The following is a 72,089-nucleotide window of genomic DNA, read 5'->3' on the forward strand; positions in this document are numbered from 1 at the left end:
AACAGATGAGCATCTTCACTGATCTCCAACACAGACCACACAGCTTCTCAGATAAAGAGGAAAGGAGAATAATGGGTTTCCCAACTATATAACTAACTTTATTGACATAGTATGTAAACCAAAATGCAGGGGGTACCCACACTCTGGTGACAATCATTACAAAGATCCAAACCAAACATAGTTCATCATGACAAACATAAATGCACAGGATATAGCAAACTACCCTGTCTAACTAAAACTAACTAAGACCGAGACTAACGCTAAGACTGAAGCTTCTATGTATATATTTATTTCGTATTAATTACAAGATCCAACTCTAACGATCTATGGTTCTAGGTTTATCTTGGTCTTGCAGGCGGGATTGCCATAAGACTGGTGTCCACGCTGAGGTGAGCGGTACGGGTGCTGAGTCCCAACGGGAGCGGGGGAACCACCGTCCAGAAAACGACGTTCCGCGCGCTCAGCCCGCAGCAGGGCGATCTCAGCACGAGCCCTACTCAGCTCGTCTAGTGCATGGTCCAGCTCCGTGTTTAGCACGGCGGCTAGGTTGACTGTGCTGCTCAACCTAGGATTGCCCTCACCGACAAGTGAGACAATCACGCCTCCTGTGCTGCCAGATGAACGGCGGGGGTAATACTTCAGGTCAAGACCGTCAGCTGCCCCACCGAAAACCGAGCAGTAGTGCGAAAGCGCACGCCGTGCAGCATCTTGCATGGCTGCCTCAGCTGAGTCCCGCTCAGAGATAGAATAGTGCTCTGAACAGGCCTCTGCACCCTGGAGACTGTCCTCCGGGCAGCGCACCAAGCAAGTTGCCTCCCAGCGGTCCGGGTAGACCCCGCGACTATGCTGGTAGACCACACAGCGATACTCGACGGACCAAGTATGCCGGTCAAATGCCCGACGTAGCAGGGTGTCGAGCGCATCATGGAAGTGACACCCGCGAGCAGCGTCGCGAGTGATGGGTCGAGCAACCCATCCTTCCGGCTCAGGGTTAGCAGAGAAGTCGGTGTCGTGGCTCGAGCTGTCGTCGCCTCCTCCGTCGTCTGGGTCTCCTCCAGCAGCTACTCCAGAAGCTGGGGCGCCCAGTGGTGGTGCAGGGGGCGGCTCCAGAGGAAGCACAGGGGAGCAGCTCCTCACAGACTCTATCTCCTGGTGGAGCGAGAGGGAAGAGCTCCGCTGCTCCTGTCGTCGACGCTCCTGCTCTTCACGCAGGCGGTGGTGTAGTCTCTCTAAGTGGCTGGACTGTCCGGCCACGGGACGGCGAAGCGGACGCTCAGCAAGGCGGGAAGGTAAGAAGGGGATGACTGACTTTCGTGCAGTGTGTCTAAGTCGAGCCATCTACAAAAGACATCGCAAGCAAAAGGGTGAGAACAGAATTAATATGACCAGCAAGTAATGAATCATAAGTAAATGAAGGATCAGAATAAAACATAATTTTCAGCAAGGTATAATATGTAGTAGAACATAGGTTTGGTCAGTAGGACCAACTTTTGAAGAGATATCAAAGTCAAGGCAGAGACAGAGGTCTATAGTCCTTAGAACGGCCATTCTACTCTAGGTTAGCGGTCCTACAGTCAGCACGGCTTTGATACCACTTATGTCACACCCGGTTTTTAGAAGGCAAACCGAATGCGAACCATGTACGTGCCAGGATCAGTTATTCACGTACACAGCAGTTACATAATATGGACATCATCACACAGTGCTCAAAATAGTATTAATAAGGGAAATAGTTGATTACATCATACGTCTGAGACGTCCATATAGTTCTTACAATAAATCAAAGTGCGGAAAAGAAACGTAGATAACGCGGCCTTCACAGGCAGCCGACTGGGGGTTGCCGCTAACCCACACCTAGAACTCGTCGTAATCTTGGAACTCCTGGAAGTCTCCTTCCACAGCTTCATCTTCGCCTGAGCAGTGGTTGCAATGCTGACAACCTGGGGGGGGGGTTGGTGTGTAGAGCAAGGGTGAGTACACATCAACATACTCAGCAAGTATCCTGTTTGGCTGTAGTGGACTAGCTTTATGTGGGGATAAGTCAAGCAGTTGCTTTTAGTTGGTCAGGTTATTACTTACTAGTAGAAAGCCAAGTTTTAACATTAACCCAAGTTATTAACCCGATGTACCCTTTCCAAACGGAAAGAATACCACTTACCAACATCATAGTCATAACCAGAATCAACAGTCTCATAACCACCTGTACCACAATGTCTCTGATCAAGTACCACTAATCACTGGAGCTCCCTTGGCCGCTCATAACCGCGAGCACGGCTGATATATCAGTTTCATAACACTCTGCAGAGGTTGTGCACTTTACCCACAAGCCGTGATTCCCTCTCTGGCCCGGGCTTGCAAGACCCTTATTCACTCCCGAGGTGAATGGCCAGGGATTCACTACGAAGCCTTTACAAAGATTCCCCGGGGCTGTAGCCACCCGTTAGGTTTCCTAAATGCACCGCACTCCTCCCCAAGGGGCGAACCCAAACTTGGCAGAGCGAGCCGCATACACCGAGCCCCATTGACGGCACGACGGCTAAGTGAACTACACCCCGGATCCTCTAATTATTCAGCTAAGGGCACCCCATTCCACCCTCATGGTTGCACTGTTTTCCCGGGCGGTCATCCATAGAACAGGTCCTTACGGAGAGGCACTCGAGAAACCGCTCGAGCCCCCTTGAAAACCACAAGTATAATCATAAAGAATAACGGGAAAACAGCGTATCATAGATAATCACATCATGTTCATTGATTAGAGTTGAGCAATAGCATCAGACTAAGTAGTAATAATCCGACCCAAATAGGTAAACAAGGACATGGATAACAAAAGCTAGTCAATCCTTAGGTATAAATGTGTAATGCGGGAGGTGAATTAAAGAATGAATAGGACATAGATAGGTCAAAGGACACTTGCCTCCACCAAACGACTGCTGCTCAGGGGCTTCTCCTGCGAATTCCTCGGGCTCTTTGACCGGATCGTTCTCTATGCGAGCGCAAACATACATACATACATCCACATATTTAATACAAAAGAACAGTACACCATACAAGATAACAAATAAAGCGAATATGCATCAAGTATGACATTCGATAACGCATTTGTTATGGTTAGAAAGAAACGGGAAAGGTCTCGCAGGGGGGTTAAATCTTATGCACTAATGACACAATTGGTTTTTAACAAAATAATTCTGTTATACATATTTATATATACTGATGGAAACCTAATCACTTTTAGTTGATCAACATTGCACAGGGTAAACAATTAACTACGTGAATCAATAACATAACGGAATTTTAAATTAAACTTCCTATTTTCCCATAGCATGAACAGTGATTAGCCTACTTAAAATACAGTAACTATGATCACAGAAAGTAAATAAAATAAAATAAAAAAAAATAAAAAAAACAGAAGGGGGGGGGGGGCGGTTGAACCGGCCCTAGGGCGGTTGAACCGGCCCTAGGCGGGGCGCGGGCGGGGCTGCGGGCGGCCGGGCTGGCGAGGGCGGGGCGGCCGAACCGGCGGAGCGCAGGGGCGGCCGAACCGGCGGGGCGCAGGGGCGGCCGAACCGGCCGTGGGGCGGCCGAACCGGGCGAGGCAGGGGGGCGGGGCGGCCGAGCCGGCCATGGCGGCTGGGCTGGGCGGCGGGCGGCCGGACCGGGCGGGCAGGGAGGCGGCCGAACCGGCCATGGGGAAAGGGGAGAGGGGATGGGGGAGGGAGGAGAGGGGGAGGGGGGAGCTCACCGGGGAGGGGCGCGACGGCGAGGGGCGGTCGGCGGCAGGTGCGGCCGAGGGCGGCGGTTGGGCAGGGGGCGGCGGCGGCTTAGGGCAGGGGTAGGGGCGGCGGCTTAGGGAGAGGGAGAGAAAATGAGAGAAAATGAGAGGGAGGGAGAAAGAATTGGGGGAAAAAGGGGAGGTGGGGGGGGGGGCGGTTGGGCCTATTGGGCCCAAGGGGGGGGCGCGCAGGGGCCTGGGCCGGCCGGGGTCGGCCCACGGCGCGGGAAAGAGAGAAAAAGAGGAGAGAAAAAGAGAGGGAGAAAAAAGAAAGAAAAGATCTTCTCCACATTTTCGAAATCCGATCTTTCTACATGAATGCAATTGCGCTTTCAAAGCAATCAAAAGAAATGCAAGGGCGGCATGGTGCATCAAACAACATAAAGTATTTAGGGTTTTTATACGTACGGGAATTCCAAACCGAATCCCGCTAGAACTTTGGAAAAGGTCAAGGTTTAGCGAAAGGGAAAAAGAAAAGGAAAAGGTAACGCCCGAATTTTGGCGAGTAAAGAAAAGAAAAAATTCAACTGCAAAATTCGGGGCGTTACAGGTGATGGCTCAGCTGGTTTAGGTGTGAGCAGAAGGATTGTCCCCTCACATAAGGACCGGTTTGTCAACCTTCACTACCTGTACTCATGATAAGTACAACCACTCGAGACTGTGTGGGCAGCCACTCAATCTGAACTCGTACGGTCCAACCCCAGGGTTATGAAGGCTGGGGAGCACCGGGAGGATAAGGAGGGGGAATGTTTTGTCCGGTTTGGACATGGCGGTGGCCTGACTCCTTCCGGTATAACCGTTAAGGTTAGGACGTGCGAGCAAAGAAAGAGATTTGGATTCGGATCTCATTGATCATGAGATCGCAGAGCCGGACTAGTGGGTAATGTGTACACCTCTGCGTAGAGTTTGAAAACCTATTCGAATAGTCTGTGTCCACAAGAATGGACGAGTCTGGTATGGTATGGCAATTAATGTTTTGTTTTCAAAAAAAGAGTGCGTTTGAGAAAAGTGGTTTTTAAAAGGTTCGGCGGTTGAGCCGTGAGCTATGGTGGACGGGAAGTCCAGTGGCTGTTGTTGAAAATGAAAACCAGTGGGAAACTGCTGAGATACCTGGATGGTTTAGTCCAGGGGATTTTGTTATAATACTGAAAAACTTCCTGCTCCTTTTGGAGAGGATGCGCTTTGCGAAAGTACAAAATGCTTTTTAAAACAACCCTGCATAAAATATTGCTGTTTCTGCAAAATATTCTGAGCTCCACATATTCCATGCATTATATCTGATTTCACCATTCCGCGGGTGAAGGTGGGCTGCTGAGTACGTTTGTACTCACCCTTGCTTATTTGTTGTTTTTCAGAAAAAGGAGATCGGGTAAGAGTTACGACTGTTCCCAACCTTGCCTATGGCTGTTGGACCGCTGATTTGCTTCGCTGCGTATATCGAGCTGCTTCAGCCCCACTCTGATGATATGTCCCGAGTTGTGGACCAACTCTTAAAGTTGTTCGCCACCTTTATAGGTTTGTCTCGTTTAAGCAGATCTGTAATCATCTGATGTATAAATTTGTTTACTAGCCTCCTGAGACTAGTAATTGTATCACATTTGAGTCCCAGAGGATTGGGGACGCTTCAGGTGGTATCGGAGCTGTTAGGTTGGCCGCAGGACGTAACCCTTAGCCTGATCCATAAGTTTTTGAGTCAAAACTATTTTCTTAAAAAATTCTTGCTCTCATCCCTTCATTTCAAAAATGCTTTCCCCCTTTCCTTCTCTCAGAAGTCAGATGGAGGTCCGCTGCCAAACTAGCTTTTGCCAGAATGAAGATGGTTTCCCCAAGTTGCTGAGAGCATGCACAGTTCGCCTCGGAATCAGGAGCCAGCCAGAGTATGATGGTCGTGAATTCGTCGAGCATGGCACAGAGAAGTGTGTCGTGACTGTATACATTGGATCCAGTCCGCACCATGTGGAATGGAATATCATTGCTGCTGGGCACAGATTCAAGGACACCTGCCAAGTCGTCGCCCGCAAGGCATTGAGGGCCCTGTGTCAGATCTATGAAGAAGAGGTGGCCGACACCCCGCTTAGATTCTTTCCACCCTTTCAGAGAGACCGTCCCGTTTGGATGGCCAGAATGTGTGCATTGGAAGGGCAGCAGCTGCTTGAGGACGACCCCTCAGTCGTGTACCTCACTGCATACCTGCTCACCCTAGATGCCTAGTATGATCTCTTGGCTCGGCACCACCGTCAGATGATTGCCCGAGAAGAAGATGTAGAGAAGCTCAATCGTAAGCTCCATGTGGATCTCACCTCAGCTCAAGCCCGTGTAGCTGCCTTGGAAAGTCGTGAAGCCATTGCTGTTGAAGCCCTGAAGCAAGCCAAGGATGAGCATGTCTAGAAGTTTATGGAGGCCTACTTGGTAACCCATAACCAACGTAGAGCCCTACGAATCCAAGAGCCCGCTTCATCCAACCCAGTTCAACCCATGAAAGCTGAAGATCCCCAGATTCTTGAAGGTCACCCGGTCTCTACCAGAGGAGAAAAGAAGACTTGGGAACTACCAGAAGGAGCCATAGTCTTGGAAGGAATTCCAGTCTCCCCTCAGGCTATGGATAAGCAAGAGCACCCCGAGTCCTCCCAAGATCCTCCGCCAGAGTTGTTTGAGCCCCTCACCATGAAGAAGATTCTAGCACCATCCCTTGAAGTCAAGGAAGAAGCTGCAAGCACCCCGCCAGCACCGCCGCCCTCTGAGGAACAACAAGAGCCAGTCCAGCTTGAAGAAGAGTTTGACCCCGTGCTACCATCTCAGTCGCCGCCAGAAGAAGTCATCAACATCAGCTCCCTCTTGACCCATCCAGGAGATGTCTCAGATTGCAGTTGTGCACCAGCCTTGCCAGAAGAGAAGCTGCCTGGTCTGAAGTTAGTTATACCTAGTCCTCTGCGTGCATTGGGTAGTGAAGTTTTTCTTCACTTTGGCCAGAGCCCTGCATGTATGAGAGGTAATCGTGTAGACTCGTGTTTTGCAAAACTCTAATTGTGTGGCCCCCTAGGGCATTTCAAAATGAATTTTGCTTGACGTTTTCTCCCCTTTTGAGTGTATATGTGATGCTTTAACGTTAGTGCTCATAAGTCGCATTTAGCATAGTTCTCAATTCAGGAACCAAGCAATAGTAGTTATGCTTAGCCCCCGAATCTGAGTAGTCCGTGCTTTGGAAAAACTCTATCCTTCCGTTATTCAAAACATTTGATTTGCTTGTGCTTATCATTGCTGAACTTATGTGTTTTCTTTCTTTTTAAGAAAGGTTTTCTCTAAAAACATCAATCACAAATTAGATCTAATCCTCACCTTATGCTTCCATTCTCATCTTAACCCACCTCAAGAGAAAAGTGCCTTACCCAAGAAGATACCGAGAAGCTTACCCTTGAAGCCTGGAACAAGCTACAGAAGAAACCAGTCCAGCCGCTCAGTCAAAAGGACCGACCGTGAGAATCAAAGCACTGCCCCTGAGTCAAAGTAAACAGGAAAAGAGGACAGAAGGAGTTATTACCATACAGAGATGCAAAGATTCTTGGAACCAAAGACCACAAACATCAGGGTCGTTGACCCCACCACTCACCCATGCCCCCCCCGCACTCATGCCTCGCCTCCATGCGCACTACCACCGCCACCCACCGCCCCCCTTTGCAGCGCACTACCGCCGCCCACGCCACCTTTGCAGCGCACCCACCGCCACCCTCATCGCCGGCAACACCAGGCCCCCTCCCCTTATCGCACCCGCTACCGCGTAGCACCTACTCCATCACCACTACTCCGCAACCGGACACCCCCGCTCGCCTATAAATCCCCCCACCAGTTCCCTCAATCCCCACCTCGCTCAGAGCAAAACAGCCTAGATAAATCCTCTCTACCAAATCGCAAGCAACTCCATTTTCCACTCCCTCGCCCCTAAGATCACAATGCTTGGTGATTCTTGGGTTGAAGACTGTTGTACATAGTTCATAGTCTTTGGTTTCCTCCAGTGTATGATAGTAATACTCTTTGATAGAATCCTCCAGTGGGAAGAGCAAAGAGAAAGAAGAGACAGTGAAAAGTTAAAAGTGAGAAGAGAAAAGAAGATAGTGAAGAGAAGATAAGAAGAAGGTTCTCCCGGAATCAACCCTATGTCAGTCATCTCTCCGCAGCCTGCTCAAGCAGCAACAGCAGAAGAAGGCCCCGTAACACCCTTGTTATGAGGTACTTCAAGGAGTTCAAATCCCCAAGATTCAAGAGATCTACCCTCATTCATTTTAAGTGGGGTAGTGTTCCAGTAAGGTTCCTGCTGTGGAGAAAAAGAAGAAGGCATGTAGCAAGCTTGTGAAGGACCAGATCATCTAAGCATATAAGTTCCTGGATGAGAAGTGGTCACCCAAGTTTTATTGATGAAGCACCAGAAGACCAATCAAGGAAGGAATCCATGTGGGAGTTCGCAAGAGAAAGGTTTGCGTGTTGGCATCGATGCTTCTTCAATAAGCTAGTTGCCAAGCGAAAGCTAGAAGCCTGAAGATGACCTTGAGTAGCCAGAATCAGCGTTTGCAATCAACAGCCGGATGCTCCGCAAGGGCCAGATTTTGTTGAAGTTCCATCTCCTCGAGGAGTTGCAAAGTGAAGATATGTAGCTGAAGTAAAGCTATACCCATAACCCTTCTAAGCCGAATCTCGAGGACGAGATTCCTTTTAAGTGGAGTAGATTTGTAGCATCCCAAAAATTCAAATCCTGAAATTTTCTCAAACTCGCCCTAAATTCAAAATGAATTTCAAGTTTCATTTCAAAATGTTTGTTTGCGAGTTGATATCAACAAATAAAATATAGTGGTCTATATTATCTCCAAAATCCTCCTCAAAATACCTACAAATATTTCCCGAGTGATCCCCCTCAAATTCTTTCCAGAAATACTGCCCAGATATTTCCTAGTGATCCCCTTCAAGTTTTTCCAGAAATACTGCTCAACTATTCCACCGATATATCTTCGGATATTTTCCTCTTGAGAAATACCTTCAGAATCAATTTTCAAGACCCTACAAATATTTTCTTCATAACTTCCCTCATGCCCATACGTATACGTATGCCTCCAGTGTCATACGGTGAGCTCTACAAGCTAATCTCACTTATACAAGACAAATACATGCTAATCTCCCACTAATCCTCTCATCCTCCCCCTAATCCTCTCATCCCTCCCCCTAATCCCCCCACCATGGCTATAAATAGAGGGGCAAGGGCCTCCTCTCATCCCACCCCAAGCCATTTCATGGCAACTCTCCCCCCCCACACACACCCACTCCATGTTCCACACAAGCACACACTAGCACAAGGATCGTTCGATCGTTCTTCGATCGTTCGTCCCCTGTTCTTAGTTTGTTCGTTTGTTCGTCTAATCGTTCGATCGTTCGTCCGATCGTTCATGGTTCGTTCGTCCGTTCGTCCGATCGTTCGATCGTTCGTCCGTTCGTTCGTCCATATAATCTTTTTCCTACCGTTATGCTGCCGAAATTCCGATCGTTCGTTCGTTCGATCATTCGATCGTTCATCGTTCGTTCATAGTTCCTATTCATCGTTCATCGTTCGTTCATAGTCCCTATTCATCGTTCTTCCAGATAATCTTTGGCCTGCCGTTATGCTGCCGAAATTCCGATCGTTCGTTCGTTCGATCATTCAATCGTTCATCGTTCGTTCATAGTCCCTATTCATCGTTCATCGTTCGTTCATAGCCCCTATTCATCGTTCTTCCAGATAATCTTTGTCCTGCCGTTATGCTGCCGAAATTCCGATCGTTCGTTCGTCCGATCATTCGATCGTTTGTCCGTTCGTTCATCCAAATAATCTTTTTCCTGCTGTTATGCTACCGAAATTCCGATCGTTCGTTCGTCCGATCATTCGATCGTTCGTCCGTTCGTTCATAGTTCCTATTCATCGTTCATCGTTCGTTCATACGACTATTCACTATCACTATTCATCATTACTATTCATCGTTACTATTCACATACACTATTCATCATCGTTACTATTTTCATTACTATTCATCATTGTTACTATTCAACGATGATATGTATAATTACTTTTCCGTCGCCACTATTCATCGTTACTAATCATCGTTACTATTCATCGATCATCTAGTCATCCCAAATTTCAACTACTCATCCATCATGTTGTCCAGTCCACCTAAGACCAGCCAGACCCATGTTCCAATCATGCGAACTCCGGTGACTGTGATTTTCCTTCCAGTGGGAACTTCCCATCTGGTCACCCATCCCAGGTTTCTCCAAGTTGAGCACGCTTAACTTTGAGATTCCTTCGAACCAGGCTCCCAAACTCAGATTCCAATAATTCTAAATTCTAAATTCTTATCAAACTATTCCCTATCCAGCCATGTCATCCCTTAAGCATGGTCCATATTCCAGAAAACTCCCAAAATACTCTTGTCCCATATTCTGCCTATAACTCTCCTGTTCATACTAAGTCAGACGATTCATTCGTCACTATTCTCACCAACAGTGAACTTCACTGTGCTACACCACATACACTCAGCTATAAATACACCCAGCTACCCTCTCCCTCTCCACACACACTCAACACCCTCAGCCAAGGCAAACACCCCACCCACTCAGTTACTCCGCTCTGCCGGCTACACGTATAGTGTCGCTTCGCCTCCAATCCACCCTCCTGGTAAGCACCTCCGCTCCACCACCAGTAATATCACAACACCACATGACACAGATTCTACTCAAGTCTCTACCCATCCATATATCGCTATTCTGACCAATATACTAAATATTTGTTGGTATACTTGCTGGTTTGTATGTTTGCTTGTTTGTTCATGTTGCATAGTTATCGGAGTGTTCGTGCCATCTCGTGGAGGCCAGGTCTGCAAGTCTACGCCAGGCGGTGGAGCCAGAAGCCAGTTCCGCGAGCTCCCCTTCCCCCTTCGCCGAATAAGCACGGCAAGCTCACTAGATCCCTTTGATGCATAAACTACCTATGATTTTTCAACCACAACCCGCAACCTATTATTTTATTAGGGGTGTAAACGGTACGGATATTATCCGGCCATCCGACCATCCGAAGAGGCTAATTATTCGGCTGGATAGTTTTTTTCGGATATCCGCAGAATTTTTCGGATTTCGGATTTCGGATTCGAATTCGGATAGTACAGTTCGGATATCGGATACGGATATGATATGACTAATATCCGTCGGATTTCGGATATCCGGATATCTTCTCGGATAACTGTCCGGATTTCATATTTCGGATATCCGGACATCTACCCAGATATCTTAACATATTTCAGATTTCAGATATTCGGATAGTTACATGTGGAATAGCCCTAAATATCCAAGTTTCAACATAATCAATACTTCACTTTATCATTTTCATATGGAGATTTGAGGTTATGTTCTTATATAATGTTAATTGTTCCTGGTAACATATTTGCAATTTTCGGTCGATAGTGGAATATTTTATGAATTTAAATACATTTTGATAATTTTCTGTAGAAAAATTTATAATAATACACAAATAGACTCAAAAAATCATGGAATTTGACGGAGGAGCAATATATGCCCATATAGCATCCTCAAAAATGTTTGGGCCATAAAATCTAAAGATTGCCAATATTTCTTTCAAATCACTTTCACTTGTTACGTGAGTTACATGTGATATCACCTTAACAATCCAAATTTTAACATAATCAATACTTCACTTTATCATTTTCACATAGGGACTTCATATTATCTTTAATAGAATGTTTATTGGTCCTGGTAACTTATTTACAATTTTTGGTAGACACTAGATTATTTTATGATTTTAATTACATTTTGATGATTTTTTGTAGAAAGAAATTAATAATACACAAATATCCTTAGAAATTCATAAAATTTGACGGAGGGTTAACATTTGTCTACATAAAATTCTAAAAAATATTTGGACCATAAAATCTATAAGATGCCAGTGATTCTTTTCATTTTCTTACACTTGTTGTGTGAGTTGCACGTGAAATCAGCTTAAGTATTCAAGTTTATGTGGGGACTTGAGGTTATCTCCATAAAATCTAAAGATTGCCAACATAACCTTTACTTCACTTTCTCATTTTCATGTGGGGACTTGAGGTTATCTTCTTATGGAATGTTTATTAGTCTTGATAACTTACTAGGTGAGTGCCCGTGCGTTGCAACGGAAACACATAATACCACGATACTATTACGAGAAAAGGTTTCTTAATACATTTATGATCATATCTATACATAAATTTTGTTATTTTAATTTAGTTGTTTCACCACTACATTGCTTAAACACAAATCCATTTGTCTTCCAGAGCAAAACCAAAAGGACACGATTTAAATATTTCTACAAAAAATGATGTAGCATGCCATTGCTAAAAATTACAGCATATTAAGTGCCTAGTCAAAAGCAGACTGCTTTAAAAAAAGAATGAGCAATAGCATTTACAAAGGTCAAGAGTACAACAAGAACAACAAATAAATATCAGTAACAAATAAATAGTAAATAATGAACAATTAATCAATCTAATTAATAGATAGGTAATGATCACTTTATATCGGGGGCTAGCCAACACAACCCAGGAAACATAGAAACACATTTGCCCAAGGTACGGGGATCGGGGCGCGGCTGCCATGGATTGGTCGCGGCAGCCATGGATGGAAGCTTTGTGGGCGAGATTCGCGACCGAGATTCGCGACCATGGATGCAAGCCCAGCGTGGAGAAAGGCAGAACCGTGCACCAATTTCCTCTATGGACGCCTACGTTAGTTACATAAGTAGTAGTAGAGATTAAAAGAGTATCTACCAGCAATAACCATCAGTTCCTGCCACAAAGGGAAGATATTTTCTTAGCTGCTATAATTTTTCTAAATGAAAATTGTAAAGAGACGGAGAACAACTACACAGCCACAGGTAAATTTTGTAAATATAGGACTACCAACTTGTTAGCAGCATCATGGACCATATTATAAATAGAATATAACAAAAGGTAGAGCGTACCATATAATAATTTACAATACTGTTATTTTTATAATATGTGGACATAATAATATTTTATTCAACATGTTCACCTTCTGCATCTAAATAACAAAATAATACTGAAATCACATGAAACAAATATAAGCTAAAAACTGGAAATTAGCTATTTGCCTATTTTAGAAATATGTGGTGTGGAATTTTGTAGGCCATTCTTTATGCCAAACAATATTAGCATAACTGAAACAATGCTAACGCAATATTGACCATGACATAGGACAAGCATGGTGCACTTTATATTGCAAGTGCACTTCATATGAATACAACACGAAATAAAAATGGGGAAACAAGGGAAGCTAAAATGATTTCTGCTTACGGAGTATACGAATATAAGATCACAAGCTGCTACCTGCAAAAGTACTCTGGATCTGTCTCTTCCTTTATGTTGGTGGGGTAACAAGCATCAACAATCATCCTTACCCAGCCATTCCTCTTTTTAACAGGAACAATGTTCCAAGCATGAGGTGTATAGTCAAGATGGCCCCTCACAAGCTCACAAGGAATTGGAGGATTCGCCCGGTCACACAAATACTGCAAAGCATACAGTTGCTATGTTCAAACTTTAAATGCAAATACATAATGTCAAAGTACAAATACAGAACGGAAGCTGGTACATATAACAGGAATAAGGAGAACTACCTTCATTAGGTCAGCTCGGTGCCTACAAACACCTAATTGCAGTGAACCTATAGGTACAATACATGAATTCCTTCTTTCTTTGATGAGATGTATTGACCTATTACACAAACCAGCAAAAGCAAAGTGCCCAGAAAGAATATTGGTCTGCTTAGCTTCATTGTTGTCGCCCAAGTTCCCAGCAGAACAAGTACAAACAAAAGGCTGCTCCTTCCTCAAGCTAACAATAGCTCTACGTGTTCTCCCAAGAGAAGCGCTTCGGTCACAACCACCAAAGCAGTCAGAAACAAACAAAGTGAGAACAAAGGGAGCGCAAAGGGAGGAAGAAGGGGACGCGCTTCGGGAGCAAAGGGAGGAAGAAGGGGATCTGAAAGCAGGGATCTCAGACCTGAGAGCATGCGGTGGGTTGGTACCATCTCCGCTGACCGAGGCGGTTGAATCTCTGTGCCATGCCCCTGCTAGGATTGCTTGTCGCCATCTCCCTCAACGTCGTTGCCACCACCTCGCCCAAGCGCGGTGGGGAGTTCGGGCATGGGCGCGGGGTGCGGGCTCGGACTGGCACTACCCACCCTCTTCACGGCTGATGTAGCTTCAATCATAGGTAAAAAAAATTCCAGCCCATGTCAGAACACGAGTCCATCTGATAACACAGTTAAAATACAACATTTAGCAAGTGTTTAAGGAGAACTGTAGTTGGGACAAAGACGGTATAATTTTCACTCGTGTTTGATTGTCGTAGAGTGCTGTAGGACAAGCACAAAATCTGTAGAATTTTACAGCATACCCAGAGCTATGATCTTGAGAAGATAGCCACTGCCCCGGAAGCATCAATCACACAGTCACCTTTGTGAGTGGTGTTGCTGGCTGGTAATCTACTATGAAATTGGCTAACACACTATAGAGCATGACATGTCCGAATATAAAGCACTAACACAATAACACACCATGAAATTGTCTAGCAAGATCTGTGACATTATATGAACTTAGGAACTAACATAGTCATCTTTGTGCCATATAAAATTTTGGACCATAACTACAAGATCACACAGTCACCGATTAAGTAACCCAAACGTAGGATATAGACAGAGCAAGGGTACCTTATTTTCCTCTAGGACTAACCTTATTTTCTTTATCTTTGTCCCTCCAGCGACTCCATAGTTGGGTTGAATTTGGTTCTCTTTCATTCACGACGTCTAGTTTCACCATCAAGCACCAAAGCCCCAAAAACATCTTTTATTCTTCATATTGTAGCCTAGGCCTTACACCAGTCCTTGATGTTTATGAAACATCTAAGCAGATACCCTATGAAACAGGATCCTTAAATAAACGATCAATCTTATAAATCATTGTATGATATTAATATACACCTAACAAATACCCTATTAATGTTTCTCTAGAGTGCTAACCGTATTTTACCTCACCTTCATAAGCCACTGAGAAAGGGATATTTCAGTATCAAGGCCTTGCTTCTCTACACCAGCCAAAATCTACTTCAATATGACAGTATCAAAAATAACATTAACAACGAGAAAATATTAAGTTATAAACAACTTATTATTATTGTTGATGCACCCTTCATCTATTCCAAGTTGATAACCGATATTTAAATGATTCATCAGACAAGAGAAAGATGTGGTAAACCTTCACGTATGACTGATATGTATATATTTGGATAGAGATTTGCAACATATTCTAAAGTCCAGGTGGAATCTTGCTTTTACCATGAGAATGCCATAAATCGTGAAAGTAATTCAAAAAAAACAAGAACCTAGTAACTTATTTACACGGATCAAATGAATAAGCATTAACAAAATCTGTCATAGATGTAGGAGTATAACCAGGATATAAAGCTATATAAAACACGACATGCTTTAAGAAACAGAGCTGAGACGTTGGTTTTCAGCTATGTTATGCAACATAAGAATGTTATTGATGGGTTCATCAACATCACCACACCGATCTGCATGTAATGAGCCATCCAGATTTTAGCCACAACAACAAATCTACACAACATAGACATAGTGGAGCATAATCTTACATCTGACCATAAAATGGTGCAAAGTAGCAGTGCCCTCAAAGACATTTCCAAATATATCTATATAGATGATGTAGCCACTAAGGTAGGGACTGTGAATACTTTATGGTAGTACAATTTGGGAGCTATTAGGGACAGGTCCACAGAACAAACGGGATAACTTATTGAGCTTGGGTAAAATGTGTGCCAATACTTGTTTCATTGGTAAGAACTTGCATTTATGATAACAACTGAACATCATTTCATCTAGATAAGGAAAATAGCATAGTGGAAGTTCAATAAAAAGTATGCTAGTGAAAACGAAGTACACACCTGTCCACAAGAAGAAAAACTTCAACAAGTTTCTGTGCAGTTACTTGCAAATTAAAGGGATTAACAGACCAAGAAAATATAAAACTAAATATATCCAAAAATGGAAGAGCTCAAGAATTTACATGCTGACCAACGTCGATGACATGGACTATTGGACTGTTCGTGAAAGAGCTCGTCAAGGCTGGGCACCCATCATTCTCATCCTCCCCATTGGACTGTTCATGAAAGAGCTCGTCAAGGCTGGGCACCCATCATTCTCATCCTCCCTGGGATGAAATTGTTCCTTCTATTTAATCAGAGAACAAATACAACCCATTATTTTCAAGAAAGTACTCCAATTGTACTACCTAACTCATAGCGCTGGCAAACAATACGTTGGGAGAACATAATGGTGGAAGACACCCAAATGAAAACCCAATGATAAAATTCATTTGCAGGGTACAGATCAAGAAGTAATCAACTGATGAGAATTTTTGGCCGTGCTTGACCTCGCCAGTGCAAGCAAACCTTGCCTTGCTGGAGCCAAAATAGCTTTTCTAAGCAAGCAAGCAAAAGCTTGATAGCTCAAAGCCCCAAAAATACTCACCTAGCAACTAAACAAGTATCCTCATCTGTTTCATCGCTTAGTAAGACGAGGCAAGCTCAAGCGCTAGAACCAAACAAGCCCTGCATATCTCTGTTATCATCTCATATTCTGGATCTAATGTACCGTACCATAAATTAGATATTACACGGTAGTAGTAGTAGGTACAAATTACTTGTAAAAGAAATAGCTGAACCAGATCATGAAGGATGAAGGGTGCCTTTCATTCTTTTTTGTTAGTATTAGCACTGTAGCAGGTAGTATGTTACACACTATTTGTGAAATAAGTAGATAGATATATATTAGCAAACCAAATAGGCAACAGTAGCAGCTCACTTATATATTTATGTACTTATTTACACTTAAATACAAAAGGGGAAACAACATTGTGATTACCTTTTTTGGTAGACTGCAACTCATAGTTAATTTCTAGATAGAACATACTGAAGAAAGATGTTATTATACCTGGTGAGAGCAAACCATAAACTTTAAATCCCTCTATGCATATCAATGTATTAATAGAAGACCATGCATGGAACATCTGGTAGCATCCCAAACACAGCAGAAAACTATTGAAGCAGTCTTTTTTATGCATCTTCATAAAAGAACATCTGATGAACTTCTCTCATTTTCATCACTGTTGAAAAATGAAGCATGAGTGCTTGAGTCATTCAGGTTAGACAAAGAGCCAAAATATTTTAATGATCCCAAAGTAGAAAAGCAAGACAATATTCTGACGCTAAACATAAGGAATAGTTTACATCAACCAAAATATTGAGAAAAGACACGCAAGCAGCGTTCCATGTCTAGGAGCCTAGGCAAATCCTTGAGGAACTGGCCAACATAATCTTTGGGCAACACCCTTAAATGAAGATGTTTCAAATGGTAATGCAGCCGAACACAGCGGCCAAATCGTTGTTGTCGTCGTTGGGGCTAGCGCCATTAGGGTAACCTGATCCACGCCAAATACCTATCTCATAAATGTCGGTGGTGCCGGGACTTTGTATAGATGGACTACTTAGATCTACAGTGAATTCACCAAATCGTCAACCGAAGCCCTAAAGTATCCTGATGTATGTACTTATTATCGGACCACAAAAAGTTTATTGAAACACAAGCGTAGAATGTACTGACCTATTAAACTCATAGGGAAGGCTTTATTGACAAAGAAAGAAAGAAATTGTAAGCAAATTTCACCATCAGAAATTCAAACAGCTACACACATAACAAAGGCACATGTATCAAGCATCAAATACACAATGGAATCAAGATATGCCTTTGAATTTACTTCCATAAATGTATGTGCCATTAGGAAGCAATATAATTCGTGATCCATAAGCCACGATTATCTTGCTAACCTCTCGGAACATAAGGATCCCATTTGGTGATGATGAATCAAATGTCAGTCTCTGAGCTTTGTTCAAAACAAATTCATACATGTTCATGATATTTAGGGTGATTAGAGACAAATTAAGAAACCTCAGGTTATGAGTAGTTAAGTTAGATTTAGGCAGCATATTTGAGCAATAACATGCAATAGGAGCACATAGATATAAAGTTGTTTCTAAAAACAATGGTCTATACATAATAAAATCATGAAGATAAAAAATACAATAGGTGCTGGGGCATAAAATTGTTCTAGAGAACAAATTGGGGACAGATGTCAACCTCTGGTTTATCGGTGTAGAGTGAGATGGCTCTCAACAGAAGTGACATGCGAGATGGATACACCAGACAAATAAAAGGCCTATGTCTTGCGGTTGGATCACAACATTAAAATAACAAGAGCCGTTGTACCCTCATAATGAACATGATAAGATATAACACACCTGTTGGTTGCCATCACTATGCCACGTAGATCTCTCATCCAACCAATAAATGCATGTTAACAACATTAGTCCGAAAAGCAGAGTCAGAAGTTGCCTCCAGGTTAAATGCAAACTATAGTGGAAAGAGAATAAACAGTGGATGCAATTAATCACATATAAACACATTGTCTAATTTATCAATGTTGCATGTTTCGTCTTTTTCTAGAATGATATACTCTTAGTTGCACAATAAGTAATAAGAACAATGTATTAGAAAAGCCAAACCATCTTATAATCTGAAACAAAGGAGTAATTTATATTATAAAATAAATGCAAAGTAAATAACATAATAACAAAGCACTAAGAATCTTACCCGGTTCGTTAACATACTAACAGAACATGTTACAAAAAACAGAAAATTTTCAATGAGGAAGATGTTGTAGACTCTTACCATCCTTGTTGTGCATCCTATTCGCTCATTCAGTTTAGGAAGAGCAGTGTCAATATCACATCACCAGACAAGAAAAAAAAGACGAGAACTACAACGGTGAGGAGGTGGAGGAAGAGGGGATTACCATCTTAGGGTCTGACTTGCTTCATTGTAGGGAGTTGCTGAAGAGGGGATTGATATTGATGATGGCTCTACTTTTTTGAGGCTGGCATCAAAAGTTGATTCCATCATAGAATCTCTTGAAAATGTGTGTTGGTCAACTAATTACAAATCATATTACCTTGTGTAGGTTGTCGCTGAGTTTTCAAGGAAGGCTCTGAGCTATCTGTCTAAACTGGTTTCAAAGAAGTTGCTTGCGTGAACTGCAGTGCTGTCAACATGGCATACCTTCTCGTCGATGGTTGTAGCTTACGTGTATATAAGATTAGAATAGATATATTTGCAAGCAGAGGCTCTACCAGTAGCAGCTTGAGTATGGATATAGCACTGGAAAGCACGAGGACTTGATGGCTGATGGAATTATTGGCCCCACTATCCATTCTTGGTTGACATCAAAGACATATTACATGTAGGAGTAATCTGCAAACTACGTAGTATTTGATATTAGGAGCTAAAATAAGAACAAGGGAAATATTGGCATAAAATCATTCAACGAATAGAAGAAAATTGAATATTTATGAAACTACAAACAAAGCTAAGGTAACATAATGGATGAAACCTAAAATAAAAGGACATGTTTGATGCCTTCTAAAAATAACTTCAACCTACAGTGAAGCATTTAAACTTTAAAGCAATATCCAACTATCAATATTTTTGCAAACCATTCACGTATAGAGAAACAAATTGAACCATATGTTGTGGTGTATAGAACACAAATCCTAAATATGTCTTCAAGATGAAAGTATAGTAAATTAGTAAAACAAAAGTCAGTCATTTTAGCACGTGGATATATAATGGATGAAACTCACCATCCGTGGATACACTGTTGTGAGCCCACTATTCCATCCTTGGCATCTTCTCTTTCCACTGTGTCTAGAGCTATGGACATGGCACCATCTATAGAGCGGACTGAAATAGAATCTCTGGCAGTTCTGCATCAGGAAAACACATCATGAAATATATACCCAATCGGCAACCATCATCACACATGTAGAGAGGACGCCTAGACTATCAACACATTTACCTGCTTGCTGGATGGAACAGTGGGCTCACTGCACTCTAGAGCCTTCTTTTCTAGCATATCAAGTCTCCTTTCCTAGCATGTTTAGAGCCATAGAGCAATGTTACAATCTACACAAATTCGAATTCAATTCTTCACGAAAAACAAACCAAACTCCACTTGAAAGTGACGTACCTCAATCAAGGCACCAATCTCACTACCAGACGCTCTGGTACCGCTTGCAGAAGAGATCATCTAGGGAACTATTCCAAACATCACAGAACAACAGATACCCACCTACTACCACAGAATAACTTCCAGTTTAAAAACCTCTGCATGGGAAAAGTTCAGTGGATCTTAATGCTTTTTTAGTTACCTCAATCAGCTTGGCAACGTTGTGAAGGCCATGGGCTAGGGTGTCAATTTCAGAGATATGAGCAACAAACATGTCCTCAACGTTAGTACTTTCCCTCTGCCTATTACCACAAAAGAATCCTATGTTGGTTGAATTCCATTTTTTCACAGAACAAGAATCATATGACAATGGGACTGACAACTTGGCATCAAAGTTGAAACCACCAGATGCAACTATACAAGTCCACCCTGTTAAACAAAAACACAACAACAACTTATGAGGGAAACAGGAATTTGATAGGCAAACTGTAGATTTTAGTAAAAAGGGAGATAGCTGAATAGCTGATTCATGTCGTTCACATTCTTAGCTACATTGACATAACCAAAGTAGCTTTTGCAATGTCTATCATAAATTGATATGTGTCCTAACTTGTCCATAACAGTAAGGTAAGTTACTATGCATGCCTCATTTTATTTCTTTATATATATATAAAAATAAATAAATAAATGTCTGCTTCCGGTGTAACACATATAATAATATTAGGCCATACGCTTATTCAAAAACAAAGGAGTTATATATAGTAGTGACACATACCAACTTGAGGATCACCATTGTTTGTATCAATATTTACAAGCATCCCCTTAAACCTTGTAGACTTTACCTTGAGCTCGTTGTACTTGTTCACCAGCTTCCTTTCACAAAGTTCAGCTGGTGAACAAAAAATCAACCATCAGGTTGAGGAACAGATAGTAACAATTTGATTAGAAGATAGACAGACAGTGAGGAGAGGAAGGAGGTATTGGGATTGAGGAACTCACATTTCTTCAGATAGTATGATCGTTTTCCAGCCTTTGCTGCCTCCCTCTCTTTCTTGATATGCTCACGCAAGATTTTCGATTCAATGTTCTTTGGAGGATGAGACGTCAACTGCTTATCCTGTAGGTAGTTACATTCCAGGAATCAACTAAACCAATCAATCATATTGCTCCCAAAAGCATACAAAGTCAGCTTTTAAAAGTTCTCTCATAGATGTCAGCTTGTTTCTGGCAACGCGTAACAGCTAAAATTATCTTTAACTCCATTCAAATCAAAAATCACAGTTGTTCTCTAGTTTGTGATGCAATAACAAATAATTATATCCACAATATACTTTTAGCAGATAAACATAGATATCCAAGAGTTTCACCGATGATGGATACTCTTTCTAGTTTCTAGCGATGCAGTATGGCCAACATTGCCTTTTTGCCTACTGGGACTGAACTGTTGAAGTGAACATAGTCAACATACTTCAATCAACTATCTTATATCCAGTGGACAAAAAGTTAACCAAATATGCTATCAGTAAATTAAAATTCAGGAAGTTTAGCTCACCGATTATTACAAGATAAGCATCAACCTTTTATGAAAAAAGATAATTTTCATGGTAACAACCAACATGTTAAGTATACGTACAATCCACGTGACACGACTCTTCATTTCTCCAATGGCATCTAGGTCCTTAGATTTCTTAATCATTTTTGGAGTCTCTACAAAAAATGTGGATAGAATTATTTTCGTCGAATAGAAACATCTTCTAATCAATGCATTTGAATATGAACACTAAGCTCACTTCTTTTTCAGCAAGAAAGTCTTCATCAAATAAGAAATTGTATATTTTCCTAAACCTGCATATTCAAAATACCTAGCGATCATTGTGGACGCAAGCCTTGAGGCCGGCGTCACGGGCGGGAGCGGCGACGGGGGCGCGTTGAGCTCGGACAGCATGCTCTCGACCCAGGACGACAGGTCGAAGGGATTGTAGTGCACGGTGTCCGTGGCGAGCACTAAAACAACAAATTTGAGCAAAATGTTTATAAACACAAGAGCTTCAAAATACCTAGCGATCATTGTTCCTTCTCCATCTCCTGTAAACAGTTCTAATAGAAGTGATCCATCTACACATCCTTTTATAATATGAACTCTTTGAATGCCACCCTGACATTTCGAAGGAACAAATAGATAGTCACCTAACAAATACAGACTTTAACCAAATGTACTACCACACATCTCACGATTCTATTCAACTCAGTCATGAGAATGAGATGACACAAAGAACAAAAAAGTGGTCGTGGTGGTGGCATTGCTTACCAGGAAGTTATGGTGGTGGCGTCGTGCTCTCCCAGCCCTCCCTGCTCGCAACCAACCACCAGAAGCAGCAATTAAGATAAACGATGGAGCCAAATTTGAAGGAGTGGTAGTAGGTGGGGTAGGAAATGCAGGGGCCAACTATGTAGGGAGAGTGGTGGAGCACCATTGTCGAATCTCCTCGTATCATTATACGAGGGAATGGTACAACCCATTTACTTGGACTGCTAAGTGCCAACTATGCAGGGAATATCGATGCCAAGACATATTATGAAGTACAGGAACACGAGCACAAGATTATTAAGGGAGTTCTCTAGATAATATATAATGTTTATGCAGGTCTAGATGGCAGTTCTCGTCAGTTCAGCTCTGGTGTACGCATAACATGGAATCGAAAGAAGATCTCCAACGTTTAAGCATTTAATGACGAGACCGAGAAAATGACGCCGCAAATGGCCTAAACTAAAGGCTTCGAGCAACTACCAATAATAAAATATCCTAATATCATGTTGACAAATTATGGTAACAGGACAAGCCCTACTACACTAATCTATTCACATGCATAGAAGTTGACAAGCCCACACGGGGATTGGTTATAAATTAAAACATGAAAAATTACAGATCACCAATCAGCACAGCAATCAATCCATTCATGACCGCTATCTATCTGAATCATCTGTGATCATATAGCGCGACCTAAGTGCCTGGAACAGAATCTGATGGAACATGGCGGCAACCAAAAATGCCAAGGGACCAGGGGCAAGCATGCAATGTTAACCTGTAGAGCTCCTCGAAGGAGAGGCCGGTGCAGTTGTGGTTGTAGATCTCGCGGATGGCGTCATGGAGCTTACGCCACGACTTGTCGAAGAACTTGTGATTCGGAAGAGGAGGCGAGCGCATCGTCGTCAAAGGGAGTGGCATGGGATGGAAGGGGAGCAGGGGTGGTGGTCGCGGACCCGAGCTTCACAGGGGCGCCAGAGACGACCACGGGGGAGCATCTGGCGCAGCTCGGCTTCTCGTCCTCCATCGTGGAGCAGTTCCTGCGACCGTTCCTCGCCGATTCTTCGACTCGGCGCACGCGGTGGCATGGGCAGGCATCGCGGTGACGGCGCTGGATCTGCGCGTTGGATGCGGTGCGGGGGCAGGGGAGGATGAGGCGAGGGCGAGGCCGAGGGTATAACGGTGCAGGGATGCGGGGCCAAGGTGAGCGCGTGATGGGGGCGAGGGTGCGGGATGGCGGATCTGCTCGATCTTGGAGACTTGGCGGGCGCGGCGGGGCTGGAGATCGCGCGGCGGGCCAGGGCGCGGCGAGGCAGGGGAGCTTGGTGTGGACGGCACACTTGGAGGAGAGAGGCGCAGGCGCCATCCACGCGCAGATGAGGACTAACCGGAGTCGACGGTGGCGGCGAAACTGGCGCTTGCGGTGGTGGAGCGGTCGGCACTGTGGATTAGGTGCAACCGCCATGGATGGAATGGGGGCGGTGGGAGAGGCGCAGATTGTGGGCGATGTCGCGGTGGGAGAGGCGACTGAGAGCGGCGTAGGTGTGGTGGGAGCTCGTCCGTGCGGAGGAGAACTGCTACGGGAAGGGGCGGACGGGAGGCGACGCACGCAAACAGGGATGTGGGATGGACGGTGGAGATCGAGAGATGGCAGAACGGCAGAACGTAGGGGAGGCAGACTACTCTTACCTTCTTAATAAGTAGTACATATTTGCAATTTTTGGTCGATACTATAATATTTTATGGATTTAAATGCATTTTGATGATTTTCTGCAAAAAGAAAATAATAATATACAAATAGTCTTAGAAATTCACGAAATTTGGTGTGTGAGTAACATATGTCCATATAGCATCCTCAAAAATGTTTGAACCATAAAAATCACAAGATGTCATCAATTATTTCATTTCATTTCCACTTATTTGTGAAACCCGTAATGATTACATGTGAAACCACCATAATAAAAAGTGAAACCACATATCATAATAACACGTGAAACCACATATCATAGTTATCAATATTTTATGAATTTAATTGAATTTTAATGATTTTCTACATAAAAAAATTAATAATACTCAAAATAGCCTTAGAAATTCAAAATAGCCTTAGAAATTCATGGATTTTTATGGAGGTGTAGCATATGTGCACATATAATCCTAAAAAATGTTTGGACTAAAGGAGGGGCTAAATGATTACAACTATAATATGTGTGGAATGGTGTCTTACACGATATCCGACAAAAATATTCGTTACCGACGCTATCCGTGTCTGATTAGCTCCGTATTCGATCCACGACTATCCGTATTTATATTCGAGAACATCCGTATTTGTATTCGTATTCGAAGCTATCCGTATTCGAATTCGAATCCGACTAAAAATATGAAAACAAATATGATTTCATTGATATCCGTCCGTATTCGATCCGATTACACCCCTATATTTTATGCATGATATGATTTTGAGACAAGTTATTATGGCCACCCAACCGCTTGCCGCAATCAATCCCTGATATATATGTTCCAAATGATTTGAGGAAAGGTGTGAATTTTCAAAAGAAAATGCTTTTCAAAATGTGTTTGATGAAGGGTTTTCACCCTTATCACCTTTGAGTAGGGATGATCAGGGACTCCCTGGTTTAGGGGAGGGCCTAAGGTGATGGCTCAGCTGGTTTAGGTGTGAGCAGAAGGATTGTCCCCTCACATAAGGACCGATTTGTCATCCTTCACTACCTGTACTCGTGATAAGTACAACCACTCGAGACTGTGTGGACAGTCACTCAATCTGAACTCGTACGGTCCAACCCCAGGGTTATGAAGGCTGGGGAGCACCGGGAGGATAAGGAGGGGGAATGTTTTGTCCGGTTTGGACATGGCGGTGGCCTGACTCCTTCCGGTATAACCGTTAAGGTTAGGACGTGCGAGGAAAGAAAGAGATTTGGATTTGGATCTCATTGATCATGAGATCGCAGAGCCGGACTAGTGGGTAAAGTGTACACCTCTGCGCAGAGTTTGAAAACCTATTCGAATAGTCTGTGTCCACAAGAATGGACGAGTCTGGTATGGTATGGCAATTAATGTTTTGTTTTCAAAAAAAGAGTGCATTTGAGAAAAGTGGTTTTTAAAAGGTTCGGCGGTTGAGCCGTGAGCTATGGTGGGCGGGAAGTCCAGTGGCTGTTGTTGAAAATGAAAACCAGTGGGAAACTGCTGAGATACCTGGATGGTTTAGTCCAGGGGATTTTGTTATAATACTAAAAAACTTCCTGCTCCTTTTGGAGAGGATGCGCTTTGCGAAAGTACAAAATGCTTTTCAAAACAACCCTGCATAAAATATTGCTGTTTCTGCAAAATATTCTGAGCTCCACATATTCCATGCATTATATCTGATTTCCCCATTCCGCGGGTGAAGGTGGGCTGCTGAGTACGTTTGTACTCACCCTTGCTTATTTGTTGTTTTTCAGAAAAAGGAGATCGGGTAAGAGTTACGACTGTTCCCAACCTTGCCTGTGGCTGTTGGACCGCTGATTTGCTTCGCTGCGTATATCGGGCTGCTTCAGCCCCACTCTGATGATATGTCCCAAGTTGTGGACCAACTCTTAAAGTTGTTCGCCACCTTTATAGGTTTGTCTCGTTTAAGCAGATCTGTAATCATCTGATGTATAAATGTGTTTACTAGCCTCCTGGGACTAGTAATTGTATCACATTTGAGTCCCAGAGGATTGGGGACGCTTCAAGCCGCAATGTTGAGGGTGAGTAGGTTGACAAGCAAAAGAGTTTCGTCCTCACTATCACTAGAATCACTCGAAGCAGAATCATCTTCCGTATGACTGTGAGACATACCGAACTATGGCTAACTTGATGAACTGACAACAATGGGCGTACATTTTGGTAGAGATTGATTGCATATATATAGGGGAGACCAAACCGGCTTCAGGGGGAAGCTGGGGGCTTGCATTGAAAGCCAACTGTGGCTTCCTTTGAAAGCCAACGATGCCTTTCATTGTAAGGCACTTGTGGCTTGGTCCGTACGACTCGACGGTTTTGGTTGCAACGTAAGTGTCGTTCATTATATTACGTGCCAATATATATGAAAAAATATGCCATACCACAATTGTTAAGTAATGTTTGCATTTACCAATTAAATGTTAAATCAAATGATGTATGCATTTTGCAATAAAATGATAAATTAATTGATTTATTCTATATTATGCGTAATTTATGAGAAATAATTAAATATAATTTTTTATAAAATAGTACGAGCGGTTTAAGCCTAACGTGTTAACAGAAAATAATATAAATAAAAAATGAAGTTGGTTATGTTAGTTATAGGGAAATGTATATTTAATGAGTAGAGGGATATGTAGGATAAAGTTTAGGAGGAACGGTTGCGGGACGAGTAAATATATGGGAGGGAATCTTGCTGACGTGGCTGCATAGTAAGATTTAGGCTGAGTCCAGTGCACAGCCTCCCTCTCGCCCCTGCCACGTCAGCTAGGCCTGGGCATTCGGTTCTTCGGTTCGGTTCGGTTCGGTTCCTCGGTTCTTGTAGAAATTCGGTTCTTCAAAAACTAGAACCGAAATAGCAAGATAAAGAAATCAGAACCGACTAGTTCGGTTCTCGGTTCTTCGGTTCGGTTCCTCGGTTCTAACCGAACTGTAACAGCCACTCTAAAATTATGAATAACGACAACTTTTGTAAGAAATTTCAGCAACATCTCCCCACAAAAAACGACAAGTGCATAATGACTATAATTTCATAGATAATACATGGATGATTAGAGGTTCAACATAAGTCGATAACACAACATCCGAAATTACAAACACATGTAACAAATTGAATCTAATACTTTTGGGTTTTTCGGTTCTTTCGGTTCTTTGGAGTGCAGAACCGAAAATATCTCATTTATTTCGGTTCTCAAAAAACCAGAACCGAATTTCATAACGGTTCCTTCGGTTCGGTTAGTTCGGTTCCGGTTCTCGGTTATTTCGGTTCGGTTCCTCGGTTCCGGTTCTTTTTGCCCAGGCCTAACGTCAGCTCTTGCCTCCACTCTCGCCCCTGCTGCTCCAGTGCACAGGCTGCAGCAGGCTACAGCCTCAGGCTATAGCCACGTCAGCTTTTCTATTTCAGAATTAAGTAATTCACGTGGATTTATTTCAACGCTCAGAAAACACACAACATAATATTTTTTATTGAATTAAAAATTACAAAGTACATAATAATTAAAATAAAATGACATGATAATTAAAATAAAATTACATAACTCTAATCGGACTTCTCGATCTCATCCTCATCTTCCTCCTCTTCACGTTCCGCTTCCGGTTCCTCTTCTTCGTCATCTAGCAGACCAAGTTCTTTTTCGACCATCTTTACGACACTGCCATGGGTACGTCTTTCAGCCGGGTCCATATCTCTGGTTGATCGGCCCTTTAGGATGTTCCATTGCTTCAAAAGCTTGGCCTTCACTAATTGAAAGTTGCCTAGAGGGGGGGTGAATAGGGCGAAACTGAAATTTACAAATATAAACACAACTACAAGCCGGGTTAGCGTTAGAAATATAAACGAGTCCGCGAGAGAGGGAACAAAACAAATCGCAAGCAAATGAAGAGTGTGACACGTGGATTTGTTTTACCGAGATTCGGTTCTTGCAAACCTACTCCCCGTTGAGGAGGCCACAAAGGCCGGGTTTCTTTCAACCCTTCCCTCTCTCAAACGGTCCCTAGGACCGAGTGAGCTTCTCTTCTCAAATCAAATCCGGGAACAAAACTTCCCCGCAAGGGCCACCACACAATTGGTGCCTCTTGCCTTGATTACAATGGAGTTTTGATCACAAGAACAAGTGAGAAAGAAAAGAAGCAATCCAAGCGCAAGAGCTCAAATGAACACGGCAAATCACTCTCACTAGTCGCTAGGGCTTTGTGTGGAATTGGAGAGGATTTGATCTCTTTGGTGTGTCTAGAATTGAATGCTAGAGCTCTTGTAGTAGTTGGGAAGTGGAAAACTTGGATGCAATGAATGGTGGGGTGGTTGGGGTATTTATAGCCCCAACCACCAAATGTGGCCGTTGGGAGGCTGTCTGTTCGATGGCGCACCGGACAGTCCGGTGCACACCGGACAGTCCGGTGCCCCCTGCCACGTCATCACTGCCGTTGGATTCTGACCGTTGGAGCTTCTGACTTGTGGGCCCGCCTGGGTGTCCGGTGCACACCGGACAGGTACTGTTTGCTGTCCGGTGTGCCAGCATGGGCGACTCTGACTCCTGCGCGCGCAGAGCGCGCATTAAATGCGCGGCAGAGAGCCGTTGGCGCGGAGATGACCGTTGCTCCGGAGTCGCACCGGACAGTCCGGTGCACACCGGACAGTCCGGTGAATTATAGTGGACGAGCCGTTGGCTTTTCCCGAAGCTGGCGAGTTCCTGAGGCCGACCTCCCTTGGCGCACCGGACACTGTCCGGTGCACACCGGACAGTCCGGTGAATTATAGCCGAGTCGCCTCAGGGAATTCCCGAAGGTGGCGAGTTTGAGTCTGAGTCCCCCTGGTGCACCGGACATGTCCGGTGGCACACCGGACAGTCCGGTGCGCCAGACCAGGGGTGCCTTCGGTTGCCCCTTTGCTCCTTCGTTGAATCCAAAACTTGGTCTTTTTATTGGCTGAGTGTGAACCTTTTACACCTGTATAATCTATACACTTGGGCAAACTAGTTAGTCCAATTATTTGTGTTGGGCAATTCAACCACCAAAATTAATAAGGGACTAGGTGTAAGCCTAATTCCCTTTCAATCTCCCCCTTTTTGGTGATTGATGCCAACACAAACCAAAGCAAATATAGAAGTGCGTAATTGAACTAGTTTGCATAATATGAGTGTAAAGGTTGCTTGGAATTGAGCCAATATAAATACTTACAAGATATGCATGGATTGTTTCTTTCTTAGATAACATTTTGGACCACGATTGCACCACATGTTTTGCAAACTCTTTTGTAAATCTTTTTCAAAGTTCTTTTGCAAATGGTCAAAGGTAAATGAATAGGATTTTGCAAAGCTTTTTCAAATTTTGAAATTTTCTCCCCCTGTTTCAAATGCTTTTCCTTTGACTAAACAAAAACTCCCCCTAAAGGAGATCCTCCTCTTAGTGTTCAAGAGGGTTTTGATATATCATTTTTGAAATACTACTTTCTCCCCCTTTTGAACACAATAGGATACCAACTGATAAATATTTCTTGGAAAACACTAAGTTTTTGAAATTGGTGGTGGTGCGGTCCTTTTGCTTTGGGCTCATACTTTCTCCCCCTTTGGCATGAATCGCCAAAAACGGAATCATTAGAGCCCGTCGAAGTACTATCTTCCTCTTTGGTCATGAGTAAATGAGTTAAGATTCTACCAAAGACGAAGTCCGGTCCTTTTACTTTGGGCTTTTACTCTCTCCCCAAAGATAAGGTCCTTTTCTTGGAGCGATGGCGAAGGATGAGTTACGGAGTGGAAGCCTTTGTCTTCGCCGAAGACTCCAATTTCCTTTCAATACACCTATGACTTGGTTTGAAATAGACTTGAAAAACACATTAGTCATAGCATATGATAGAGATATGATCAAAGGTATATAAATGAGCGACATGTGCAATCTAGCAAAAGAAATTGCGCGAATCAAGAATATTGAGCTCATGCCTAAGTTTGGTAAAAGATTGTTCATCAAGGGGCTTGGTAAAGATATCGGCTAATTGATCTTTAGTATTAATGTAAGAAATCTTGATATCTCCCTTTTGTTGGTGATCCCTAAGAAAATGATACCGAATGGCTATGTGCTTAGTGCGGCTATGCTCGACGGGATTGTCGGCCATTTTGATTGCACTCTCATTATCACATAGCAAAGGGACTTTGGTTAATTTGTAACCATAGTCCCGCAGGGTTTGCCTCATCCAAAGCAATTGCGCGCAACAATGGCCTGCGGCAATGTACTCGGCTTCGGCGGTGGAAAGAGCGACCGAATTTTGCTTCTTTGAAGCCCAAGACACCAAGGATCTTCCCAAGAACTGGCAAGTCCCCGATGTGCTCTTTCTATTAATCTTACACCCTGCCCAATCGGCATCCGAATAACCAATCAAATCAAATGTGGATCCCCGAGGGTACCAAAGCCCAAACTTAGGTGAGTAAGCCAAATATCTCAAGATTCGTTTTACGGCCGTAAGGTGGGATTCCTTAGGGTCGGATTGGAATCTTGCACACATGCAAACGGAAAGCATAATGTCCGGTCGAGATGCACATAAGTAAAGCAGTGAACCAATCATCGACCGGTATACCTTTTGATCCACGGACTTACCTCCCGTGTCGAGGTCGAGATGCCCATTAGTTCCCATGGGTGTCTTGATGGGTTTGGCATCCTTCATCCCAAACTTAGCAAGAATGTCTTGAGTGTACTTCGTTTGGCTAATGAAGGTGCCTTCTTGGAGTTGCTTCACTTGAAATCCTAAGAAATACTTCAACTCCCCCATCATAGACATCTCGAATTTCTGTGTCATGATCCTACTAAATTCCTCACAAGTAGACTCGTTAGTAGACCCAAATATAATATCATCGACATAGATTTGGCATACAAACAAGTCATTTTCAAGAGTTTTAGTAAAGAGTGTAGGATCGGCTTTTCCGACTTTGAAGCCATTTGCAATAAGGAAATCTCTAAGGCATTCATACCATGCTCTTGGGGCTTGCTTGAGCCCATAAAGCGCCTTAGAGAGCCTATAGACATAGTTAGGGTACTTACTATCTTCAAAGCCGGGAGGTTGCTCAACATAGACCTCTTCTTTGATTGGTCCATTGAGGAAGGCACTTTTCACGTCCATTTGATAAAGCTTAAAGCCATGGTAAGTAGCATAGGCCAATAATATGCGAATTGACTCAAGCCTAGCTACGGGTGCATAGGTTTCACCGAAATCCAAACCTTCGACTTGGGAGTATCCCTTGGCCACAAGTCGAGCTTTGTTCCTTGTCACCACACCATGCTCATCTTGCTTGTTGCGGAAGACCCATTTGGTTCCTACAACATTTTGGTTAGGACGTGGAACTAAATGACATACCTCATTTCTAGTGAAGTTGTTGAGCTCCTCTTGCATTGCCACCACCCAATCCGAATCTTGTAGTGCTTCCTCTACCCTGTGTGGCTCAATGGAGGAAACAAACGAGTAATGTTCACAAAAGTGTGCAATACGAGATCTAGTAGTTACCCCCTTATGAATGTCGCCGAGGATGGTGTCGACGGGGTGATCTCGTTGGATTGCTTGGTGGACTCTTGGGTGTGGCGGTCTTTGCTCTTCATCCTCCTTGTCTTGATCATTTGCATCTCCCCCTTGATCATTGCCGTCATCTTGAGGTGGCTCATTTGCTTGATCTTCTACTTCATCAACTTGAGCTTCATTCTCATTTTGAGTTGGTGGAGATGCTAGCGTGGAGGAGGATGGTTGATCTTGTGCATGTGGAGGCTCTTCGGATTCCTTAGGACACACATCCCCAATGGACATGTTCCTTAGCGCTATGCATGGAGCCTGTTCTTCACCTATCTCATCAAAATCAACTTGCTCTACTTGAGAGCCGTTAGTCTCATCAAACGCAACGTCACAAGAAACTTCAACTTGTCCAGTGGACTTGTTAAAGACCCTATATGCCCTTGTGTTTGAGTCATAACCAAGTAAAAAGCCTTCTACAGTTTTAGGAGCAAATTTAGATTTTCTACCTCTTTTAACAAGAATAAAACATTTGCTACCAAAGACTCTAAAGTATGAAATGTTGGGCTTTTTACCGGTTAGGAGTTCATAGGATGTCTTCTTGAGGATTCGGTGAAGATATAACCGATTGATGGCGTAGCAGGCGGTGTTGACCGCTTCGGCCCAAAACCGGTCCGGCGTCTTGTACTCATCAAGCATGGTTCTTGCCATGTCCAATAGAGTTCGATTCTTCCTCTCCACTACACCATTTTGTTGAGGTGTGTAGGGAGAAGAGAACTCATGCTTGATGCCCTCCTCCTCAAGGAAGCCTTCAATTTGAGAGTTCTTGAACTCCGTCCCGTTGTCGCTTCTTATTTTCTTGATCCTTAATCCGAACTCATTTTGAGCCCGTCTCAAGAATCCCTTTAATGTCTCTTGGGTTTGAGATTTTTCCTGTAAAAAGAATACCCAAGTGAAGCGAGAATAATCATCCACTATTACAAGACAATACTTACTCCCGCCGATGCTTATGTAAGCAATCGGGCCGAATAGATCCATGTGGAGTAGCTCAAGCGGCCTGTCGGTCGTCATGATGTTCTTGTGTGGATGATGGACTCCAACTTGCTTCCCCGCCTGGCATGCGCTACAAATCCTGTCTTTCTCAAAATGAACAATTGTTAATCCTAAAATGTGTTCTCCCTTTAGAAGCTTATGAAGATTCTTCATCCCAACATGGGCTAGTCGGCGGTGCCAGAGCCAACCCAAGTTAGTCTTAGCAATTAAGCATGTGTCGAGTTCAGCTCTATCAAAATCTACCAAGTATAGCTGACCCTCTAACACACCCTTAAATGCTATTGAATTATCACTTCTTCTAAAGACAGTGACACCTACATCAGTAAAAAGACAGTTGTAGCCCATTTGACATAATTGGGAAACAGAAAGCAAGTTGTAATCTAAAGAATCTACAAGAAAAACATTGGAAATAGAATGGTCAGGAGATATAGCAATTTTACCCAATCCTTTGACCAAACCTTGATTTCCATCCCCGAATGTGATAGCTCGTTGGGGATCTTGGTTTTTCTCATATGAGGAGAACATCCTTTTCTCCCCGGTCATGTGGTTTGTGCACCCGCTGTCGAGTATCCAACTTGAGCCCCCGGATGCATAAACCTACAAACAATTTTAGTTCTTGATTTTGGGTACCCAAACGGTTTTGGGTCCTTTGGCATTAGACACAAGAACTTTGGGTACCCAAACACAAGTCTTTGACCCCTTGTGTTTGCCCCCAACAAATTTGGCAACTACCTTGCCGGATTTGCTAGTAAGCACATAAGATGCATCAAAAGTTTTAAATGAAATGGCATGATCATTTGATGCATTAGGAATTTTCTTCTTAGGCAACTTAGCATGGGTTGGTTGCCTAGAACTAGATGTCTCACCCTTATACATAAAAGCATGATTAGGGCCAGAGTGAGACTTCCTAGAATGAATTTTCCTAATTTTGTTCTCGGGATAACCGGCAGGGTACAAAATGTAACCCTCGTTATCCTGAGGCATGGGAGCCTTGCCCTTAACAAAGTTAGACAAATTTTTAGGAGGGGCATTAAGTTTGACATTGTCTCTCCTTTGGAAGCCAATGCCATCCTTGATGCCAGGGCGTCTCCCATTATAGAGCATACTTCTAGCAAATTTAAATTTTTCATCTTCTAAGTTATGCTCGGCAATTTTAGCATCTAGTTTTGCTATGTGATCATTTTGTTGTTTAATTAACGACATGTGATCATGAATAGCATTAACATCAATATCTCTACATCTAGTGCAAATAGAAACATGCTCAACATTAGATGTAGAGGGTTTGCAAGATTTAAGTTCTACAACCTTAGCATGCAACATTTCATTCTTAGTTCTAAGGTCGGAAATGGTAGCATTGCAAACATCAAAATCTTTAGCCTTAGCAATCAAATTTTCATTCTCTAATCTAAGGCTAGCAAGAGAAATGTTTAATTCTTCAATCCTAGCAAGCAAATTATCATTATTATCTCTAGGATTGGAAATTGAAACATTACAAACATGAGAATCAACCTTAGCATTTAAACTAGCATTTTCATTTCTAAGGTTGTCAATTATCTCACGGCAAGTGCTTAGCTCACTAGACAATTTTTCACATTTTTCAACTTGTAGAGCGTAAGCATTTTTAACCTTAACATGCTTCTTATTTTCCTTAATGAGGAGGTCCTCTTGGGAATCCAAAAGGTCATCCTTTTCATGAATAGCACTAACCAATTCATTCAATTTTTCCTTTTGAGCTATGTTAAGGTTGGCAAAAAGGGAACGCAAATTATCTTCCTCATCACTAACATTGTCATCACTAGAGGATTCATATTTAGTGGAGGATTTAGATTTAACCTTCTTTTTGCCGTCCTTTGCCATGAGGCACTTGTGGCCGACGTTGGGGAAGAGAAGTCCTTTGGTGACGGCGATGTTGGCGGCATCCTCGTCGTCAGAGGAGTCGCTTGAGCTCTCGTCGGAGTCCCACTCGCGACAAACATGGGCATCGCCGCCCTTCTTCTTGTAATACCTCTTCTTCTCCTTTCTTCTCCCCTTCTTGTCATCGCCTCGGTCACTGTCACTAGATATAGGACATTTAGCAATAAAATGACCGGGCTTACCACATTTGTAGCAAACCTTCTTGGAGCGGGACTTGTAATCCTTCCCCCTCCTTTGCTTGAGGATTTGGCGGAAGCTCTTGATGACGAGCGCCATTTCCTCATTGTCGAGCTTGGAGGCGTCTATGGGTTGTCGACTTGGTGTAGACTCCTCCTTCTTCTCTTCCGTTGCCTTGAATGCAACGGGTTGAGCTTCGGATGTGGTGGCATCATCAAGCTCGTTAATCTTCCTCGAGCCTTCGATCATGCACTCAAAACTTACAAAATTCCCGATAACTTCCTCGGGGGTCATTTTAGTATATCTAGGATTACCACGAATTAATTGAACTTGAGTAGGGTTAAGGAAAATAAGTGATCTTAGAATAACCTTAACCACCTCGTGGTCATCCCACTTTACGCTCCCGAGGTTGCGCGCTTGGTTCACCAAGGTCTTGAGCCGATTGTACATGTGTTGTGGCTCCTCCCCTTTGCGAAGCCGGAACCGACCGAGCTCCCCCTCAATCGTTTCCCGCTTGGTGATCTTGGTGAGCTCATCACCTTCATGTGCGGTCTTGAGTAAATCCCAAATCTCCTTTGCGTTCTTCAACCCTTGAACTTTGTTATACTCCTCTCTACTTAAAGAGGCTAGGAGTATTGTTGTTGCTTGAGAGTTGAAGTGCTCGATTTGGGCCACCTCATCCTCATCATAGTTCTCATCCCCTACGGATGGTATCTGCGCGCCAAACTCAACAACATCCCATATGCTTTTGTGGAGCGAGGTTAGATGAAATCGCATTAAATCGCTCCACCTAGCGTAATCTTCACCATCAAAAGTTGGTGGTTTGCCTAATGGGACGGAAAGTAAAGGTGTATGTTTGGAAATGCGAGGGTAGCGTAGGGGGATCTTACTATACTTCTTGCGCTCTTGGCGCTTAGAAGTGACGGAGGGCGCATCGGAGTCGGAGGTCGATGTTGATGAAGTGTCGGTCTCGTAGTAGACCACCTTTCTCATCCTTTTGTGCTTGTCCCCTCTCCGATGCGGTTTGTGAGAAGAAGATTTTTCCTTCTTCTCTTTGTGGTGAGAAGAGGAAGACTTTTTCTCCTTCCGTTTGGAGGAGTCCTTCTTCTTCTCTTTCCTCTTTGTGCGGGACTCTTCCGATGAAGTGCTCCCGTGGCTTGTAGTGGGCTTTTCGCCGGTCTCCATCTCCTTCTTGGCGTGATCTCCCGACATCACTTCGAGCGGTTAGGCTCTAATGAAGCACCGGGCTCTGATACCAATTGAAAGTTGCCTAGAGGGGGGGTGAATAGGGCGAAACTGAAATTTACAAATATAAACACAACTACAAGCCGGGTTAGCGTTAGAAATATAAACGAGTCCGCGAGAGAGGGAACAAAACAAATCGCAAGCAAATGAAGAGTGTGACACGTGGATTTGTTTTACCGAGGTTCGGTTCTTGCAAACCTACTCCCCATTGAGGAGGCCACAAAGGCCGGGTCTCTTTCAACCCTTTCCTCTCTCAAACGGTCCCTCGGACCGAGTGAGCTTCTCTTCTCAAATCAAATCCGGGAACAAAACTTCCCCGCAAGGGCCACCACACAATTGGTGCCTCTTGCCTTGATTACAATGGAGTTTTGATCACAAGAACAAGTGAGAAAGAAAAGAAGCAATCCAAGCGCAAGAGCTCAAATGAACACGACAAATCACTCTCACTAGTCGCTAGGGCTTTGTGTGGAATTGGAGAGGATTTGATCTCTTTGGTGTGTCTAGAATTGAATGCTAGAGCTCTTGTAGTAGTTGGGAAGTGGAAAACTTGGATGCAATGAATGGTGGGGTGGTTGGGGTATTTATAGCCCCAACCACCAAATGTGGCCGTTGGGAGGATGTCTGTTCGATGGCGCACCGGACAGTCCGGTGCACACCGGACAGTCCGGTGCCCCCTGCCACGTCATCACTGCCGTTGGATTCTGACCGTTGGAGCTTCTGACTTGTGGGCCCGCCTGGGTGTCCGGTGCACACCGGACAGGTACTGTTTGCTGTCCGGTGTGCCAGCATGGGCGACTCTGACTCCTGCGCGCGCAGAGCGCGCATTAAATGCGCGGCAGAGAGCCGTTGGCGCGGAGATGACCGTTGCTCCGGAGTCGCACCGGACAGTCCGGTGCACACCGGACAGTCCGGTGAATTATAGTGGACGAGCCGTTGGCTTTTCCCGAAGCTGGCGAGTTCCTGAGGCTGACCTCCCTTGGCGCACCGGACACTGTCCGGTGCACACCGGACAGTCCGGTGCACACCGGACAGTCCGGTGAATTATAGCCGAGTCGCCTCAGGGAATTCCCGAAGGTGGCGAGTTTGAGTCTGAGTCCCCCTGGTGCACCGGACATGTCCGGTGGCACACCGGACAGTCCGGTGCGCCAGACCAGGGGTGCCTTCGGTTGCCCCTTTGCTCCTTCGTTGAATCCAAAACTTGGTCTTTTTATTGGCTGAGTGTGAACCTTTTACACCTGTATAATCTATACACTTGGGCAAACTAGTTAGTCCAATTATTTGTGTTGGGCAATTCAACCACCAAAATTAATAAGGGACTAGGTGTAAGCCTAATTCCCTTTCACTAATCCACCCACAAGTTCTTCATTTTGAATGCTTCACTTGTTGATTTGCTGCTCGTGTCTTCCTTCCCTTTCCCCTTCGTCTTTGTCTTTCGCGCAGCCGCCTTTGCCCTATCATGCCCCACTGGTCGGGGCACTTCCTCCTCGGTGTCTTCAGTGCCTCCAGAACTATATTCACTAGAGACTCCGAGTCGGGTTCTCTTATTCGCAGTCGAATCAGATCCACTACCAAGACCATGCTTTGCTGACCACTTGGGCTCGTAGCGAACAACTTGCCACTAATGATGGCGCTTAAATGGATGCCCCATTTTACCCTCGAACCTCGCCATTGCTGCATCCATGACCATTGCATCGTCAGCTCCGCTCTGACGCAACCTTTCTTCTTGGAGGTAGAATCCGTTGAACTTGGTCACCTCCCAGTTATAGGTGACCCAATGATCTTTAAGTTGCTTGGCGGTTCGATGACGGATAGGGTCGGAGGTGGAGTTATATGTTGCCGCTATTTGGCCCCAGAAACTTGATCTGCTCTTATTGTTGCCGGAGATGGGATCATTAGAATGCATAAACCAAGCATTAACCTACAATAAAACCTATAATATAAATAAACTAAAAAATCAAGATTAAATAAATGAGAAACAATTCACTCACCAGCTTTTCCTCGTCTTCTTTCGTCCACTCTAGCCTCTTTGGACGCTTTTCCTTTGGCACGGGATTTTCCTCAGCTTGGTTTTCAGATCCAACAGATAAAGGTGTAACTGGAGGAGGTGTTCCATACGTAGGTGGAGCATATGGATGAGGTGCTCCATATGGAGGTGGAGCATATGGAGCATAAGGAGGTACTCCATACAGAGGTGGAGCATATGGAGGAGGGGCGTATGGAGGTACCTGGAAAGAAGCTTGACTTCCGTCCGCAGCAGGTGGGGGAGGGGCATACGGACGTACCGGGAATGAGGCTTGAATTCCGGCTTGGGAAGTTGGAGGTTGACCATATGAAGACGGTGGATATTGATACAAATGATAGGGATAAGGGTATGGTGGTGGACGCGTAGCCGGAAATAGTGCACGGGGGAGTGAGGCTGAAACATCGGAGCGACGATGTAGTGAAGAAGACTCATCTAACGGAAGGGTTGTAGGTGACCCATCGGACTGCAAGAGATCCGTGAAGGTGTTCAAATCTGGGGACCAACCCGACATTGTGTGAAGAAAGGGGAGTTTGGAAGAGAAAAATGAGATGGAATGGTGTGTGGAATGAGCTCCACCCGGGTAGGGGTATATATAGAGGGATTGAGGATGAAATTTATGATTTTTTTGTAATTTTTTTTCGAATTTTTTGGACTCCAAACGGTCAAAAACGGCTAGTTGCAACGGCTAACACACGTGGACCAATCAGATCGCGACACGTGGACCAATCAGAAGCCGCCACCTCACTGTCGCCCCTCGCTCTCGCCCGCGAAGACGCCATCGCCAACGCGTCACCCACCTCCCGCCTGCCTATCGCCTCCCTCTCGCCCGGGGCGCGCTCCAATGCAGGCGAGAGCGGGACGATATCGCCCGCTCTCGCCAGGCGGTGGCAGTAACGCCCGCCGAGTCGCTCTCGCCCACCTCCAGCCCCGCTCTCGCCTCCTGCTGGGCGCTATCGCCCTCACTATAGGCTGCATTGGTAGCAGCCTTAGGGGGAAAAATTTAAGGGAAACGCCTACGGACAGCCTCAACACACAGGACTGTGCTGCTCGCGTACACGTCAGCGGGCGAGCAGACAGCGGAGTGCTGTGCTCCAGTACCGCTTGCCGCTCGGGAGTCGGGTCTCCCCCACACACCAGTACTAGCGCTCTAGCGATTTTCCCCACTTGGTTTCCCTCCTCTTTCTGCCTGTGCTTCTGTCTCTCTTCTGCCCTTCTCCAAGAAACCGGATAATCCATCCATCCATCCGCGATCCGCCCCGCCCACCCAAGGAAGGAACCGATCCCGACTCGCCGCGGGCTCGACCCCCCGCGCCGACGGCTACGCGTGGCAGGCACAGCAAGCGCGCCGCTTCGCCGACGTCCACGCCGCCTGCTCTGGCTGTGGGCGGAATGCGTCAGCTGTAGAGGACGGCCACGGCACCTTTCAGCCTTTTCCTCGTCTGCTCCTCCTCTCGGCCGGGCTCAGTCGGTCGGTAACGACTCCTGCTGTGCTGTGCTCCAGCCTCCGGCAGCGCCTGCTCCGCAAACAGTTGCCTCTCCTGTGCTCACCCAAGGGTCAAGGGGCCAGTCCATCCATCCGCCCGTCCAGGAAGGAAATCGTTCATCCCCAGAAGACAAAGCGATCCACTTGGATACCGGATAAGCCCTGTCCTGGCGGCGTCGCATCCCCTCTCGATTCCCGCGACAGGTCGCAGTGAATGACGACGGAAATCAGCGGCCCTTGAAGCGAAGACTCCCCCCCGCCTTCGCTGCTCTCCACCGATCCGACGAAGGCAGCGCTCGGGCACTGCTGCTGGTTCCCCTTCGCCCAATTCGGTCTGACGCAGGTAAGGTGGCTGCATTTCAGTTTCATCTTTTTTTTTAGCCTGTCGTTTTCCTCAGATCTTGTGGGATCTTCCGAGCTGATGTAGCGTGCGCGTTCTTGGTTAGGATCTCAGTTTCTGCGGCGGCGGAGTAGTAGGGGGCAGACGGTGATTTTCTGATTCTCTCACCTTGGTAAGTATCTAGCTCCTCTGACGATTTGGATCTGAGGGGGGGGGGGGGGGAATGGCGAACATTTTCCTTCCAGTTATTATATGCTACCCTTTGACTATTGTAAATTGCTGTGTTTAAGGCTTCTTCTCTGTTTGATTTTAGGCTCTGTGGACTAAATGTGACCTGCAAGAGCTAAAAGTGGCAGCGATTGACTTTCAGATGAGTCCATTTGTGCTGGCCGTGGTGAGCGTTGCATTCCTCAGCTTGCGGTTTTTGCAGGCTCATGGAAGCGGGTTGCTTCTGAGCTGTGGCTCGAACAGCACTGTCGATGCTGATGGGCGGAGATGGATCGGCGACATAACCCCTGAGGGGAATTTTACCTTGAGCAGCCCTGGGCTTGCGGCGTCACTGGTCGGGAAGAGCAGTTCTGATGAGATATTCGGACCGCTTTACAGCTCTGCCCGTTTCTTCAACGCGGCAACTTGGTATACCATTAGTGTGCTGCCTGGAAGTTACTGTGTCAGGTTGCATTTCTTCCCTTCGACCTTCGGGAATTTGAGCGCGAACAACTCCGTGTTTGATGTCACGGCAAATGATTTCAAGCTTGTTTCAAAATTCAATGCGTCAGAGGAGATTGCTTGGAGAGCCTCTGTGAGCAATTCGGTCACCAGCGCAGTTGTCAAGGAGTACTTTCTTGTAGTCGGTGCTCGTGGCCTGAGTATTGAGTTTGATCCAAGACCTGGGTCGTTTGCCTTTGTGAATGCGATTGAGGTCATGCTGACCCCAGATAATTTGTTCAATGATACAGTGAGCAAAGTTGGCAGTCCAGTCACGCAGCTTCCTCTTGGTTTGAGGGGCAGAGGTGTTGAGACAATGTACCGGCTGAACATTGGAGGTCCTGCACTTAAATCGCCCAGTGATCAGTATCTCCACAGGCCATGGTACACTGACGAAGCGTTCATGTTTTCTACAAATGCTGCTCAGACTGTGTCTAATGCTTCAAGCATAGTGTATGTATCAAGCAACGAGTCGACAATTGCGCCGATTGATGTTTACGAGACCGCAAGAATCATGGGCAATAACATGGTTGTGGACAAGCGGTTCAACGTGTCGTGGCGGTTCTATGTCCACCCAAACTTTGATTACTTAGTACGCCTTCATTTCTGTGAGCTTGTCTATGACAAGCCCAGCCAGAGGATCTTCAAGATCTACATCAATAACAAGACTGCTGCTGAGAGCTACGATGTGTATGCTAGGGCTGGGGGAATTAACAAAGCATATCATGAGGACTTCTTTGACAACTCGACGCAGCAGGCAGACACACTTTGGCTTCAGCTAGGCCCTGACTCCATGGCCAGCGCTTCAGGTGCTGATGCACTTCTGAATGGTGTGGAGATATTCAAGCTCAGCAAGGATTCCGACCTTTCTTATGTGCTTGGTCATATTGACACGGGCAACCAGATGGATTCTTCAAAAGGGGGGAAGATTAAAGGCCTATGGGAAGAACTTGGTATTGGCTCAGCATCTTTTGTTGCGGTTACAAGCGTTGTTCTGTTCTCATGGTGTTACATAAGAAAGAAACGAAAAGCTGTCAACAAGGAGGCCCCTCCCGGCTGGCATCCGTTGGTTCTCCACGAGGCTATGAAAAGCACCACAGACGCCCGTGCAGCCAGTAAATCGTCATCGGCTCGGAATGCCTCTCCCATTGGTCATAGGATGGGAAGAAGGTTCGGCATTGCGGAGATTAGGGCTGCCACGAAGAACTTCGATGAGTCCTTAGTCATTGGAACGGGAGGGTTTGGAAAGGTCTACAAAGGTGAGATTGACGAGGGCGCTACAGTGGCCATCAAGCGCGCTAACACATTGTGTGGCCAGGGCCTGAAAGAATTCGAGACGGAGATCGAGATGCTTTCCAAGCTTCGGCACCGGCACCTTGTGGCGATGATCGGCTACTGCGAAGAGCAGAAGGAGATGATTCTGGTCTACGAATACATGGCGAAGGGGACACTGAGAAGCCATCTGTACGGGAGCAGCCTTCCTCCTCTGACATGGAAGCAACGGATCGACGCGTGCATTGGCGCGGCCCGCGGCCTCCACTACCTCCACACAGGAGCGGACCGAGGCATAATCCACCGGGACGTGAAGACCACCAACATTCTGCTGGACGACAGTTTCGTCGCCAAGATAGCCGACTTCGGGCTGTCAAGAACCGGACCAACGCTGGACCAAACCCATGTCAGCACCGCGGTGAGGGGAAGCTTCGGATACCTAGACCCCGAGTACTTCCGGAGGCAGCAGCTGACGCAGAAGTCCGACGTGTACTCGTTCGGAGTGGTGCTCTTCGAAGTTGCCTGCGCGAGGCCAGTGATAGACCCCACGTTGCCCAAGGACCAGATCAACCTGGCGGAGTGGGCGATGAGGTGGCAGCGGCAGCGGTCGCTGGAGGCGATCCTGGACCCTCGCCTGGACGGCGACTTCTCGCCCGAGTCCCTGAAGAAGTTCGGCGAGATCGCGGAGAAATGCCTCGCCGACGACGGCAGGAGCAGGCCGTCCATGGGCGAGGTCCTGTGGCACCTCGAGTACGTGCTGCAGCTCCACGAAGCTTACAGGCGGAATGTGGTGGAGTCCGAATCGTTCGGGAGCGGCGAGCTGGGGTTCGCTGATATACCATCCTTCTTCAGCCTTCCCCACGTCATCAGGGAGGGGGAGGAGGAACACCACCACCGATCGAAGAAGCCGTCAAGTATCAGAGAGGAACTAGACACACGTGAGAACTTCTGACTTCAGCAAAACAAAAACAAAAAAAAATCTTGCTTTGTAGCCATGATCATGATGTAAAGTTGTGTTACATCGTTCTCTTTAGGTTTTTTTTTTTTTTGCTTCTTATTCCATTGGGGCGTTCTCTTGCTTGACAAGAGTAGCATAATAGATTTTTTTTTCTTCTCCTTGTGTGTGTAGATTACCAACCCCCTCATCCCTCCCAACAGAAAGAAGACACAGAGGTGTCAAGAGTTTCCTTGACAACTGTATGATGCAATCTGCATGGCCACCGTTCATGCACCGCTGCCTGTGTGACCTGTATAAATGGCACTGATATAATTACTGCCTTTGAGGTTTTGATGTAGCAAACGGGATTGAGAAAGGTGGTATGGTAGTGCAGCTCGAGAATGTGTGGTACTCTGTTTTGCGCGCGCTACGGAACGGTATGTGTGCGAGACATCTGTTTTGCAGTGAAGTGAACCCCGGAGCGAACAACTGACACTAGCAGCGGCTGAGACATCTATTTTGACGATTCGATCCGTGGCTGGTGCCTGCCGACAGCCAACAGGTGTGTGAAAGGCCGCGGCGACTTTAACCGTGCATCTGCTTCCGACGGTCCACCAGGCTGACCGCGGCTGCTCTGCGTCGCGCACCTGACACTGACATGCCGCTGCCGGTGCCCAGTCGCCTGCCGCCGCCGCCAGCTGCTTGCATAGCTGCATGCGTAATAATAAACCAGGGCAAGTCGAAATGGTGAGTTCAAAAGGCGGCAGCGTCGTACGTACACGCACGAGTGTCAGAAAATGCGGGAGTTCTCCGGTCAATGAAATCTTCTTTCTTTTCCAACACAAATATGCCCCCCCTAGCTGCACCTCAAAAACAAATGACTTCAACAAATGTGGCACGTGTTTCCAGTTTCAGCACGGTTGGACCGTACGGGTCAATCTGACGGTACGGGCGGGCCCGTTTCGCTTAAATGCTGTTCAAAGATAAAACCTTATACCCTATCTCTACTACTTTATATGAAGGTATTGTAGACGTGCACAGTACCGTGTTCTGCCGCGACCGTCCTGTCCTCCCACCCGCCCGCAATCAGCGCTCCGTCGACACCGCGCCGCCACAATCAACGCGATCCGCGGGCCCTCCTCCCCACCGCCACGCAACAGATCCGCGGGCGTTCCTCCCACCGCCGCCATCCGCAACCTCAAATCCTCCCAGATCTCCTTCCGCTATGGGACCGTGGCGTTGGGGCACGTGAGCCACAAGCTCTCGGTGCCGCCGCGCCGTCCACGCGGCAGAGGAACCCTGCCAGGGTTTGTGCGAACCGCTGGCGGTGGAGCGGGTCCGTGACGAGGCCACACTAGGCCTTGGAGACGCACTTGAAGCGGTGGACGGAGTTGGCGGGGAGGAGGCCGAACATCTCGACGAGCGCGTCGTCGGGGATGTGATAGTCGCCTAGAGGGGGGGTGAATAGGGCGGAACTGAAATTTACAAATATAAACACAACTACAAGCCGGGTTAGCGTTAGAAATAAAACCGAGTCCGCGAGAGGGTGTAAAACAAATCGCAAGCGAGTAAAGCGGTGAGACACAAGGATTTGTTTTACCGTGGTTCGGTTCTCGCAAACCTACTCCTCGTTGAGAAGGCCACAAAGGCCGGGTCTCTTTCAACCCTTCCCTCTCTCAAACGGTCCCTCGGACCGAGTGAGCTTCTCTTCTCAAATCACTTGGGAATCAAACTTCCCGCAAGGACCACCACACAATTGGTGTCTCTTGCCTCAATTACAAGTGAGTGTTTGATCACAAGAAAGAATGCGAAAGAAAAGAAGCGATCCAAGCGCAAGAGCTCAAATGAACACTACAAATCACTCTCTCTAGTCACTAAGGCTTTGTATGGAGTTGGGAGAGGATTTGATCTCTTTTGGTGTGCTTTGCAATGAATGCTAGCTCTTGTATAGTGGTTGGAAGCTGGAAAACTTGGATGCAATGAATGGTGGGGTGGTTGGGGTATTTATAGCCCCAACCACCAAACTAGCCGTTTGGTGGAGGCTGTCTGTCGTATGGTGCACCGGACAGTCCGGTGTACACCGGACATGTCCGGTGCGCCAGCCACGTCACCAATGCCGTTGGGATTCGACCGTTGGAGCTTCTGTCTTCTGGGCCCGCCTGGATGTCCGGTGCACACCGGACATGTACTGTTCAATGTCCGGTGCGCCAGTATGGGCGTGCCTGACTTCTGCGCGCTTCTGGCGCGCATTGAATGCGCCTGCAGGTGACCGTTGGCGCGAAGTAGCCGTTGCTCCGGAGTTGCACCGGACAGTCCGGTGTACACCGGACATGTCCGGTGAATTATAGCGGAGCAGCCGCTGCGTTTTTCCGAGGTTGGCGAGTTCCTGAGGCGGCTCTTCCTTGGAGCACCGGACACTGTCCGGTGTACACCGGACAGTCCGGTGAATTATAGCGAAGCGCCTCTGGAAATTCCCGAAGGTGGCAAGTTTGAGTTGGAGTCCTCTGGTGCACCGGACACTGTCCGGTGTACACCGGACAGTCCGGTGCCCCCATACCAGAGGTGCCTTCGGTTGTCCCTTTGCTCCTTTGTTGAATCCAATATTTGATTTTTTTATTGGCTAAGTGTGAACCTTTTACACCTGTATAACTTATACACTAGAGCAAACTAGTTAGTCCAATTATTTGTGTTGGGCAATTCAACCACCAAAATTATTTAGGAGCTAGGTGTGAGCCTAATTCCCTTTCAATCTCCCCCTTTTTGGTGATTGATGCCAACACAAACCAAAGCAAATATAGAAGTGCATAATTGAACTAGTTTGCATAATATAAGTGCAAAGGTTGCTTGGAATTGAGCCAATATAAATACTTTTAAGATATGCATGGATCGTTACTTTCTTATTTAACATTTTGGACCACGCTTGCACCATAAGTTTTGTTTTTGCAAATTCTTTTGTAAAACCTTTTCAATGTTCTTTTGCAAATAGTCAAAGGTAAATGAATAAGATTTTGCAAAGCATTTTCAAGATTTGAAATTCTCTCCCCCTGTTTCAAATGCTTTTCCTTTGACTAAACAAAACTCCCCCTAAATGAGATCCTCCTCTTAGTGTTCAAGAGGGTTTTGATATACCATTTTTGAAATACTGCTTTCTCCCCCTTTTGAACACAATAAGATACCAATGGAAAATACTCTTTGAAAAACTAAGTTTTTGAAATTGGTGGTGGTGCGGTCCTTTTGCTTTGGGCTCATACTTTCTCCCCCTTTGGCATGAATCGCCAAAAACGGAATCATTAGAGCCCTCGAAGTACTTTCTTCCCCTTTGGTCATAAATAAGTGAGTTAGGATTATACCAAAGACGAAGTCCTTTTGCTCTCTCCCCCAAAGATGGAGAGTGGCATGGAGCGACGACGAAGGATGAGTTACGGAGTGGAAGCCTTTGTCTTCGCCGAAGACTCCTGAAAAGGATCACGATGCCCAAGAGGGGGGGGGGTGAATTGGGCTTTTCTAAAAATCAACACTAATTAAAACCTAAGCAAGAGCTAAACAAGAGCCCAACTTCACCCCAACAACTAGCACTAAGAATATAATACTAGAAATGTAACAAAGCTAAGATAATACTTCAAATACTTGCTAAACAAATACACAATGTAAAGTGCTTGAATTAAGTGCGGAATGTAAAGCAAAGTTTAGAAGACTCCTCCATTTTTTCCCGAGGTATCGAAGAGTCGGCACTCTCCACTAGTCCTCGTTGGAGCACCCGCGCAAGGGTATCGCTCCCCCTTGGTCCTCGCAAGAACCAAGTGCTCACTACGAGATGATCCTTTGCCACTCCGGCGCGGTGGATCCCTCGAGACCGCTTACAAACTTGAGTCGGGTCACCAACAAGATCTTCACGGTGATCACCGAGCTCCCAACGCCACCAAGCCGTCTAGGTGATGCCGATCACCAAGAGTAACAAGCCATAGACTTTCGCTTGACCAAGAGAAGCCTAATGCAAGTGGTGTGTGCTCTAGGTGGCTCTCACTAGCGCTAATGAGGAACAAGCGCGGATTATGATTCTCTAATCTCCTCACTAGGCTTTTGGTGCTTGCAATACTCTACCAAGGTGCTGGAATAAATGTGGAGTGCAAGACATTGAATATGGTGGGTGGAGGGGGTATAAATAGCCCTCACCCACCAACTAGCCGTTACAGGCAATGTGCTGTGCGATGGCGCACCGGACAGTCCGGTGCGCCACCGGTGCGCCACCGGTGCGCCAACGGTCACTTCCAACGGCTAGTTCTGACACAGAGCCATTGGACTCATGGCGCACCGAACAGTGAACAGTCCACTGTCCGGTGCACACCGGACAGTCCGGTGCGATGTCCGGTGTGCCACTAAAATTCATTTCCAAAGACTGCGCTCTCGGGTTTCTGCGACTGGGAAAACTCTGCCGTGGACCAGCCTGGCCCCACATGGCAGAGGGTGCACCGGACAGTCCGGTGCACACCGGACAGTCCGGTGCCCCTAAGCCAGAAACACTAAATCTTGTTTTCAGCTGATTTTCAAATCGGTTTTCGTTCTAACTTGTGTGTGAGTTCTAGAGTGACACCTAGCACTGTATATGAGAGTGATTGTGCACCAACACTACACTAGAACTCTCTAGGTCAAACTACTCATCGACAAGCCCTCTTTATAGTACGGCTAAAAGAGAATAAAAGACCTAACTAAATCGCGAGTGTCCACATCTCCTTGACACTCGGACTCCTTAGACCTTCACCTTTTGTTCCGTCGTTTTAGCCGTCGCTTCGAGTTCTTATCTCCGGGATTGTTTTCACCGTTGTAGTACTTCTACCTGTCATGTGTCCTAACTTACCATTTGTCTCTGCAAAACACATGTTAGTCACATATAATATTACGTTGTCATTAATCACTAAAACCAACCAGGGGCCTAGATGCTTTCAATCTCCCCCTTTTTGGTGATTGATGACAACCCTACAAGTTTTGTGAGAGTAGTTTGTGTTGAAGATTCTGTCAATAGAAAGAATGGTTAGTTATACTCAGTAATCTTTGACAGAAGGAATGTGTACCATAATAATAAGAGTAAGCGCATACACATCATAAGATTCTTGTTCATATAAAAGAGAAACTAAATTAATGAAACAAGAGCTAGAAGACTGGTGATATGATATAAGGTGAAAACATAGAAAACATAGTACACACAGTCAAACATACGCAACGAGAGTATATGACGAGTTTGTGAGCCAAAAACATAAAGCTAGTACAGAGAGTAGCAAGCACATATATTACATCAAAATGACTCTAACTCTCTACTAACTCTCTAACTCCCCCTAGCTCTCACAACTCATATCTCTCCCCCTTTGGCGTCAAACACCAAAAGGGACCTGAACCTAAACATCTGATGCAGGAGGAGGCGGCGGGGGCGCATCCGGTCGAGGTCGAGGTAGCAGAGCGAACGCCGACGGAGGGTCAGAGTCAGTCTCGGATCCAAGATCTGCGGTAGAAGCTGGAGCTGGTACTGACTCGGACGCAGGCCGCGCTGCAGGAGCTACCGGAACAGAAGCGGTCACAGATACTGCCACAGCGGTAGTGGTAACAGCAGATGCTGGTGGCACTGGCGGCTGCGGACAGATAGAGCTGAGAGCCGGAGAGGTGAACGCCAAAGTGACCGGCCGGAGCGGAGAGGTACCAGCAGGGGGTCCAGACAAGATCGAAGGCACCACTGGAGCGTGAAGCGAAGAAGGCGGAGCAGACTGAACCGGAGGTGCTGAGATACCAGAATGCTGAAGCATGAGGGCCATGAATGCCCTATTCTCTGCCCTATCCTGAATAAGCTGCTGCTGAAGTGCATCCTGCCTGTCCTGCATGCTCTGAAACATCGAGAGCATCGTCTCGGATAACCGGGCCTGCTCGGCTGCCAGGTTGGCCAGAATCGCCGCAAGAGCAGGGTCCATAGCCGGAGGAGGAGCAGGGGCAGCACGAGAACTCCTAGCCTCATGATCATGGGAGCGTGGAGGCATAGGAGGCGGAGGCGGAGGAGGAACCCCAAAATCATCATCATCATCATCATCATCAGCTGCTGTACCCTGGGTGTCAAACTGTCGAAGTGCTGCATCCTCGGCCTGAGTGTCAAACACAGGAGCATAAGCTGGCACTGGAATCTCAGGAGCAGGACGATAAGATCCAAACACAAGGCGTGAGGCCTCAAGGGTGCTCTGAAATCGAGGTGGCTGAATCAGCTGCGCAAAGATGTGGCATAAGTAGTGAGCATAAGGTAGCTGCCGTCGAGCACGAATCCCATCCAGAACAGTGTCCTCGATCTCACAGATCAGGAAGTCCACAACATCAAACTGTGAGTGGGATACCAGGGCACCAAGGAGCCAAAGCTGAATATGAGTGGTAGCCTCCCTGTATCCCATCCTCGGCAGGAGTGTCCGTCTGATAAGCTCATATAAGTACTTCGCTGCTGTAGTGAAGTCTGCTGGAGAACGTCGCGACCCATCTGTGAAAGGCGGACAGAACAGAGCCGCGACGTGAGCTGTCCCTGGAGCAACACCGCCGTGAGGGCGACGAGGAGGATCTGAAGTGCCGTAGCAGAGGCTGTGAAGGCGAGTCGTCGACTCAGGGAATCCAAATAGCTGTCGGATCTGACTGGCAGTGATCGTGACATCCTCGCGCTCAAAGCGGAACCTCATCCAATGATGATCCGGGTCAATCCAAACAGAGGTGTAGAAGACGCGGACCCACTCCTCAACATATCTGCCGCTGATAGTCAGAAGAGTCAGGAGGCCAGGCAGATAGGTGAGATGCGCCTCAGACTCAGCATCGGCTGCTAGCAAAAAAGCTGGAAGATCCAATAGGCGATGCACTCGCAGCGCAATCTGAGCAGACATCTGAGCCCTGAAGAATGACTCCTGAATCCGTGTGCTGAAAAGAACACCTGCTGCTGGGTCTCTCTGAGCTGGTAGCCAGGACTCCACGGGTACGTACCTGAAGCGACGTACCCGGGCTGCAGTAGCACGCTGAAGATCAAACAGACGAGGATTCGAAACCAGAGGACGGACCTCAGTCTCATCACGCTCCCGGAAGCGAGGTGGAGGGACAGGAGGAGCTGAAGCGGGAGCGGGGGCAGGGGAAGCAGTGGAAGCTGGCGTAGTGCTGGCAGTGGGTATGGCGGTGGAGGTGGATGGAGCAATAGGAGTGACTGGAGCAGGCAGAGTGGGTGGCGGAGTGGAAGCGGAGGTGTGAGTGGAGGAGCGAGACCGGGAGGCGAGACGACGAGCACGGAAAGCAATCTGATCTGATGGAACATCCGGCTGATCTCCAAGTGCTGCCTGCGCAGCGGCTGCTGCAGCTGCTGCAGCTGCACGAGCCTCTCTGTCCGAACGCCGCTTCTTGCGGCCTTCCTGCTGCTCCAAAAAGACAGTCTTGCCCTTCACTTGCCTGAAGGGGCAACGAGGGTTCTCGTCATCGCCACCCCCTGACGCCGACGGATTCTTCGTGCGCGGCATCCTGAACTAATGTCTGCAAATGAGATAGAGAGACTAAGCACAGAGCAAAAGTGGCCGATAGATTTAGCAAAGAGTGAGATGTCTACCTGGAAAGCTCACACGAGAGGTGACGATCCAGGCGGGACGGGAGACGGCACACGATCACACAAGGTCACTGAAATGACAAAAGAGGTGAGCACGTATTAGTCACATAGTCATAAGCATATGAAATGTGAATAAATACATACACAGAGAGGCACGAGACGGGACGATCAAGAAGTCAAACGACGTGAAAACGACGTGTGACAGACAAATAGTGACATAGGATGATTGGAATTCGAATTGAGGCACGAAACGATATGAGATTGAGCCGATATTTCACGAATAGGTTTAGATATGTCAATATGAGTGAAGTGTGTGCTTGGTTTGAATTTAGGCGAAGAAAAAGGAATTAGGGCACTCGGCTCGGAAACGATCGCTCAAAACGGGAATTTTGGTAAAATTTAAGCCTGGGACCTCGGATTGGTGTGAAATTTGGCAAGTAGGTTACTGGAAGTGTTGTGAAGGTGCCTGAAAAATTTGGGTTCATTTGGAGCAAGTTTGGCTGGTTTGGGCATTTTACCGAGCACGTGGTGTGCGGGGAGTTAGGGTTTTAGGAAAATGGCCATTTGAGGTGGGAATGCCCTCCCGAAGGAGCTAAAAGCAAGCAGGGATACACAATAGAGATAATGCAATGCATTTCACCAACTGGATTCATGGAATTTCACAGAAATTTGAAAGATTTGCAAAAGGGTGAGAAAGGAGGGAGCTCCACTGTCTGTCAGGCAGAGAACAGCAGAGAAGGGGAGAGGAGAAGCTGCTCACCGAGGGGGAAGAGGAGGGGAGCCCAAGGTCACCGGAGCACGGCCGGAGAGGATGGCCGCCGGTGGAGATCGCCGGCGAGGGGAAATCGCCAGACGCAGAGAGCTGGGCGGCTGGGAGAAGAAACAGAGCCTCTGGCTCGGCTTGGTCGGGCTGGGGGCGGTTTTTTAAAACGCGAGATGGGCACACCGGACAGTCTACAGTGCCTGTCCGGTGCACACCGGACAGCGCACAGTAGCTGTCCGGTGAACCACCGGACAGCGCACAGGAAAAAAGCATTTTAGCGCGCGGCTGCCGGTGCACCGGACATTGCACAGTGCAGTGTCCGGTGCACACCGGACTGTCCGGTGAGCCCAGACAGAGGAGAGTTTGGAAAATTTTAAAATTTTCTATCTAACTCCCAACCAAACCAAATCCCAACTTATAATCACACAAAATAACACTTGTTGGGACAGGTATTGGCACCCTCATATATTTTTCAAAATATTTTGCCATAGGCTAGATAATTTTTAGAGAAAATAGGCAAATGGTGAAATTTGCATTTTGGCTTGCACTAGGGGTTTTCAAGAGTGATTTGAGTTTTGAATACTCCCCCTAAGTGCAGTACCTCATGCATATTTCAAGAACCAATACTAGCATAAAAAGTAAGAATTTAAGTGCTAAAAGCTTAAAAACTAAGACTTGTCAAGTTTGACCCGAGTTAAGCTTTTTCACTCGCTTTGTTGGCGGTTATCTCAACTAGGTTAGACAAGTCCTAGATGCAATACAAGGAATTTAAATATGCAATGCAAGCTTGACAACACCATTTGACATTTCACATAAAATTTCTGAGATCAAGAATATTTAGTTCATTCCTCAACATGCAAAAGCGGGTCTTATCAAGTGGCTTAGTGAAAATATCCGCTAATTGATCTTCCGACCTCACTCCTTCTAAAATGATATCTCCTTTAGCAACATGATCTCTAAGGAAGTGATGACGGATATCAATGTGCTTGGTGCGAGAGTGTTGTACAGGATTATTAGCAATTTTAACAGCACTCTCATTATCACACAACAAAGGTACTTTTTCTAGAACTACGCCATAGTCTAGAAGAGTTTGCTTCATATATAAAATCTGTGTGCAACAAGCACCTGCGGCAATGTATTCCGCTTCGGCAGTTGACAAGGCAACACTATTTTGCTTTTTGGATGTCCATGAAACTAGTGATCTACCAAGCAGATGGCATCCCCCAGAAGTACTTTTCCTATCAATTTTGCAACCGGCATAATCCGAATCGGAATAGCCAATTAAATCAAAAGTAGCTCCTTTGGGATACCACAGACCAACGCTTGTGGTGTGCTTGAGATACCTAAGAATTCTCTTAACAGCGCGAAGATGAGCTTTCTTAGGATTAGATTGAAATCTAGCACACATGCAGACACTAAACATAATATCGGGCCTAGATGCGATAAGGTATAATAAACTACCAATCATAGAACGGTAGAGAGTTTGATTAACCGGGTTACCTCCCTCATCTAAGTCGAGATGTCCATTTGTAGGCATGGGGGTCTTGATTGGTTTGCACTTCTCCATGTTGAACCTTTTCAACAAGTCTTTGGTATACTTCTCTTGTGAGAGAAAGTTACCATCTTTCATTTGCTTGACTTGAAAGCCGAGGAAGTATGTTAGCTCACCAATCATTGACATCTCGAACTCTTTCGACATCAACTCACCAAATTCCTTGCAATGACAGTCATTTGTCGAGCCAAAGATTATATCATCAACATATACTTGACAAATGAAAATATCACCGTTATGTTTCTTTGTGAAGAGAGTTGTGTCGACGGTCCCGATTTTGAAGCCCTTTTCGATGAGGAAGTCGCGAAGACGCTCATACCAAGCCCTTGGAGCTTGCTTTAGCCCATATAGCGCCTTGGACAACCTGTAAGCATGGTTAGGATATCTAGGGTCTTCAAATCCAGGCGGTTGCTCAACATATACAAGTTCATTTATGAAGCCATTTAAAAATGCACTTTTTACATCCATTTGATAAAGTTTTATATCATAGCATGATGCATATGCAAGTAGGATACGGATGGCTTCCAGTCGAGCAACCGGTGCAAAGGTCTCTCCAAAATCTAAGCCTTCAACTTGAGAGAATCCCTTTGCGACAAGTCTTGCCTTGTTTCTTACAATCACACCTTGATCATCTTGTTTGTTTCTGAACACCCACTTTGTTCCAATGATTCTTGCATCTTGTGGGGGCTTCTCCAGGGTCCAAACTTCGTTACGGGTGAAGTTGTTAAGTTCTTCATGCATGGCATTCACCCAGTCCGGATCCTGTAGCGCCTCATCTATACAAGTAGGCTCAACACAAGATACAAAAGAGTGATGTTCAATAAAATTAGCATGTTTATGTGATCGAGTAATAACCCCTTGTGAAGGACTCCCGATGATTTGGTTTTGAGGATGAGCTTGAAGTAGTGATGAGTTTCTCCTGTCAACCACTTGGGAAGAAGATCCTGGAGCATCAACATCTTCGGCTTGTACCCTTGCTTGTTCATGAGAGACAAATGTATCTTCATTTGCATGCCTCTCATCTTTTTCATCATCTTGTGGTACATTTGATGAAGAAGGCCTGTCAATGATTTGCACCTCTTCTTCATCTTCTTTTGGTTTGATAGCTCCAATAGGCATGTTCTTCATTGCTTCCCTAAGTGGCTCATCACTTACATCATCAAGATTTTCAAGTGCTCCTTGGGAGCCATTAGTCTCATCAAATTCCACATCATATGTTTCTTCTACCACGCCAGTGGCATGGTTGAATACTCGATATGCTTTGGACTTTAATGAATAACCCAAAAGAAAACCAATATCACAACGTCTTTGGAACTTCCCTAGGTGATGGCGTTTCTTGTAGATGTAGCATTTGCACCCAAATACCCGGAAGAAAGAGACGTCTGGCTTTTTCCCATTTAGCAGTTCATAAGGAGTCTTCGCAAGTAGCCGGTGAGGAAATAGCCTGTTTGATGCATAGCAAGCAGTGTTGACAGCTTCGGCCCAAAACCTCTCCGGTGTGTTATACTCATCAATCATTGTTCTTGCAAGAGTGATCAAGGTCCTATTTTTCCTTTCAACAACTCCATTTTGTTGAGGTGTATATGTGGCAGATACTTCATGCTTTATCCCAATTTCATCACAGTACTCATGAATGTTGGTGTTGTCAAATTCTTTGCCATTGTCACTTCTAATCTTCTTAATCTTGCAATCAAATTCATTTTGTGCTTTCTTGGCAAACTTCTTGAATATAGATGCAACTTCAGATTTATCATGGAGAAAGAACACCCAAGTGTATCTTGAGAAGTCATCAACAATCACTAGACAGTAGAGGTTGCCACCGGCACTGACATAATTTGTAGGTCCAAATAAATCCATATGAAGTAGTTCCAGTGGCCTTGATGTTGACATGAAAGCTTTAGTGGTATGTGTATTAGCAACCTGCTTTCCAGCTTGACATGCACTGCATGGCTTGTCCTTTTCAAATACCACATCCTTTAATCCTCTAACCATATCTTTCTTTAATACTTTCTTGAGTGTGCTCATCCCAACATGTGCAAGCCTCCTATGCCAAAGCCATCCAAGAGAAGCTTTGGTGAAGAGGCAAGTTCTTAAGTCTGCATCTTCTGAAGTGAAATCCACTAAGTAGAGATTGTTGTATCTAAATCCCTTGAATACCATTGATTCATCATCCATTTTTGTTACAATAACCTCTGATGGAGTGAATAAGCATTGAAGTCCAAGATCACAGAGTTGTCCCACTGATAATAAATTGAAGCTCAAAGGTGCAACTAAGAGAACATTTGATATTGATAAGTCATTTGAGATTGCCACCTTGCCAAGTCCTTGTACTTTTCCTTTTGAGTTGTCTCCAAATGTGATTTTATCTTGACCATCAACATTCTCATCTAATGAGGTGAACATCCGTGGGTTGCCTGTCATATGTTGTGTGCATCCACTGTCAATAACCCAATGGCTCCCACCGGTCTTGTAGTTCACCTACATTCACAGACAATTCAAGCTTGAGTTTTGAGAGCCCTATATTGCATAGGACCAGTGACTCTCTCAATTAAGGACTTTGCCACCCAGATTTGTCTAGGTCTATTCTTATTTGGTGGACCTAGGAATGTAACCTTAATCTTTCCATTTGCAACTTTTCTTAGAACATAGTGAGCATTGAAAGCAAATGGTCTTGAGTGCTTAGGCAAGGGAGTTGGTGGTTTAGCTTTGCAGTTGTGGGCAAAATGACCTTCATTTCCACACTCGAAGCATTTGATAGGCTTGTGAGTCTGCTTTGGCTTGTATTGAGTGATAGCTTTCTTTTGCACAAAAGCATTGTATCCAATAACACTCTTGTTATTTTTCATAACAGTGTTCATAAGGAGCTCATTTTGGAGGTATTGACCCTTGTTGAACTTTTGCACACTTGTTGCAAGATGTTCATTTTCACTTTTTAGTTTCTTGACCTCATTCTTAAGCCTTTGATTATCCACTGCCAACTCATTGTTGAAATCATTGTTCTCAATAGCAACTTTTCCTCTAGTAGTTGCATCAGTCAAGTAATTCTTCAATTTTTGGTTGTCTAAAGTCAGGACTTCAACTTTTTCAGTCAGTTCAGCATGTAGACTAGTTTGCTCTTCTTGAATCAAATCATCACATGAGGTTGCTACATCAAGCTTAACAACAGGGTTAATAGCCTCATGTGTTTTGCAAGATAAAAGTTCATTTTCAACAAGAAGATTGTCATGATCAAATTTAATTTGAGTATAGTCTTCCTTGATCTTAACTAGTCTATTTTGCAACTCCCTATTAGCTTCATTTAATTTGTCATATTTTTCCTTAGCATCTTTTAGGGAGTTTGTGAGCTCATTTACAGTTGATGACATAGTTTTATTTTCTTCTTTTATTTCATCACTAGCCTTTATAACTATGTCATACTTGGCATTTAAAGATTCATTTTCATTTTTCAACCTATCACATTTAGCTTTTGACTTTCTAATGATTTGAGTATATTCTTTAAGTAAGTCAGCTAACTCATCATATGAAGGTGAAGCAAATTCTTCATCACTATCACTATCACTATCATCATCAATATTAATATCATTTTGTACCTTTCGTTCACCCCTAGCCATGAGGCACAGGTGAGAAGTGGATGATGGCGATGGTGGTGGTGAAGAGAAGTCCCCGGCGATGGCCGCAACTTTTTCATCATTCTCTTCTTCACTTGAAGAAGACCCACTTGATGATTCGATGTCGGTGAGCCAGTCGCCAACAATATATGCCTTTCCATTCTTCTTCTTGTGAAACCTCTTTTGCTTTCCATCCTTCCTCTTGAAGAATTTCTTTTCTTTCTTTTCATCATCGTTGTCATCTTCTTTCTTGCCCTTGAACTTGTTCTTCTTGGGCTTGTTGCATTGATGAGCAAGATAACCAAGCTCACCACAGTTGTAGCAGTCCATCTCAGAAATGGGCTTTCTTTTGTTGGAAAAGAACTTCTTCTTTCTTGAATCAAATTTGATGCCTTCTCTATTTAGCTTCTTCAACATCTTGGTGGTCTTCCTTACCATCAAGGCAATGTTTGCATCAAGGTCATCATCACTTGAGGATTCTTCCTCAACTTGTATTTTTGCTTTTCCTTTTCTTTCAGGATTTGCTTTGAGAGCCAAATCCTTTCTTTTGGAAGATGATTCTTCTTTGTTGATGTGCATGTACATTTCATGGGCATTGATCTTTCCCAAAATTTGTGTAGGTGTGGTAACTGAAAGATCCATTTGATGTAGCACAGTGACAATGTGTCCATATTTGTCTATTGGGAGGACACTGAGAATCTTCCTCACAACATCCGGTTGTGAGATTTGAGTAAGCCTCAATCCATTGACTTCCTCTACAAGAATATTAAGTCGTGAGTACATAGCATTTGCATTTTCATTAGTAAGCATTTCAAAAGAGTTTAACTTTCGCATAGCTATGTGATATCTTTCCTCACGTTCACTTCTAGTTCCTTCGTGTAGAGCACAAATGTCCATCCACAAATCATGAGCATTTTTATGATTCCGAACTCTATTGAACACATCTTTGCAAAGGCCTCTAAAAAGGGTGTTTTTGGCCTTAGCATTCCATTTCTCATAATTGAACTCATCACCTACAAGATTTGTGGGATCTCTAGGTTGGGGAAATCCTTGAGTGGCGGCTTTATAGACACCAATGTCTATAGCCTCTAAGTATGCTTCCATACGAATTTTCCAATAAGGAAAATCGTCACCATCAAAAACGGGAGGAGGTCCATCCCCACCGGACATCGTAACTCTAGCGGTTAAGCTAATCTATGAGCAACAAGGTTCTGATACCAATTGAAAAGGATCACGATGCCCAAGAGGGGGGGTGAATTGGGCTTTTCTAAAAATCAACACTAATTAAAACCTAAGCAAGAGCTAAACAAGAGCCCAACTTCACCCCAACAACTAGCACTAAGAATATAATACTAGAAATGTAACAAAGCTAAGATAATACTTCAAATACTTGCTAAACAAATACACAATGTAAAGTGCTTGAATTAAGTGCGGAATGTAAAGCAAAGTTTAGAAGACTCCTCCATTTTTTCCCGAGGTATCGAAGAGTCGGCACTCTCCACTAGTCCTCGTTGGAGCACCCGCGCAAGGGTATCGCTCCCCCTTGGTCCTCGCAAGAACCAAGTGCTCACTACGAGATGATCCTTTGCCACTCCGGCGCGGTGGATCCCTCGAGACCGCTTACAAACTTGAGTCGGGTCACCAACAAGATCTTCACGGTGATCACCGAGCTCCCAACGCCACCAAGCCGTCTAGGTGATGTCGATCACCAAGAGTAACAAGCCATAGACTTTCGCTTGACCAAGAGAAGCCTAATGCAAGTGGTGTGTGCTCTAGGTGGCTCTCACTAGCGCTAATGAGGAACAAGCGCGGATTATGATTCTCTAATCTCCTCACTAGGCTTTTGGTGCTTGCAATACTCTACCAAGGTGCTGGAATAAATGTGGAGTGCAAGACATTGAATATGGTGGGTGGAGGGGGTATAAATAGCCCTCACCCACCAACTAGCCGTTACAGGCAATGTGCTGTGCGATGGCGCACCGGACAGTCCGGTGCGCCACCGGTGCGCCAACGGTCACTTCCAACGGCTAGTTCTGACACAGAGCCGTTGGACTCATGGCGCACCGGACAGTGAACAGTCCACTGTCCGGTGCACACCGGACAGTCCGGTGCGATGTCCGGTGTGCCACTAAAATTCATTTCCAAAGACTGCGCTCTCGGGTTTCTGCGACTGGGAAAACTCTGCCGTGGACCAGCCTGGCCCCACATGGCAGAGGGTGCACCGGACAGTCCGGTGCACACCGGACAGTCCGGTGCCCCTAAGCCAGAAACACTAAATCTTGTTTTCAGCTGATTTTCAAATCGGTTTTCGTTCTAACTTGTGTGTGAGTTCTAGAGTGACACCTAGCACTGTATATGAGAGTGATTGTGCACCAACACTACACTAGAACTCTCTTGGTCAAACTACTCATCGACAACCCCTCTTTATAGTACGGCTAAAAGAGAATAAAAGACCTAACTAAATCGCGAGTGTCCACATCTCCTTGACACTCGGACTCCTTAGACCTTCACCTTTTGTTCCGTCGTTTTAGCCGTCGCTTCGAGTTCTTATCTCCGGGATTGTTTTCACCGTTGTAGTACTTCTACCTGTCATGTGTCCTAACTTACCATTTGTCTCTGCAAAACACACGTTAGTCACATATAATATTACGTTGTCATTAATCACTAAAACCAACTAGGGGCCTAGATGCTTTCAACTCCAATTCCCTTTCAATATACCTATGACTTGGTTTGAAATAGACTTGAAAAACACATTAGTCTTAGCATATGAAAAGAGATATGATCAAAGGTATATAAATGAGCTATGTGTGCAATCTAGCAAAAGAAATTGCGCGAATCAAGAATATTGAGCTCATGCCTAAGTTTGTTAAAAGATTATTCATCAAGAGGCTTGGTAAAGATATCGGCTAATTGATTTTTAGTGTTAATGTAAGAAATCTCGATATCTCCCTTTTGTTGGTGATCCCTTAAAAAGTGATACTGAATGGCTATGTGTTTAGTGCGGCTATGCTCGACGGGATTATCCGCCATTTTGATTGCACTCTCATTATCACATAGCAAAGGGACTTTGGTTAATTTGTAACCGTAGTCCCGCAGGGTTTGCCTCATCCAAAGCAATTGCGCGCAACAATGGCCTGCGGCAATGTACTCGGCTTCGGCGGTGGAAAGAGCGACCGAATTTTGCTTCTTTGAAGCCCAAGACACCAAGGATCTTCCCAAGAACTGACAAGTCCCCGATGTGCTCTTTCTATTGATTTTACACCCCGCCCAATCGACATCCGAATAACCAATCAAATCAAATGTGGATCCCCTAGGATACCAAAGCCCAAACTTAGGAGTATAAGTCAAATATCTCAAGATTCGTTTTACGGCCGTAAGGTGAGCTTCCTTAGGGTCGGCTTGGAATCTTGCACACATGCATACGGAAAGCATAATATTCGGTCGAGATGCACATAAATAGAGTAAAGAACCTATCATCGACCGGTATACCTTTTGATCCACGGACTTACCTCCCGTGTCGAGGTTGAGATGCCCATTGGTTCCCATGGGTGTCTTGATGGGTTTGGCATCCTTCATCCCAAACTTGTTTAGAATGTCTTGAGTATACTTCGTTTGGCTAATGAAGGTGCCCTCTTGGAGTTGCTTCACTTGAAATCCTAAGAAGTACTTCAACTCCCCCATCATAGACATCTTGAATTTTTGTGTCATGATCCTACTAAATTCTTCACATGTAGACTCGTTAGTAGACCCAAATATAATATCATCAACATAAATTTGGCATACAAACAAGTCATTTTCAAGAGTTTTAGTGAATAGAGTAGGATCGGCCTTTCCGACTTTGAAGCCATTTGCAATAAGAAAATCTCTAAGGCATTCATACCATGCTCTTGGGGCTTGCTTGAGCCCATAAAGCGCCTTAGAGAGCTTATAGACATGATTAGGATACTCACTGTCTTCAAAGCCGGGAGGTTGCTCAACATAGACCTCTTCCTTGATTGGTCCATTGAGGAAGGCACTTTTCACGTCCATTTGATAAAGCTTAAAACCATGGTAAGTAGCATAGGCCAATAATATGCGAATTGACTCGAGCCTAGCTACGGGTGCATAGGTTTCATCGAAATCCAAACCTTCAACTTGGGAGTATCCCTTGGCCACAAGTCGAGCTTTGTTCCTTGTCACCATACCATGCTCATCTTGCTTGTTGCGGAAGACCCATTTGGTTCCTACAACATTTTGATTAGGACGTGGAACTAAATGCCATACCTCATTCCTAGTGAAGTTGTTGAGCTCCTCTTGCATAGCCACCACCCAATCTGAATCTTGTAGTGCTTCCTCTACCCTGTGTGGCTCAATAGAGGAAACAAAAGAGTAATGCTCACAAAAATGTGCAACACGAGATCTAGTAGTTACCCCCTTATGAATGTCGCCGAGGATGGTGTCGACGGGGTGATCTCGTTGGATTGCTTGGTGGACTCTTGGGTGTGGCGGCCTTTGTTCCTCTTCCTCCTTGTCTTCCTCATTTGCATCTCCCCCTTGATCATTGCCATCATCTTGAGGTGGCTCATTTGCTTGATCTTCTACTTCATCAACTTGAGCTTCATCCTCATTTTGAGTCGGTGGGGATGCTTGCGTGGAGGAGGATGGTTGATCTTGTGCATTTGGAGTCTTTTCGGATTCCTTAGGACACACATCCCCAATGGACATGTTCCTTAGCGCGATGCACGGAGCCTCTTCAATACCTATCTCATCAAGATCAACTTGCTCTACTTGAGAGCCGTTAGTCTCATCAAACACAACGTCACAAGAAACTTCAACTTGTCCAGTGGACTTGTTAAAGACTCTATATGCCCTTGTGTTTGAATCATATCCTAGTAAAAAGCCTTCTACAGTCTTAGGAGCAAATTTAGATTTTCTACCTCTTTTAACAAGAATAAAACATTTGCTACCAAAGACTCTAAAATATGAAATGTTGGGCTTTTTACCGGTTAGGAGTTCATAGGATGTCTTCTTGAGGATTCGGTGTAGATATAACCGGTTGATGGCGTAGCAAGCGGTGTTGACCGCCTCGGCCCAAAACCGATCCGAAGTCTTGTACTCATCAAGCATGGTCCTTGCCGTGTCCAATAGAGTCCGATTCTTCCTCTCCACTACACCATTTTGTTGTGGCGTGTAGGGAGAAGAGAACTCATGCTTGATGCCCTCCTCCTCAAGGAAGCCTTCAATTTGAGAGTTCTTGAACTCCGTCCCGTTGCCGCTTCTTTTTTTCTTGATCCTTAAGCCGAACTCATTTTGAGCCCATCTCAAGAATCCCTTTAAGGTCTCTTGGGTTTGAGATTTTTCCTGCAAAAAGAATACCCAAGTGAAGCGAGAATAATCATCCACTATTACAAGACAATACTTACTCCCGCCGATGCTTATGTAAGCAATCAGGCCGAATAGATCCATGTGGAGTAGCTCAAGCGGCATGTCAGTCGTCATGATGTTCTTGTGTGGATGATGGGCTCCAACTTGCTTTCCTGCCTGGCATGCGCTACAAAACCTGTCTTTCTCAAAATGAACATTTGTTAATCCTAAAATGTGTTCTCCCTTTAGAAGCTTGTGAAGATTCTTCATCCCAACATGGGCTAGTCGGCGGTGCCAGAGCCAACCCATGTTAGTCTTAGCAATTAAGCATGTGTCGAGTTTAGCTCTATCAAAATCTACTAAGTATAGCTGACCCTCTAACACACCCTTAAATGCTATTGAATCATCACTTCTTCTAAAGACAGTGACACCTATATCAGTGAATAGACAGTTGTAGCCCATTTTGCATAATTGAGATACATAAAGCAAATTGTAGTCTAATGAATCTACAAGAAAAACATTGGAAATAGAATGGTCAGGAGATATAGCTATTTTACCAAGACCTTTGACCAAACCTTAATTTCCATCCCCGAATGTGATTGCTCGTTGGGGATCTTGGTTTTTCTCATAGGAGGAGAACATTTTCTTCTCCCCTGTCATGTGGTTTGTGCACCCGCTGTCGATGATCCAACTTGAGCCCCCGGATGCATAAACCTACAAAACAAGTTTAGTTCTTGACTTTAGGTACCCAAATGGTTTTGGGTCCTTTGGCATTAGACACAAGAACTTTGGGTACCCAAACACAAGTCTTTGACCCCTTGTGCTTGCCCCCAACATATTTGGCAACTACTTTGCCGGATTTGTTAGTCAACACATAAGATGCATCAAAAGTTTTAAATGAAAGGCAATGTTCATTTGATGCATTAGGAGTTTTCTTCTTAGGCAACTTAGCACGGGTTGGTTGCCTAGAGCTAGATGTCTCACCCTTATACATGAAAGCATGATTAGGGGCAGAGTGAGACTTCCTAGAATGAATTCTCCTAATTTTGTCCTCAGGATAACCGGCAGGGTATAAAATGTAACCCTCGTTATCCTGAGGCATGGGAGCCTTGCCCTTTACAAAGTTAGACAATCTTTTAGGAGGGGCATTAAGTTTGACATTGTCTCCCCTTTGGAAGCCAATGCCATCCTTGATGCCAGGGCGTCTCCCACTATAGAGCATACTTCTAGCAAATTTAAATTTTTCATTTTCTAAGTTATGCTCGGCAATTTTAGCATCTAGTTTTGCTATATGATCATTTTGTTGTTTAATTAAAGTCATGTGATCATGAATAACATCAACATCAATATCTCTACATCTAGTACAAATAGATACATGCTCAACGATAGATATAGAGGGTTTGCAAGATTTTAATTCTACAACCTTAACATGTAACATGTCATTCTTAGTTCTAAGGTCGGAAATAGTAGCAATGCAAACATCAAAATCTTTAGCCTTAGTAAGCAATTTTTCATTTTCAATCCTAAGGCTAGAAAGAGAAATGTTCAATTCTTCAATCCTAGCAAGTAAATCATCATCATTATTTCTAGAATTGGTAATTGAAACATTACAAACATGAGAATCAACCTTAGCTAACAAATTAGCATTTTCATTTCTAAGGTTGTCTATTGTCTCATGGCAAGTGCTTAGCTCACTAGATAATTTTTCACATTTCTCAATTTCTAGAGCATAAGCATTTTAACCTTAACATGTTTCTTATTTTCCTTAATTAGGAAGTCCTCTTGGGAATCCAAAAGGTCATCCTTTTCATGGATAGCACTAATTAATTCATTTAATTTTTCTTTTTGTTCCATGTTAAGGTTGGCATAAAGGGTACACAAATTATCTTCCTCATCACTAGCATTATCATCACTAGAGGACTCATATGTGGAGGATTTAGATTTAACCTTCTTCTTTTTGCCGTCCTTTGCCATGAGGCACTTGTGGCCGACGTTGGGGAAGAGGAGTCCCTTGGTGACGGCGATGTTGGCGGCGTCCTCGTCGTCGGAGGAGTCGGTGGAGCTCTCATCGGAGTCCCACTCCCGACAAACATGGGCATCGCCGCCCTTCTTCTTGTAGTACCTCTTCTTCTCCTTTCTTCTCCCCTTCTTGTCGTTGCCCCTGTCACTATCACTTGATAATGGACATTTAGCTATGAAGTGACCGGGCTTACCACACTTGTAGCAAACCTTCTTGGAGCGGGACTTGTAGTCTTTCCCCCTCCTTTGTTTGAGGATTTGGCGGAAGCTCTTGATGACGAGCGCCATTTCCTCATTGTCGAGCTTGGAGGCGTCGATTGGTTGTCTACTTGGTGTAGACTCCTCCTTCTTTTCTTCCGTCGCCTTGAATGCGACGGGTTGAGCTTCGGATGTGGAGGGATCATCAAGCTCGTTGATCTTCCTCGAGCCTTCGATCATGCACTCAAAACTCACAAAATTCCCGATTACTTCCTCGGGGGTCATTAGTGTATATCTTGGGTTGCCACGAATTAATTGTACTTGAGTAGGGTTAAGAAAAATAAGAGATCTTAAAATAACCTTAACCATTTCGTGGTCATCCCATTTCTTGCTCCCGAGGTTGCGCACTTGATTCACCAAGGTCTTGAGCCGGTTGTACATGTTTTGTGGCTCCTCCCCTTTGCGAAGCCGGAACCGACCGAGCTCCCCCTCGATCGTCTCCCGCTTGGTGATCTTTGTAAGCTCATCTCCTTCGTGTGCGGTTTTGAGCACATCCCAAACCTCCTTGGCGCTCTTCAACCCTTGTACTTTGTTATACTCCTCTCTACTTAGAGAAGCGAGGAGTATTGTTGTTGCTTGAGAGTTGAAGTGCTCGATTTGGGCCACCTCATCCTCATCATAGTCTTCATCCCCTACGGATGGTACCTGTGCACCAAACTCAACAACATCCCATATACTTTTGTGGAGTGAAATTAGATGAAATCGCATTAAATCACTCCACCTAGCATAATCTTCACCATCAAAAGTTGGTGGTTTGCCTAATGGGACAGAAAGTAAAGGTGTATGTTTGGAAATGCGAGGGTAACGTAGGGGAATCTTACTATACTTCTTACGCTCTTGGCGCTTAGAAGTGACGGACGCCGCGTCGGAGCCGGAGGTGGATGCCGATGAAGAATCGGTCTCGTAGTAGACCACCTTCCTCATCCTGTTTTTCTTGTCCCCACTCCGTTGCGGCTTGTGGGAGGAAGACTTCTCCTTCTTCTCTTTGTGTGAAGAAGATTTCTTCTCCTTCCCTTTGGAGGAGTCCTTCTTCTTCTCCTTCCCTTTGGAGGAGTCTTTCTTCTCGTTCCTCTTGGTGCGGGACTCTTCCGATGAAGTGCTCCCGTGGCTTGTAGTGGGTTTTTCGCCGGTCTCCATCTCCTTCTTGGCGTGATCTCCCGACATCACTTCGAGCGGTTAGGCTCTAATGAAGCACCGGGCTCTGATACCAATTGATAGTCGCCTAGAGGGGGGGTGAATTGGGTGAAACTGAAATTTACAAATATAAACACAACTACAAGCCGGGTTAGCGTTAGAAATAAAACCGAGTCCGCGAGAGGGTGTAAAACAAATCGCAAGCGAGTAAAGCGGTGAGACACAAGGATTTGTTTTATCGAGGTTCGGTTCTTGCAAACCTACTCCCCGTTGAGGAGGCCACAAAGGCCGGGTCTCTTTCAACCCTTCCCTCTCTCAAACGGTCCCTCGGACCGAGTGAGCTTCTCTTCTCAAATCACTTGGGAATCAAACTTACCGCAAGGACCACCACACAATTGGTGTCTCTTGCCTCAATTACAAGTGAGTGTTTGATCACAAGAAAGAATGCGAAAGAAAAGAAGTGATCCAAGCGCAAGAGCTCAAATGAACACTACAAATCACTCTCTCTAGTCACTAAGGCTTTGAATGGAGTTGGGAGAGGATTTGATCTCTTTTGGTGTGCTTTGCAATGAATGCTAGCTCTTGTATAGTGGTTGGAAGTTGGAAAACTTGGATGCAATGAATGGTGGGGTGGTTGGGGTATTTATAGCCCCAACCACCAAACTAGCCGTTTGGTGGAGGCTGTCTGTCGTATGGTGCACCGGACAGTCCGGTGTACACCGGACATGTCCGGTGCGCCAGCCACGTCACCAATGTCGTTGGGATTCGACCGTTGGAGCTTCTGTCTTCTGGGCCCGCCTGGATGTCCGGTGCACACCGGACATGTACTGTTCAATGTCCGGTGCGCCAGTATGGGCGTGCCTGACTTCTACGCGCTTCTGGCGTGCATTGAATGCGCCTGCAGGTGACCGTTGGCGCGAAGTAGCCGTTGCTCCGGAGTTGCACCGGACAGTCCGGTGTACACCGGACATGTCCGGTGAATTATAGCGGAGCGGCCGCTGCGTTTTTCCGAGGTTGGCGAGTTCCTGAGGCGGCTCTTCCTTGGAGCACCGGACACTGTCCGGTGTACACCGGACAGTCCGGTGAATTATAGCGTGAAAGTGCATTCATCCCTTTTGTGAGTTTTGGTGATTTGGATAACAACACATTTAAAGGTCTAACAAGTTTGCTAAGTGTTGAACAGGAAATTCAGTATGATGAACATACTTGAATAGTGTATAATGATCAGTGAACAAGGTTCAACACAAGGTCAAATAACCAGTGAGACAATGCAAATGGATATAATATGGTCTCTATATTGGTTTGGATATATGGACAAGTCCTGAGAAATAACTATGCATAAATATGATCATAATAGAGGTTGAAGTGATTAAGAGGATTGGTCAAGCCAAAGTGAATAAGATATGAGGAATCGTGAATTGGCTTGACCATATTACTATTAGTCCATATATGAATATATGAGAATCAAACTAGAGCTTGATTGATCTTAGCAGTTATATCTAGATGACATTCAAGCAAGGTTCACAATATTGAAGAAATGATTCTCTCAATGGATGCTCAATAGGATGTGACTCAAGAATGGCTTGATAGGGTGAAGATAGCAAGGAAAGGGCTTTGAGGAACTAAGCGAAGGTGAAGGCCAAGCGACGGCTTGTAGACCGAGGTACCATGGCTAAGGTGAAGAAGAGAGTACTTGCACTAAGTCGATGAACTAATCAGCTATGAAGAGTTACAACATGTTGATGCATCAGTAAGGTGACTTGAAGCCATGATTTGAACTCATATATGGTGAAATGGCACAAGTCACAGGCTTGATTTGTGTTTGCTTCAAAAGGTGAGACAAAGATGTTTGTGATCCTTATGAAGCAACATCATGGAGAAATCACACTTGAGACACCAATGACTCAAGGAGTTTACTTAATTATATTTTATTTAACTTGAGTATAGGAATCGTCGTACTATCAAGGGGGATCCAAAAAGAAGGTTGGTGTTGGTACTAAAGCTCAAAATCCTTGATCTAAAACTTCCATTTTACCCTTGTTAATCCTTAGTGAAAGTATGTAGTACAACCTTTTTAAGTCTATCTTGGCCAAAATTACTTTTTGGAAAAACAGGTTCAACCGGTTTTAAAACAGGTTCAACCGGTTTTTGCACTGTTCACCTTTTTGGAAAATACTGGTTCAGTCGGACACTCAACCGGTTTTTGTTTGGTGGAAACAGGTTCAACCGGTTTTAAAACAGGTTCAACCGGTTTTTGCACTGTTCACTTTTTTCTGCCATTCTGCTGTGTCAGCCAAAAAGCTGTGCGCAGCTTTTTGAAAAACTGGTTCAACCGGTTTTGGGACCGGTTCAACCGGTTTTTGGGCAGAAAAGTCAAAAACAGCTAGTTTTGGAGCCCCACCTATATATACTCACTCCCACCTCTCTCCTCAACAGAATAGCACGACTTGGACTCCATTTCTAACCTGAGAAACACCTCCCACTCTCTCTCACACACCTCTTGCCTCTCCCATTTCAAATCTTTGGAGAGAAATCTTTGAGTGAGATTGAAGAGCTACGATTTTGGTGCTTCATCTCTAAATCCCTCTTGCTCTTCTTGATTCGAGCTTTGGTACTACATCGAGTTCTTTGTGGATTCATTACTCTTGGAGCTTCTAGCTCCTAGACGACTAGGTGTCGCTTGTGAGTCTCCAAATCTTGTGGAAGACTACAAGAAAGTTTGTATTACCCGCTCGTTTGAGCAAAGATTATTGTGTGGGCTTGACCTTTGTGGTCGGCAAAGGGAGGATTAGGGTTGAAAGAGACCCGGCTCTTTGTGGGCGCCTCAACGAGGAAGTAGGGCACCTTGGTGGTGTGACCGAACCTCGGGATAAATCTTGTGTCTCTTGTGTTCTTGTTCATTGTGCTTATACATGTCCTTCGTTCTCTCACCATTTCGTGGAAGATTTGTTCATATCTTTTTGGTGTGTGGATTTTGAGAAGTGCCCTTCTCAAATCTACTACTTTGAACCCTGTGGATCATTTAGAACATCTCATTTACAAAGTTAACTGGGTGAATTTCGAGATCAATTCAGTTTTACCCAGTTTGCTTCTAGTTTTTGTTGAAAAAGTTTTAACTTGCCTATTCACCCCCCCTCTAGGCAACTTTCAATTGGTATCAGAGCCTAATCCTTGTTCTAACGCTTAACCGCGTGAGGAAAAGATCATGTCGGGGGGACTAAGAAACGAAAGTGCTTCTAAGCTTGAAAAAGTTGAGGTTGCCTCGACTTCATCTTTTGTTGCAGATGTTGATCCTAGGGCAATAGATCTTGCCATGAGAATCACCGAAAGGATGTTCCTTAAAATGAAGGAAGATGAGGCGAAGAACAAATTTGAAGAAGAAAATGATCGATGGAGACCAAATGACAAATCCACCTCTTCACAAGGTTCGTCTTTCAAATCCACTTCTCATATGTGCTTTATTGCTAATGGGAGTGACAGTGAAAGCGAAAGTGAGGATGAGGAGGAGCAAGAAAGTGATAGTGAAGATGAGGATGATCTTCAAAAATTCTTCGCTCAACTAAGCAAGAAGAACCAGATGAGCTTGCTCAAACTCATGAAAAGAGCAGAAGAACAAAAGGAAATGCTTCATAAGCAAGAAGATATCCTCATCGAAAAAATCAAAGACTTGGAGAAGTTGACCAAAGAGCATGAGAAGCTAAAGTGCTCTCATGATGATTTGGTCCAAAGGTATGAAGACATTTCAATTGAGCAAATTAAAGATGTTCATCATTCATCATATATTGCTCAATTAGAAAATAAAAATGCTATGCTCAAGAACACAATAGAAAAGATAAATATTGAAAATGTAGCTTTGCAAGAAAAACATGATATGCTTATGTACTCTCATAATAAATTTATGGATTCACATATCATGTTAGAAATGGCTCATGAGGTTGTGTTAACTAATTTGAAATCATACCAACCTCACATATGCACATGTACTCAAATAGAAACTATATTACCATGTGCTAACAATTGTTGTTATCAAGCAAGCCAATCTTCCATTGAGCTAGAAATTTCAGGAATTAGTGATATTTCTATCACACAAGAAAATAAAGAGCTCAAGGAAGAAAATGAGAGGCTAAAAAGGAGGTTGACTCAATTGAAGGGAAAATGTCATGCTCAACCTTCTCAAGATAACCGTGATAATATGGTGAAAAAGCTTGAGAAGGGGACAACTGTGGCATGCACAAAACCCCTTCAAAAGAATACCAAGCTTTCCAAGAAGGACATGAGCAAAATCCATGGTGAGAAAATTAATGCTTATATGATTTTCTCTAACAATGTACCTATGTGCTTCAATAAAGAAAGATCAAAGAGAAGCGATAGGAGGTGCTATGGATGCAAGGAGAAGGGCCATGAAATTGATTCATGCCCCCGCATGAAGAACCAAGACCTTGCACGATCAAGAAAGATGACCATCAAGAAAGATGAAAGCAAAAGGCAAATGCATTGCAAGGACAAGCACCGCATTTGCTACAATTGCCGTGAAAGAGGTCATCTATTGAAGGTTTGTCCAAAGGGTAAAACTCCTAAGCCTAACCTATCAAAACATTCAAATATACTTAGGAGACCCAAATTTGACTCTTGTGCTAGAAAGGTGATGAGTTCACCACATTCTAGGACCAAGGCTATTTGGGTGCCTAAGTATTTATTAGCTAACCTTGGTGGACCCATCCAAAAATGGGTACCAAAATATACTTAATAAGTTTTTGCAGGTACCTAGAGATGATATGAAGCTTTGGGGTGCTTGAGCAGTTTAACTCAATCCTTATCTCAAGCTATCAATCTTACATTGTCTATCCTTTAAGATTGACCCAAAGATGATTTTAGTTGTTATATCACTAACTTCATATTCATCTCTAGCAAGAACTTGTGTTGTAGGGAATAAGGATTTACCTTTGTGGGAATCAAGCAAAAGGCCTACAACTAAGGGATATCCAAAGGATGGTAACAATTAATTCTTAAGTGCACATTGCTTTTAATTGGTATATTCCTTTGTGTCTTTTGTAGCCACATAGGAAAAATGAAGCACTTGAGAATGAACTTAAAAGATTTTACCTTGCTTTGGAAAGGATCTAATTATATGGTAGATTGCAAGTTCATATTTTTATATTTTGACAATCTACATGCTTTAAATTGATTGTATGTATCTTGTGGCATATTTCAAGTTAATCATCATGTTATTGCCATGACCTAGACATAAAGAGGATTATCCCATGTTCTTAAATGAATAGAGTGCTAAGTAAGAAATTCAAATTCTTATAGCACTTACCAAATGAGGAATTCTCTATATGACTAGAGTTGTGAGACTAATGTTTCTATCTAAGTGTTTATGTAGTCTCACAACATGAGAATGTGTTTCCCAAATGGAGTGTGCCATTCAACATTCAAAGAAGATCGAACCAATACTATGTGATGTATTCATTCTTGTTTAAATTGGTTTTGAGTCTTCTACATTAATCACTCACCATGCTATGAATTAAACTTGCCATGTAAACTTAATTAAATAATCATGCTACTTTCATTTTTTTACAATTGATGTTATGCATGATGCTTGTAAGGGTAATTTAGTTCATATCATGAGGTTTCCTTGTTTTAGTAACCTTCTTGTCATTCATATACTAGAGGTTGCTAAATAGGAAACTATTGCTTGTGTTACTAATACAATCTCTTTTAAGATATTTCATGGAAATTCATAAGTAGAGATTGTGCTCTTTCAATTGGTAAAATCACAAGCTTTAAAGGTTAATCTTCACCTAAAAGAAAGATTAGGAATGCTCAAGGCAAAGGTATGGAACAAATTGCTTCAATTGGTAGTTGATCAATAGTAGTTCCTTCCAAGTGGCATTCTTTCAATTGGTAATAATATATTCTATGGAAAGGAATGTCAATATGAAGGTTAAATTCCTTTTGGCTTAAATTTGTAAATTGGTGCATATTGTTAATTCACTCCTCCATGTGCATTAACTTAAAAGGAATTTAATTTATGCCTTTATGCCTCATAGATGATGATTTATTTGACATTCATATATAAATATCATCATTCATTAAATACTTCATTGTACTACTAATACCTCTTTTCAAAGTGCTTTTTTACTAGTTTTAAAAGGAAAAGAGATAACAAGCTAAAGAAGGAAGTCTCCACAATTGAAGAAAAGAAGAATACTTAGATGACACCATCTCATATAGTAAGATCTTTCAATTGATATAACAAATGGTATATTCTATATGGTGGTAAGTATTCTTAGGCATAAGTTAATTCATTGCAAATTTTTCATGCCTTGACCAATATATGTAATGTACTCCTCTTGAGAATCTTCATTGAATTGAAAGTGCATTTGATAAGTCATTCAAATACTTGATGCACATATCTAGTGGGAGCACATTATATATATCTTGTGTCGTAGAGAATAAGTTTCCCTTGAGTAAGCTATACTGAGACAATCCAAAATGGTACATTTGTATCTCATTCATATGGATTGTAATCTTTGTTTTCTAAATAGCTACTCTTGATGCAGTTTAAAATTCCCTTATCGGTAATTCTAAAAGTGCATAAGAATCTTTTTGTTGATATTCGTCACATACATATGCACTAACATGGATATGATTTTTAAACTGTAAAAGGTACAATTAGTGATCCATACTCTCTAAATTTTGGAAACCCATATTTTGATATATTAGAAATCTACTTCAATCGATATCCATATGCTTCACATTGTATTGGATCACTAAGTTGTAAATTCCATGCATAACTTGTCTTTATGATATGAATGCTTGTGCGACTAACCTTGATAAGCTAGGTGCACCCAAAGTCAAGGTAGGTTCATCATCAAGAAGGCAACACAACGATGTATTAATAAAAGGAGAAAAGGCTCCTATTCTTAACTCTAGTTTTTATCTATGTGATTAAATATTGACTTGAAACCATGTAAGATGGTTGTCAAGTATATGTGGGTGCCTACACAAAGAGAAAGGTCACAATAAGGATTGTGTGGGGTACTCAAGGCTCTTACCACTAATCTCAAAGGACCCAATTCAAATTGGGTACCAAGATATGAAGCTTAAACTTGTTTTGCAGGATCACTCCTTCAATGGATCAAGTTGGGTGCTCGATAATGAATGTATA

The 72,089-nt window shown here is 44.5% G+C and overlaps 1 protein-coding gene across 2 annotated transcripts; it reads left to right on the plus strand.

Moving 5' to 3' along the window:
- Nucleotides 1–39,031: 39,031 nt before the first annotated feature.
- Nucleotides 39,032–43,005, plus strand: LOC103645929 (probable receptor-like protein kinase At1g30570). Of its 2 annotated transcripts, none has more exons than XM_008670655.3 (4): nt 39,032–39,733; nt 39,837–39,902; nt 40,044–42,648; nt 42,840–43,005. In XM_008670655.3, the coding sequence occupies exons 3-4, from the start codon at nt 40,101–40,103 to the stop codon at nt 42,911–42,913; spliced, it is 2,622 nt and encodes an 873-aa protein (XP_008668877.1). In that variant the 5' UTR covers nt 39,032–39,733; nt 39,837–39,902; nt 40,044–40,100; the 3' UTR covers nt 42,914–43,005. The 2 variants fall into 2 exon arrangements, with proteins under 2 accessions (XP_008668877.1, XP_008668878.1); XM_008670656.3 differs by having other exon boundaries at nt 39,845–39,902.
- The last annotated feature ends 29,084 nt before the right edge of the window (nt 43,006–72,089 follow it).

Source organism: Zea mays, chromosome 2 (genome assembly GCF_902167145.1).
Source record: "Zea mays cultivar B73 chromosome 2, Zm-B73-REFERENCE-NAM-5.0, whole genome shotgun sequence".
NCBI classification, from domain to species: domain Eukaryota; kingdom Viridiplantae; phylum Streptophyta; class Magnoliopsida; order Poales; family Poaceae; genus Zea; species Zea mays.

What these genes read in the sequence shown, in the direction of transcription:
- LOC103645929 (XM_008670655.3), top strand. Translation starts at nt 40,101, where the DNA reads ATGAGTCCATTTGTGCTGGCCGTGGTGAGCGTTGCATTCCTCAGCTTG. An exon ending in CAGAGAGGAACTAGACACAC is followed by an intron (nt 42,649 to 42,839) that starts GTGAGAACTTCT and finishes TTGTGTGTGTAG; the next exon opens with ATTACCAACCCCCTCATCCC.